Source organism: Chenopodium album, chromosome 10 (genome assembly GCF_948465745.1).
Source record: "Chenopodium album chromosome 10, dcCheAlbu1.1, whole genome shotgun sequence".
Lineage (NCBI taxonomy): Eukaryota > Viridiplantae > Streptophyta > Magnoliopsida > Caryophyllales > Amaranthaceae > Chenopodium > Chenopodium album.
Genome location: NC_137843.1, coordinates 53,019,850 through 53,091,938, shown reverse-complemented (window position 1 = coordinate 53,091,938; position 72,089 = coordinate 53,019,850). Strand labels below are relative to the sequence as shown.

The window sequence follows — 72,089 nt, the reverse complement described above, 5'->3', positions numbered from 1 at the left end:
TTCCTAGTCTTATATGTCGATAACATATTACTCATTGGAAACAACATTCCGTTGTTAGAGTCCGTAAAGGCTTGGCTCGGAAAATGTTTCTCAATGAAAGACTTGGGAGAGGCTCAGTACATACTAGGCATCAAGATCTATAGGGATAGATTGAAAAGGATGATAGGATTGAGTCAAAGTACTTATATTGATAAGGTACTAGCTCGTTTCCAAATGGAAGGGGCCAAGAGAGGTCACCTACCCATGTCACATGGCATAACCCTAAGCAAGACGAAGTAGTGTCCTAAGACACCTGATGAGCGAGAAAAGATGAATCAGATTCCATATGCTTCGCTAATTGGATCGATCATGTATGCCATGATATGTACTAGGCTAGATGTATCGTATGCCTTGAGCGCTACGAGCCGATACCAATCAGACCTAAGAGAGGCGTATTGGACTGCGGCCAAGAATATCCTAAAGTACCTGAAAAGGAACAAGGATAAATTCCTGGTCTATGGTGGCAGAGATGAATTAGTTGTTGAGGGTTATACCGACGCAAGCTTCCAGACAAACATAGGCGACTTCAAGTCAATTTGGGAACATATTCTGTCTCAATGGAGGAGCGTTTAGTTGGAAGAGTGCTAAGCAAAGCACAACTGCAGATTCAACAACTGAAGCCGAATACTTGGCAGCATCTGAGGCAGCTAAGGAGGCAGTTTGGATTCGCAAGTTCATTGGTGAACTTGGTGTTGTACCTTCCATCGAGGGACCAATAGACCTCTATTGTGACAATATTGGAGCTATTGCTCAGGCTAGAGAGCCAAGAGAACATCAGAAGGTCAAACATGTCAAGCGGCGGTTTCACACGACTCGAGATTGGAAATCAGAAGGTGAAATCAGAATTTATAAAGTTGGAACGACTGACAATGTAGCCGATCCACTGACTAAACCTTTGCCTCAAGTGAAGCACAACAAGCAAGTTGAGGCAATGAGAATCAGGCACATCGGAGATTGGCTTTGATTTCCTTATTTTAGTGTTTTAATTAATTTTGGACAATTTTAATGTACAACACTATGATGAACCATTCAGTTTTGGAGTAATTAAATTTTTCATGCGATTTAAATAACTCTGTTGGCTATTTAACTGTGGTTTAGAATTAAATAATGAGTCCATTCGATTCTTGGAATATTCAAAATAGGGTATCAAGACCAGTCTTGGTAAGGGAACACCTATTAAGTGAACATTGAATGTTATAATCGAAAATTATCCCTAATCGAGGTCATTTAAACGATGGACGATTAATGACCATTTGAGATTAGTCTGTAGTTTGATTTATAGCACCGTTTCTTGTGCTACAAGGACATGATTGTCATGAGTAATTTGCACAGGTATTGGTTTAGAAACATACTTGATCGACCTATGAGAATACTTCAAGAGATTAAAAATCGTCATAAGTATACTTCTCATTATTGCTATCGGAACCTTTTTCCTCGACCATGAGCATTGTGAGTTTTCTTGTTTGAGTACTAGTCCGCTTTGATGATAGTCATACGTCTGCCGTAATAGGGGATTATAACGGCATCACTCGGGCGGCTAGGTCCTCTTAGTAAGAGAAGCTACATTACAAGACTGGAAATGTCCCCCTACTAAAAATTAGGGAAGATGTCTTTGTTGTTTACAAGGCCTCTCGTAGAGCGAGACTGTAAAATGCATGGCCGTACTCGGATGGATTTTAGAAATCATCTGTTTATTGACAATTGGACTCGGAATCGAGAAACAATTCTGGACAATAAGGATGACAAATTAATCTTACCTTATAGTTCATGAAGAGGCATTAAGTGACATAGGAAAAGGGCTATACACTAAAAGCACACTTATCCGGAAGGATAAGTGCGAGATTGAAAGGAATAGTGTCCTTCGAATAAGTGTATTATTCTGATAGGAGGTTCGGAATTATTAAAAAGCTAATTTTTCAGTGAGGTCAAGTGATCGGAATGTCTGGGTGGAGGCCGCTTCCGATCAGTAATATTAATGCATAATTAATATTACAGCTTAATTTTGACTGAACCCTTCGGGTCACACCCAAGCAAGTAACGAGCCGAAGCGACGAATTAATTAGGAAGTAATTAATAAGTCGACCGAGTAATTAATATTTAGACGTCGGAAATTCGATCTTGGAGCGTCGGAAGTCGAGTCGAAAATAGTAATAAGACGAGACGTAAAAATAATAATAAATCAACAATGACTAAAATACGCCTAGCATCGGAAAACCGAGTGCTAGGGGCGCGGCAAATGCTAGCAGCACGCACCAAGTGCCGGGCTAGGCTAGCATACCACAGCTACCAGCCAGCACTAGTGTGCGTGGCTGTGCTAGCATATGGCAGCTAGCAGCCCCCACAACTGGTGCGTGGCTTCCTAGGCCGTCGCAGCTAGCAGCCCGCACCAATGTGCGAGGCATGCTAGCAGGAAGCAGCTAGCAGCCCGCACATTGTGCGTGGCGTGCTGGCGGCTAGCCTCGGCCAAGCAGCCCGCACTTGGTGCGTGGCCTACTGGGCCGTTGCACATGGCAGCCCACCTTGGGTGTTTTGGTGCCCAAGTGTGGGTTATGGGAGTGAGAGTGGGGGGCAATTTTGGGGATTTGGGCATTGAGGTGGCCGGTTATGGAAGTGAGAGTGGGGGGCAAGTTTGGTCCCCCCCTCCTCCAAATGGTCCTCACCTACTCCTCCTTGTGAGCTTGCCACTTGTTGATTTATTACTCGTTTGATTATTAATTTTATTTTAGCTTTAAAATAAAATGGGAAAATCAAATTCTCCCACATGATGGGAGAGCTTTTCACACTCTTGCATTTCCCTATAAATACCCAACTTGGGGTATTGGGAAAAGCACTTGAGTAAGAGTTGGAAAAGGCATCACTAGTAGTGAAAACCTTTGAACTCAAGAGTTGAAAAAGGCATCACCTTTGTGAAAACCTTTGAACTCAATTACTCGGGTTTCGGTCGGGCCTTGCTAACTCCAAGGCATTGGACTTAGTCAGTGTTCGAGTTGTGGGTGGATTTCCGTTGGAGGTCGTCGTAATTTTGAGGCTAGATTTTGAAGTAAGAGCCCCTCGAGTTCGGGCGAAGCACGCGTCAAAGGTATAATTATTATCTTAATCTTGTCATTAAGTTAATTATGTTTATGGTTTTATTTATTGCGAGTGCGGTGTTGGTTTTGGGTTTGTTTCCGCGGTGAGTCGGACTCACCAAACCCCAACATCATGGGGCATCATCACTATATGTGGTGACTATAGCAGGGGAGCCTATGAAGGTGAAAGCTCGTCGTAGTATGGTGGTTGGATAAACACCATAAGCACAGCGAGTCATTACATAGAAAATGATGAAGCGGTTAAAATAAGGCGCCCACCCTTTGCAAAAAGAACAATATATATTTTCCTATTCCGGAAAATGAACGGGACAAGCCAAATTGGAGGCCCAATAAGGAAAAGGCCGATAATATCCGAATGAGGTTTAATTGGCTTTACGACAAAGATATAGCAGTTCCTCGTGAGGGGGTTGAAACATCCGCGAATAAAGTGGCATTTCTTCGAGAAATCATGGAACCCTACATCTTCCTCGACAACATCGACCTTTTTACAACGGAATCGTGCATGGTATTATGTAAATCATGGGCATCATGGATCTTAGACAAAGAAGATAACCCTTTCTATGTTGCTAAACGGAAAGCTTCTTTGGAGAAGTGACGTTTGACCGGGGAAATAGATGCATGGTAGTGACCTTAGTTACATTTTCATTAAAGTTATCTTTGTAAAGCTTTTTTTTTTTTTTTTTTTTGTGAACTACGAGCGACTTGATCCCTGAAAAAAAAAGAAAAAATAAAAAAAATCTTGTAACAGGGTACGTAGGTAGCTCGCTTTGAGTGTAGTCGCAAAAAAAAAAAAAAAGGTTGGTTTCCATTTTATGTCGAACTACGATAGGCCTGATTTCCTAAATCACATTACACTCATCACATTTCCGCACTCAAGAATACGTAGGCAGCCTTCTGGCCCGACCACTAACAGTTTGTTATTGTTGCAGGTTTCACTTATTTATTTATTTATTTATTTATTTTGCTTTCCTTCATCATGAGGTGGAAAATAGACGGAAAAGAACATTAATTCATATTTATATAGTGATACAACCATAACAGTTAATGAAAAAAATACATAATACAAAGGTAAAAAAGGCCCTAACTGAATCTCAAGAGACGGTGGAGCTTCAAACACCTTTGTTTGACCCCAAGTAAACCCTTAGCAATGATCAACCATAAGGCAGACTCCTCGAAGCATGTCTTGAGGGGAATGTCGAATACTAACTTCCCAACCACGAGAGCGCATTAGGAGTAGTATGTCACACAACTTTTGCTCGGTATTTGCTGGGTAGACATCAAGCCTAGTCAGAGATGAGATGAAGCGGTTAACATCCATCACTACTTCTAATAAGTTCACCTCTAGTGAGCGAGCCTTTTGCAACCCATTTTGCAGTAAGCAAAGCGAGAAAAAGGAAAAGCTAGGTTCTCTAAGCCTTGAACCAAAACCAAACTTCCAAACATGCCCGGGTTCTCGCAATGTATACCCACCTCTACATCCATCTGAGCCATCCGATTAGGGCTGTGCAGAGTACGGTCTAAACCGCACCAAACCGCAAACCAAACCGCAATTTTGCGGTTTGGTGCGGTTTGCGATTTGGAAATTACGGTGCGGTTTTTAAATTTGACCAAACCGCGGTTTTGCGGTTTGGTGCGGTTTCAAAAAAATTTCAAACCGAACCGCACCGCAAACCGCAATTTAATGCAAAGTCTCTTATATGGAAAGAAGACTCTTATATTGTATTTATATGTACTGACTTGTGTGGGTCATTATTAAGAAAACCAAAGTTTTCCTTTCTTATTACTCTCCGTTTCTTGTGCTTTGGAGTTGTAATGGAGTGGTTTACTTAATGGTTTTGCTTCATGTTTGCCTTGACATGTCACTGGGTCACGATTAACATTAAAGTAAAGCACTACTATTGAATTATTTGCATAGTTGTACAGTTTCCAAGTGAAAAATTCATAACAAAAGATTAGCAAATAATCATTATTTGTGAGGTAAAAAAATTATGGAAAAACCGCAAACCGCACCGCACCAAACCGTATTTTGCGGTGCGGTTTGGTGCGGTTTGTATAGAATTGCGGTTTGGTGCGGTTTGAAAAAATCACAAACCGCAATTTTGCGGTTTGGTGCGGTTTGAGATCCAAACCGCACCGTGCACAGCCCTACATCCGATAAGGCTGCTAGGGATTAAGTATGAGGATCTTCTTATGACCAAGGAGTAGTTGACAATGCCCTAGTTAATCTATCTATTATTATGAAGAGACTCCTTTGACCTATTGACCATAAAGTCCCAGGGAGACGAGATACGTAACGCCTATGACGCGAAGGTAGTTTCTGAAGGAAATTCTCTTTAGATTCTCGATAGTTTGAAGGACCACCCATCATCATTGTTAAATGATTATAGGTTATGAAATCTGATATACCCAACCTAGGATGATTGACTGAGCTTTGAGGCGGGCCTCTCCCTTGGCGTGAGGAAGTCCCAAAATAAATAATGCGAGGGGTATTATAAGCCGATATGGCTATTGATCCTTCAGACAATCGAGTGAGTGAAAATAAACATGTGTCACTCGATAGGAATAGAGTTGATGGGAGAGAATTATGCCCTGCAAGAATACAAGATCTTGTTACGTCTATGTTTTCAGAGACCTCCTTGCCGATTGACAAATTAGAGATGAGTAGAACCAAACAAGTAGGGAGGTTCTGCGTAATATGGAGATACTATGTAATATTTGACTCGTACAATACCCACGAGTATCCCAAAACAATAGCCTGAGAGACGAGTACATAGGAAGATTAAAAGGGAAATGTGATGGTAGGTTCGGACTCTCTACGAGTTGGCTAGCAAAAGGGAGGTTTTGTTGACTTATAGTAGCTATGATAGGGTAAACCGAGTCTCTAGAGAAATGTAGGAACAGAGACAGGGCTAGCACCATTGTATCTACCACAAATAAGAAGATTGACTCTGGAGAGCTATTTATCTCGAATACCTGGGGTGGACCAGTCACTAGTGCAAGTTTCACTAGAGGAACTGAAGGTGGGATAGCTGTAGAATTTTAATCATAAGGGAGAGAGAGGTTTTCCTTAGAAAATTGAGATGGATGATCTTCTGGCCATATTGAACTAAGAATCTCGTTGCGTTCTCTCTCTCGTAATTCTTGGAGGGAGGAGCGCGAAGTGTCAGAGAAGAAGTGAATTAAATCTCTAACGCGTGAGGCATTAGGATCCATAACTCAAATTTGAGCAAAGTGAGAAAAATCTCAAAATAAAACACTTGAGATTTTAGGGAGAGAAGAAGTTTGGGTGAATAATCCTTATTCAAGTTTTAGTTTTTTATAAGCCGAGAACCAATGGTGTGTTCAACACACAAGGAATCTTCGTAGTAAGGTCCAAGTCATTTTTTTTTTTAAAAAAAAGGTGTTCATTTCTTTTAAAAATCTTTTGTTTACTTTTTTTTAGCTTGTCGAAGAAGTTTTTTGTAATGTTCCCTTTTTACCCCAGGAAATCTACCTGGACCCGCACAGGATCTAGGCTTGTCCGGCAAACCTCTTCTCACAATTTACAATCTGATTCAGTAGCCTTCTCACCAGGTCATTCGACGCCAAGGGAAATTCATTCTCCACCACTAAGCGAAATGTCTGAGATTCTTGGCCATGAAAGTTCGCTAAACCCTGATCCATCTAATGATCTTCGAGGAATTATGCGAGCTATCCTTGATCGTCAAGATACTATGGAATAAACAATACAGAGTTTGTTAAGATAGAGTGCAAGTGCTCCTCCTCCTCACCATGATTCATAGGTAGCTTCCCCATTGCATTTAGATGATGGAAACGGTGATAGAGAAGCTCCTACCAAGATCGAGGAAGATATTCTCAAGCTCAAGGAAGTACTAAAGGGTATGACCAAAGCGGAACCTTGGTTGGATATTCATGGTCTCACCTTATTTTCGAAAGCACGACTGCCACCTGGGTTTAAGATGCCGAATCTCACGAGATTCGATGGTACAGAAAGTCCCACTAATTTCTTAAAACTGTACGTAGGGGCTATGAGTCCTTGGGGTGTTGATGAACCTTTAATGGCACAATTGTTTCAACAATATTTAGATGGGGCTGCCGCTCATTGGTTTCTTAATCTGGAAAATTCAAAGAAAACTTCGTGGGCTGATATTGTGCGAGAATTTTCTAGCCAATACAGATATAATGAAGAGATCGATGTAACAAGGAGGGATTTGGAGACAACTGCACAAAATCCTAATGAGACATTTTCTGCCTTCATTACTAGATGGAGAAATAAGGCTGCAAAGATGGTGAATAAGCCGAACGAGTAAGAACAATTACAGATGATAGTGAAGAATCTTTTTCCCGTCTATCAAGGATGAATGGCTTTCCACTATTTTCTGTCATTCAAGGCTCTCATATTAACAGGAACCTTGGTGGAGGATGCCATAAAAAAGGGAGATATCAAGAAGGATGAAGGGAGCAACAGTAACACCTCTTACAATCCTAAGTTTGGAGCAACAGGAAAACCAATAATAATGACTCAATACCCTCAAAACCAACAAACTTGATACAAAATATTGGCACCACACCAGCATTCCAACTCAGGCCACAGAGAGATTTTTCCCCTTTGAACATGACCTATGCTCAAGCTTTCTCCAAACTAAAAAAGGCCAACCTTGTTCAACCTTTAAACCCAAGGCCACCCCCAAGAAACCCTCCTCCCAGTTACAACCCAAACCAACACTGTGAATTCCATCAAGGGCCTGGGCATGACATTGAAAATTGTACAGCATTCAAGCACCGTATTCAAGATCTAGTAGATGGAGGAAGGCTTTCAGTTGGGGCATCCTCTGATAAATTTAAAAATACACAACCAAGCATCACTAATAATCCTCTTCCCAATCATAAACCTCCTGTCTCTATAGACACCATCTCCACTTCTAGTAACTAGATTGATCCAACATTATTAATGGTTCGAAATGCCCCTCGAATGTATGAGATGTAATTATCCGAGAATTATGTGTGTGTTGTGTATAATCACTCCACTCAGCAAAAGGTCAAGCTTGTGCCAAGCAAGGGTTCTGGTGTTACCCTTAATAAGGATCCGTTCTCTGATGTCTGCGCCACTATAGGTTATAATAGGGCATTTTTCCTAATAGATGATGAAGAGGATGCTTTCTCGTTGTTATCAATTGCTAAGGAAAATGTTGGGGCACACCTTAATACCTCTAATAATTTTTAATGTCCGATCTACCTTGACAATCTTAGTGATGATGAAGATCTACATGTGGCTCATTTAACTTGCGCAGGTCGTCACTTTAAACCTTTATACCTTGAAGATGAGAACCCCGTGGAAGCCTTAAGAAGGAAAGAAAAATACAAGGAATTGACAGAGGAGAATAAGGAAGAAGATGATACTATTAAGCGCATGAAGGAGGTTAATGCAAATGTTTCTATATGGAAGTTATTGACTCATTCACAACCCCATCGGGCTGCTGTTTTGAGACATCTCAATGAAGTTTCAATTGATCTATCCATAACACCGGATCAAATGGTAGGACTTATTCATGGAGCCGACCGCACTTTAATGTTTACCGACAATGATCTCCCATAAAGTGTCAACCATAATAACTCTTTGCACATAACTGTGAAATGTCATGGGTGGACAATACCTCGGGTACTTATTGACTATGGTTCTGCCATCAATGTATGCCCGGTTCGAGTTATGACAAAGCTGGGTTATCAAAAAGAAGATTTGACACCTTCAAGCCAAGTTGTTAGGGCTTATGACAATGCCAAAAAGGATGTTTTGGGGTCAATTGAGTTACTTTTTGAATATGGACCAGTGGCTAGACATGTTGAATTTGTGGTAATTGACATTGAAGCGTGCTTTAACCTTTTGATCGGAAGACCTTGGCTTCATGAGAATAGGGCGGTAACCTCTACCTTACACCAAAAGGTGAATTGCTCATGGATCATGGTGCAGTAAAACTTGTGGGTAATCCAGAAGTTATGAATGTTTCTAGTGTTGGAAAATCGGTGCTCCACTTAGATGATGAAGAGGGTAGTCGATTAGATGGATTCACTATTCATAATATTGGATCTGATTCAATTGGCTCATGGAAGGAAGAAGAAGAAACAGAGGAAGATCCGGAAGAGCACTTAGAGGAAGATGAAGAAACCGAGGAAGATCCGAAAGAAGAAGAAGAAACTGAGGAAGATCCAAAAGAAGGGCTTCAAGAGGATGACAATAACTCTGAGGTTAATCCTCAAGAAGTTAGGGATGGAACAAATTGATCCAATGAAGACGAGGCAGAAGAAGAGGCTAAAACTCCAAAAGACAACGACCCATGTTTTAGAGGAGAACCTTGGACAAGTAATTCTTTTAGACAGGGTCATGATGAGGGATCTCAAAAGAGGTCTAGGGCCGAGGATTTTGATTTGGATTTCGATGTCCTGTGTTATAGAAGGTTAGTATACCCGGAGGAGTTGATTCTTTTCCCTAACTACAGGAATGTAGATCGTTATCTTAATCTCCCCCAGTTCGAGAATTTCAATGGGTTGGGAGATCCCATCCTCCATTTATACAACTTTGTGAACACCTTATATCCTTTAAATGTTCCAGAAGAACATTTTCCTATGTTGTTCAACAAAAGTCTGGGTGGGCATGCGTTATCCTGGTATTACCTCAGGGGCAACAAGTAAAGGTTCTTGGGGAGAAATAGCTCAAGCATTCAGTGATTGGGCATTTGAATTTCGACAGACTGACACCGAAAAACTGAAGCTAGTGAATATGGAGCAAAGTGACCGGGAATCATGTTTACATCTCTTTTCAAGATGTTCTTACGTTCGGGATCAACTTCATTTTCCCATTACTGATCGGGAGTTCATGTTGATATTACTAAGGAAGTTAAATTATTTTTATTATCGTCATATGGTCTCCATCAAATACGCCGACCTCTCGCACATGGAGAGACATGGTTACGAAATTGATGCCTATCGACTACAGGAAAGAAGGCCTAAGGTGCACCCTCAAGGTGAAAGAGCTAACAGGAGGATATTCACTCGAATCGAGGAACCATTGAGTATGGTGTACGATCGTAGCAAAAAAGGTATTCTTCGGGCTAAAAGCTATGTGTATTCATTACACCACATGAAACCGATAGGAGACAATATTGCAGTTATTGCCATCAATATGGGCATAGAACAGATACTTGTTATGACCTTAAGTGCGTAATCCAGGATCTCATTGATCTCATTGGTGTATAAAGCGCACAACTGGAATTTCCTGCCCGAATCAGAAAGTGTCCATAAATGCCCTTTCCGTTTTGACACGCGAAGACGATCCTACTCTTTTTATTGCTTGTCACTATTCAGAAAAGATATCTCAACAAGACTACGAGAAATACAGTTGAAAACCCTGAAGCCTAAGGAATCTCTACATGGGGAAGGAAGCATCCGCAACAACATGGTGATCTCTATCTTACCCTCCATCAAGAAGGATGAATGAGAAGGGTAGTATGAGCTTTGTAAACCAAGCATTTTTTTTCTTTCCCTCTATATTTTCTTTTGGTACAAAGAACTACGTACAGCTTGATCCCCCAAAGCACTATTTCATGATCATACACAAAAATTGTACTTACACGCACATTGTTATTGGGGTACGTAGGCAACTCTGATTGAGTGCAGCTGTTTCAAAAAAAAAAATCCTCTGCTTCCATTTTGAACTACGATGGGTCTGATTCTCTAAAAAAAATAAAAGAAAATACGAAATTTGTCTGGAGATACGTAGGCAGCCTTACAGCGTGACCCGGAATAATTAAAAGATTTTTGTTTTGGAATGAACACCCCGCTAACTTATCTAACTTAACAGACGTCCTTTAAATGTTTACCAAAATCTTTTTCCCGCATGCATTTTTGCATTTATCATTTACTTTTTTTTTATTATTTTCAAAAAAAAAAGAGGAGGAAGTCGTAATCTTGAGTATGTACTGTTTAGGTATCCTTTGCCAACCAATGACCAACCAAACTCGAAAATCTACTCTATCCTCGGATTCCATACCACAAACACTTACTAGAGGACTTCAATTGATGTTGAAAATGGGTTATGTTCCGGGAGCTGGTTTAGGACGGAACGGTGAAGGCATGAGGCACCCAATCCCAATAATTGATAAGCGAAATCGTCATGGTTTGGGTTTCGATGAGAAAATGGGTTCTAAAGTTATGAAAAGGAAGTCTCTCACCTTGAATGGGCAATTTGTGTTTCCAAACGACACTGAGTCATTTTATGAGTTTTCGGAACCTTAGTATGACTTGGATAAAAAGAAAATTCACCCTGGGTTAGAAACTTTCTTTGCAGAAGCAAGCAATGAAGAATTTATTAAGAAATGGATTGATAAGAAACCAGTATTTAAGAAAGATATTGATTGGGCTGACCATCTAAAGCAAGGAGTTCTAAGAGGCTTGTTTTCATCAATTTCTGATTATGAAGTTCGATTCGATACCATTACACTTATCACTCCAATAAAAACAGAGGTTGAAAATAATATCCGACCCGAAACTCAAGAATAATTCCTTCATTTCCCCGAACTATATCCTTTTCAATCCTCCACCTCAGACGGTTATGAAATCGATAGCTCATCATCTAGCCAATCATCTATCCATACACTGCGTGATATCTCATATCACGAAGATATCGATGAAGTTACTTGTAAACATATTTGCGTACAAGGAATTGATCTTGATCACGATGCATTTTCTAATAATGAACTTTTCAATGAACCTAAATCATGTGTGACACCCATGGAAGAGTCTGTAACTGTAAACATAGGTACGGATAATGATGTAAAAGAAGTCAAGACAGGATCGTCCCTTTCCCTTGATGAACAAAATGCATTCATTATTTTACTTAAAGAATATGTGGATGTGTTTGCATGGTCTTATGCTGATATGCCTGGTGTCGATCGTAATATTGTTGAACATCGTGTACCGCTCTACCCAGATAGCAAGGCAAAGCAACAGAAGCTTCGTAGAATGAAACCAAAAGTTAGTCTCAAAGTTAAAGAAGAAATTCAAAAGCCGCTTGATTCCAACTTCATCAATTCAATCAAGCATCCGGAATGGTTGGCGAATGTGGTGGTAGTGCCCAAAAAAGATGGAAGGGTCAGAGTATGCATTGATTTTAGGGATTTAAATTCAGCATTGTCGAAAGACTATTTTCCATTGCCCCACATTGATGTTCTAGTTGATAACATTGCCAGACACGCCATGTTCTTTTTCATGGATGGATTCTCACGGTACAATCAGATACTCATGTCAGAATAGGACATGTCAAAAACTTATTTTATTACCCCATGGGGAACCTTTTGTTATAGAGCAATGCCCTTCGGATTAAAGAATGCTGGGGCAACCTATCAACGGGCTGCAACTTTGCATGATCTCATCCATGATATTGTGGAGGTCTATGTTGATGACATGATTGTCAAAAGTCATGATCGTGAGACACACATTGATGCTTTAAAATCATTCTTCGACAGAATTAAGAAATACAGTCTGAGATTGAATCCTCAAAAATGTGTATTTGGAGTAACTTTGGGAAAGCTTCTAGGCTTCGTTGTAAGCCAAGACGGAATTAAAGTCGACTCTGACAAGGTAAAGGCCATACAAGAGCTTCCTCCACCAAGAACAGAAAAGGAGATTCGGGGATTTCTTGGTAGAATTCAATATATTAGTAGGTTCATATCACAATTGACAACCCGGTGTGAACCTATATTCAAGTTACTTAAGAAAAATGTTCTTACAAAATGGAATGACGAATGTCAGGCTTCATTCGATTCAATGAAAGAATACCTCTCCAATCCTCCAGTTTTAATGCCACCGAAGCCGGGGCAGCCCTTGATATTATATCTTACTATCACGGAAACGGCCATGGGAGCTCTCTTGGCACAATACCAAGAGGGTACAAAGAAGGAAATAGCTATCTACTACCTCAGCAAAAAGTTCCTGGAGTATGAAACTAGATACACTCCTTTGGAAAGAGCTTGCATTGCCCTTATTTACACAGCAAAGAAGCTTTGACATTATTCGCAAGCACACACTACTTATCTGGTTTCGAGGTTAGATCCAATCAAGTACATTTTTGAGAAGCCAATCTTGAGTGAAAGAATAGCAAGATGGCATGCGATATTGTCAGAATTTGACATTCAGTGTGTGAATCAAAAGTTTGTCAAAGGGAGGGCTATATCTGAAGCTTTGGCTGATGGACCTATATCGGGTGATGAATTTGATGACGATTTTCCAGATGAACATATTTTTGTCTTAGTACGTCACAATGGAAGATGTATTTCGACGGAGCCTCTAACGAGAGGGGCAATGGTGCAGGAGTATAATTAATCGATCCTTATGGAGTACATATTCCCTTCGCTGTGAAGCTTAGTTTCCCAACGATGAATAACACGGCTGAATATGAAGCTTGCATCTATGGAATCAAAGCAGCATTAGCAGCTAGTGTAAAAAATCTCACAGTGTACGATGATTCTTATCTCATAATTTCCCAGAATATTGGAGCTTGGAAAGTTCGGGATGAAAGGTTGCAAATGTACATGGAGTATCTTCAACAATTTATCCCATTCTTTAAAGAAATAGAGTTCAAACATCTCCCTCGTGAGCAAAACAGCTTCACCGATGCTTTGGCAAATCTTGCGGTAAATTTGACTTGGGACGATGATGTAAAGGTACGGTCGGTAACGATTGTAGAAAAAGAAATTCCAGTGGTTAATTTTGAACCAACAATTGCTCTATTAACCCAAGAAGACAATGAGGATGCTTGGTATACTGATGTTTAGAAGTATCCAATCGATGGAGAATATCCTGAAGGGAGTCACAAGAAGGATCAGTTGGCTATTCGAAGGCTAGCTTCTCATTTCACAATATTAAAAGGTTTGTTGTATCATAAAAGTTTTGATGGAAATTTGCAATTATGTATCGATGGGGAACAGACATAAAGGATCATGGAGGAAGCACATGGGGGAGAATGTGGGCCTCATATGAATGGACGAATGCTCGCTCGGAAGATTCTTCGAGCAGGGTATTATTGGAATACCTTGGAAAGTGATTGCATCCATTCCGTACGAACATGCAAAAAATGTCAGCTATTTGCAAACCTTAATCATATGCCGCTTGTTTGCCTGAATAATTTTACTTCTCCATGGCCCTTTTCTAGCAGGGGCATAGATATCATTAGGCAAATACATCCGAAAGCTTCGAACGGGCATCAATATATATTGGTTGCCGTTAATTATTTTTCGAAATGGGTGGAGGCATCATCATATTCAAAACTAGGGGCAAAACAAGTTTCAAAATTTGTGATCAATAACATTATATGTCGGTATGGGGTACCTTTTGAAATTATCTCCGACAATGGTTCACAATTTGAAGGCCATCTTAAAGAAACCCTTGAGAAGTACAAAATCAGGCATCACCAATCATCGCCATATCATCCTCAAACCAATGGAGCTGTTGAAGCAGCTAACAAAAACATCAAGACGATAATCGCCAAGATGACGGATAGGGCTCGAGAATGGCCTGATAAACTGCCCTGTGCACTGTGGGGATATAGAATTTCTATTCGAACGCCAACTAGGACTACTCCATTTTCTTTAGTATATGGAATAGATCCGCTTCTTCCAATCAAAACAGAGATTCAATCGCTTCGCGTAATGAATGAAAGCGAGATATCTGAAGAACAATAGTTTAAAGAACGATATGATGAGCTTTCTTTAGCAAGTGAACGAAGGTTACAAGCTCTTCACAACATTCAAATTTATAAAAGACGCATTGCTCGGGCTTTTAATAAAAAGGTCAAGGAAAGGAATATACAAGAAGGAGATTTGGTACTTAAGGAAAATCGAGCACCGATTCATGATCCACGTGGAAAGTTCAAGCCAAACTGGTCTGGTCCCTTCCTGGTCAAACATCTTACACCAGCGGGAGCAGTAAAATTGTTGAATCTTGATGGAAATGAGTTTGTTCATTTCACCAACCTTGATCAGTTGAAAAAGTATTATGCTTGATTGGTACAGTGTTGTATTTGTGAGATTCGCAAAAAAAAAAAAAAAAAAAAAAAAAAAAAAAAAAAAAACATAACACAAACTCTTTTGCTTTTTGGTGAGGTTACAACTTTTTTTTTTAAAAAAAAAATCATGAAAACAACAACCACATACACCATACCCGAAAAACCAATGCCTTTAGATATGATTTCTTCTTTTGGAATTGAAAATACACAAACAAAGGAAACACAAGTACAAGTATTAAAATACAATAAGGAAATCCTTCTAAGGATTTATTCAAGCATCACCCTCGAGGTCTTCCAACAACCATGTTGTGTAGGATGCGGTTGGATCATTATCTTCAAGAACTGAAAATGCTAAGGGCATTCGTGCAAATTGCCATACACGAGATGATGCCCTAAGAGCTTCCACATTACCAATTTCATAGGTGGTACAAGGTACCACTAGGAGCTCATGGAGCTCTAGGAGTCGTTGGAGTTGGCCCGTTTGTCTCAAGCATCTCCAAGGAAGATAGAAGGTGACGCGACACAATCCTGGAAGTTGAACACCTCTGCGCCTGCTAGTGCTAATTGTTATGGAATCTATGTTGAGAAATGAAATGATCTATTCCACATCAGCTGCGGCAAAGAGGTCTGTCCATGCACCATGGTTGCAACATTGACGGAATATAGGAAAAAAAACCTCTCTCCCAAATATGTCGGGTTTGGTAGGGAATTCGAATAGGTGGTCTAGACAGCTTGAATTTCTCACATAACCAGAGTTGAAGCACGATTGGACATCCTTTGACAAAACCCCCTGGATTTTGTTTCAGATGGTCAAGCCCCATCATAAGTTCCCCTAGGATAAGAGGCCCTAAACGGTTCCCTAACTCAATTTGTGACAACAAAGAAAGGCAACAAACATGACAGGAAAATAATGATTCCTTGAGTAAAACAAGGCCGAGCAATAAAAGGATGCAAGCTCTTTCTTGGCACTTTTGGGAATTTTCATTGTTGGCAAATTCCCAATGAGGTAAAGAGAAATTTTCAAGGAAATTCTCTAACATTAAAATGTCAAGCAGGCGATAATTGCTTTCCATATTTAATGGTATACCTAGCAAATCCCTCGTGACCGCATCAGTTGCCCTTGGGTCAGCAGGTGTAATCACACGACCTCGTTTATGAAGACCTAGTAAACCCTCCACTTCTTCGAGAAGGGGAGTCATTTCCGTCTCTCCAAAGCGAAAAACATGGCGTTCTTCATCCCAAAATACAACAGCAAGATGAATCATATCATACCGAGGTTGAATAGATAGAAGAGGGGTTATGGTTCTGGTAAAGACACTTGTATAAGGGGAAAGGCGAGGTGGAGAAATATTTTCTATCACCCCTTTTAGTTGGAGCTTTCTAGCTCCACTGATTTCATTAAATTCTTGAAACATGGCATTCATTTTTTTCTCTTAGGAAAATTGAGGAGAGAAGAAATAAGACCTAAGAAGCTTGAAAGAAGAAGGAGGGAATTGATTTGGTGTGGGAAGAATGAATATCACCTCCCTTTTTATAGGGGTGGTGGTGATAATGGTGCCAGGAAGAAAAGGCCGAAGGAGTTTACTTTTCCGAAAACTCAGTACAAACCACCTGATGTTTTTGCATCCGAAATCCATAGACTGTGTTTTTCTCAAGAATGATTGGAGTTTTGATCTTCCGCAAGGTTAAGCCAGTTTTTCAACTGCACCCAAGCCAACATTTGTGTTGCAATTGAGTGAGAATTTCACTCTATTTTTTCAGCCAGTTTTTCAACTGCACCCAAGCCAACATTTGTGTTGCAATTGAGTGAGAATTTCACTCTATTTTTCAGCCAGTTTTTCAACTGCACCCAAGCCAACATTTGTGTTGAAATTGAGTGAGAATTTCACTCTATTTTTTCAGCCAGTTTTTCAACTGCACCCAAGCCAACCTTTGTGTTGCAATTGAGTGAGAATTTCACTCTATTTTCCAGCCAGTTTTTCAACTGCACCAAAGCCAATGTTTAAATGAAAATCAATTGGGATTTTCCTTCCTTTTTTCAGAAACATACATCAAAATTTTGTGTCTTTTCTCGAACATTGATTATCGTTTTATTTAAACTCAATCAATGTAGGGCAATCTGTAGACACCAAATTTTGATCCTACTTTTGTAATTATCACTAATAATTATCTTTTATTATTATAGTATTCATTTTTTGCAAATAATCAATATTATTTTGCTAAATATTTTTATAAATTTAATAACGTTTTTTTTATTGTTTAAAACAAAGAAAACGAGTAATAATAATGATTTTTATTCATAATTCCCAAAATACATGTTACAATTTATACTTCTAAAATACTAAATTACAAAATATTGAAGTGCAACTAACACTACATGTATTTTTACCCTACTCCACCGAAGTAATTTTCGGGCTTTACTTGTGGATTAACAAGTAAGTTAATAAAGCCATTAGAAGGACCACAAGCCCCACAATGTACATGAAGTACACCCTTATCATTTTCATGTCTTCCTCAAAGGTGAAGACAGGCTGATCCTCCTGATTTTCTTGAAATATGGTGGGCGAGTTTAATGGTGGTTTTTGTTTGGTTTTTTCGGGTAAGGAGGAAGATGGAAGAAGATAAGAATTAATTGGTGAGTGGAGATTTTGGATAAGGGTAGTTTCTTTTTATAGTAAAAAGTAGGTATTTTAGACCGTATTTTTATACGTATATGTATAATAATCGTATAGTATAAAGTACAATTTTTTTTATCTCGCCAGGGGAGTATGTCATTTTCTTTACAAACAAGCATTATTTACTCCTTTAGAGTATATTAAGTATATTAGTATGTTCACTTAGATTGTTAGAGCATTTTTTTTTATTTTTTTTTATCTAGTGATTTTTGCGATTTGTGCAATACCCTATTATATGACCAGTTTACCTATAAAGTCCACTACTCTAAAGACTCATGCCCAACCAATGTAGGGAAATGACAAACATTCCCACCCCTAAATAGGTACTACATGTTGTAGTGCTAAAGGAATCTCCTTTTATATACACTTGTTAAAATGTCATTGTCTTTTTATTCCACAGTTAATACTTGTTCCGATAAATACAAGTTCGGACCAAACCCGTCGATATTTATTTAGGCATTGTATGGATAAGAGTAAAAGAGGGATACGTATGGTTGGAAATGTATAATAGTACGTGTATGGATTTTCGAATGATTGTTAGATGAATAGTGTTGGCAGCTAAAAAATAGGATCGTGCTCTTCTTTGTTTCAATGATTTTTCTTTTCTTTGCTGTGAATTCATTCTGACATTTACTTTTGGTTTTTTTTCGTTTGTTTTTTAATTTTCTTTTTCTTTTTTGTTCTTTATCTTTTTTTTTATGATTTGTTTATTCACTCTAGTTTGTGTATTCTTTCGTCAATTTTGATAAAAAATTGTCAATAGTGAAATAACGTTACCTTTTTTTATCCCCCGCGGTTAATATTGTATCCAATAAATTTCAATTTGGATCAATTGTATCAATATTTATCTGACGCTAATTGGGACAGCTGGATTTCATACGCGTCATATGTTGCATATCACTATTCAAAACACTATTTGACACTATTCAAACACTATTTGACACTATTCAAATAGTATTTTTCGTTACGTTAATTTGCGTTGCCGACGTGAATTTGGTCTTCTGTTTTATTTATTTTCCTGTTGTTTTGATCTAGTTTTATATCTTTTATCTTTTTTTTACAACTATGATAAGTATAAATTTGTGTTTTAGTAGAGTAAGGCAAGATAAGAGTTCATCTTTTTTTTAGGTCATTCGGTCAAGGGAATATATTTTACTTTAGACCACCTTAAATTTATGTCGTATGACTTAATATTGTATGATTTTACATGGTGTATTTTCACTTTGACCATGTCATTCTTATGATTTTATATGATTGACCTTACTTTATACTTTTAGTAAGGGTTATTATTTGAAACGCTCGTATTTATAAGGTTTTGTCGTATGTTTAGATGTTCTTGGGTAAATTTATATGTACTATCTAATAAGGGTATGGGTTTTTTTTTTACCTTTTTATATAAACTCTGAAATGGAATATTATGTCCAACCCTACTAGTATTGTAACCTAATGTCTTTGTGTAACTTTCAAAGCTGACATCTCAGAGCTGATATTTATTTTATAAGTGTTGTTTTAGCACCTTGGTGAGTATAATAGTCATCGTATACCATGTGAGTATTATTTTTGAGTTGTGACATGACTTGGTCATATATTTTCTTTTTTTTAATACCATGGCATTTTAGAACCTTTTATTATGTGAATATTAGAGTTGATTTTATTACTGTTTTCTTTATTTTATCAGTTTAAGTGTTGCAAAACAGATTAAGTAAGTTTGTTACATATAAAACAAAAGAATTTAATATCAAGATTCTCATTATTACCAAAATCTTGATATTTACCAAAATAATCCTTGAATTTTAATTTATTTACTTTTTTATTTACAAATTAACCCCTTTATTTTCCTATAAATACCCCCCTAATTTTCAAGTTTTAGACACACCAAAAATTCCTACATATTCTCTCTCTAAAAGTTCTCTCTAAAAATTTTTACTCTAATCTTTGCTTTAGTTAAAATCTCTCTAATTTAGCTTTATTTTTAAGTTATTAGATTATAAAAAGCATCTTATAATTAAGTTGTTATTGTTATTTTTATTTAAGTATTGTTATTATCTTTAATTCCTATAAAAAACATAAAAATATTTCAAGTTCAAGCATTATTTTTCTTTATTATCCTTGTTAAAAAATATTAGTTTAATTGCTTAAGTATTCCTAGTCTATATTAAAAACCAAAAAAAAAAAAAAAAGGGTTCGTTTCTCAAGATTTAGCTTTATTTTTCAAGTTTATTTTCTCTAATCAAAAATCAAAAAAAAAAAAAGTTCTTTAGCTTTATTTTTGCATTAATTTCTTTTAATGTCTCAAAACTCCAAAAAAAAATCACTTAGTCTCTTTTATTGCACTTTAATTAAGGAGTGATCATCTTTTCATCCTTGATAAATAAGAAGGGTTATCCAAAAAATTGCTACATCTAGCTCAAGGTATTATCTTTATTCCTTTCTTAATTTCCTTAATTATTATTATTATGCTAACTAATGTGTTTGTTTCCATGTGATGATACCAATAGGGGTAATGACGATATTAGGTGCTAAATTATCCCTAAATCTTTCATTACTCCACATTAGAAAGCCAAGCCTATTGGTGAGTTGATAGGTCATAAACAGGGAAGTAATTGCATTTTTGCATTGCATCTTTTTCTAATGCATTTAAATTTAAAAGGTTAATACATTCATTTGTTTGCCTAAAGTATATTTTTTTAAGAATGATTTATTTCTTAAAGTGAGCTTAAAGACCTAATGAATTAAGAGTTTATGTAAAGGATGTTTAAGAGTAAAGAATTACTTATGCTGATGTCAAAAAAAAAAAAAAAAAAAAAAAAATCCTTTTGAAACAACCCTTTTGACTAGAATAAGTTCCATTTCTTTAGCTCAAGTGATAGAACTTTTCAAGATCTTTCCAACCATATCTCACAATAATTTTTTCGATTTTTCTATGATTTTTAATGATTTTTTTAGTTCAAACTATCAAAGAGATGAAATAGGCACGTTTTCCTCTTAATTGTTTTTTTCAAAATTGTATTAATTTATTAATAGTGGTATGAAACCTATGTTACTTTATATTATATATATACTTCTTAACTTATAGAGTTTAAATTAAGATGTCTTTCTTTTATCTGGAGATGACTTTAGAAATAAGAGTTTTTAATTCTAAGTGTTGTTTTAAGAAACTTTAATCTTATTTTAAAGAAGACTTTAGAAATAAGAGTTTTTGACACACTTTAATTCTAAATTTTGTTGTTTTAAAAATCTTTAATCCTATTTCAAAGATGACTTTCGAAATAAGTGATGTCTTAAGGACATTAATTTTATTTTAAGATGGATTTAGAAATAAAAGTTTTAACAAACATTATTTTCTTTTATAATTTTGTGAACCTTCTTATTTCAAACCCTTTTGTGACACAAGAATGAATCATAACTTTGCTTGTTTATTTCTAATAATTAATGATAGTTAATATAAGTTTATGGCCTCAGTTCCAAACATGAGGTTAAAAATAATTATTTAGTTGTATAAGGTTGTAACAATTATCCATCCCCATAAAAATAAGCTTATATCCCATTATAAAAACCCGATGGATTATTTGACAATCGGATATGATTAAATAGTTTACTGTTCCATTTATTTTGGAAGTAAGGCCTTGACAGGTGTCGTGTTTTATTTGGTCAATTCCATTAAGCCTAAACACATAATCCTTAAAACCTTACAAAAATTACCCTTGAGTGAATTTAAACCCAAAGTGAGATTATATAGTGAATCCCTACAGTTTCACTCCAAAAAATACCTTGGCCCACATAAAAAGTCGTCAATTGGGACGCATTTGTTAAATTGTCTTGTTCAAAAGACATTTTTGGTAATCACCAATCAGGGTGATTTTCCTCAACCAAGGTGGTTCATTTTACTTTTATGAGTGAATTTGTCAAAGATCACTAAAATTTTACTTACAAAAATGACGTTTATGTCAACTACCCAAATTAAAAACCCAATGGAATTGGTTATTTAAAACATGGTGTATGTCCGAACTACAAAGGTTTTGATCCGTGAGTGAATTCAAAATCTCACTATGATCGGTACATAGTACAACTTTGGTGCTCAAACCTACCTTATATTAATTATTATATCATTTTTTTATTATTATTAACATGTCTTAAAACTTGATTTTTAACAACGCAATAGTAAGAGCCCGTTCCTTAGAACGGCAGGGAAGACGAGTTCCAGACGTTCGATTCTCTTAACCTAAACCCCGAACCCTGTGCCTTATTTATGTTTATGGAGTTAATAGTTGATTTTTTTTTTAGTTTTATTTCTTAAAATTGAATGTTTTAAAATTCGTCCTTATTCGGATAAAAATAAGGTGGCGACTCTAAGTTTTGTTTATAAGTCTTATCAAACACTTAAGTGGAACCTTTATAAACTAATCTTTGTCCACTAAAAACCAGGTACCACAGCATGTCACTAAACGATAAAGATCAAAGCTTTAATCCTAACATGATACTAACATACATGATATAAGAAATAGGAAGCAACCTACGCATGATACTAGAAACATACATGATATTAGAAATATTAGTTAATACCCTAAACATGATCCTAACGTGATACTAGGGATTAAAATAATCTAAGCATGATTCCTAAAGAAATAGATCAATGAAACAACTTACTTTGTTACCTCGCATCTCTTTCTATCAAAACAATACACACGTTACTAACTTTAATAAAAATATTAAATCAAACAATTAATTTAAATAATTGAAATAGGGAATTGGGACCAAACCCTCAGAAATTATCAACCTTTCACGTCTAAGGCGAAGGCAACTTCGAGCTTGGCTTGGTGTGTCTAAGTCTCGTGATGGTGTTTTGAAAAGGCTAGGCTTAGAAATCAAGAGAGAAAAAAAGAATAAGTTTTAGCATAAAGAAAGAGAGATGGTGATTGTTGGTGATTGAAAATGGGGAAAATCGACCCCATTTATAGAGAAAAACAACCTTATACGATTAGAAAAGAGTCAGAATTCGAATCGGATTAAAATTCCTTTTACCGCGCGCCGATAGATTTATCACGACGCGATGGCTCTATCACGGCGCGATAAGACAAGTTTTTGCAGATTTTGTTTTTATTATATCTTTTGATCCAAAAGGCGAAATAAGATATATAATATATCGTTGGAAAGATCTTGAAGTCTAATTTCCAATACAATTAGAATCAGATTAAAGTCTTTTGTAGAATAAAATATATAGCAGAAATAGTGAAAGGGTGTCAGTTTTGGATAAAGCTTCGTATTTCTTTCATACCTTTTTCATTATAACTCGAAATTAATATTATAATATATCATTGGAAAGATAACTTCAAGGGCTGTCCAACCATATAAGATTTGGATAAAAAAAATATGATACACAAAGATAATATCTTACTGTCTGTGAACGTCTTTCATTTCGAATAGAATTAGGACTTTCAAAAAAAGGAGTTTTACTCAATTTCAAATTCTTTAATCTTATCTTTTCAAAAATGCTAATTAAGATCTTTTAGAAACTTATAGAAGCTTCTAATTAATCCTAATTGGTTTAGTAATATAATTAAGATTAATGGACCCTCCATATGATCATTGGGTCGCACATAAAACTCGTTTTAGGCCCAGTTTAGTACACTACTAGAAAAAGGCCCATTTCCGACGGAACCATTCCGACGGATACGGAAATCCGTCAGAAAGTTCGTACTTTCTAACGGATTTTCAAATCCTTAGGAAATTTTTGACGGATTTTTAATCCGTCGGAAAATATACCATTTCCGACGGAAAATCCGTCGGAAATGGTATATTTTCCGACAGATTAAAAATCCGTCGGAAATTTCTGACCGAAATTAATTCCTTCAGAAATTTGTGATGGATTTTAAAGCCTTTCCGACGGAATTTAGTAAAATAATAAAAAAAAAACAAAAAAAAACCCAAACCCTAATTAAAACGGCAGTCCTCCCCTACCCCATTTCATTTCACATTTCTCTTTCTCTCTCCTCTGCCTCTCTTCTCTCCTCTCTTCCTCTCATCTTCTCTTTCTCTCTTCTCGATCTCCTCCTCCCTTCTCTTCGGACTCCCCTTCCCTCCTCTCCTCCTCCTCTTCTCATCAACACCTTCTCATCTTCTCTTTCTATCTCCTCTCCTCCTCCCTCTTCTCTTCTCACGGTCTTTAATTTATGGTGATGGGTTTAATTCAAATTAATGGTTTTTAAGGTCGAATTCGACCATGAAAATGCTAGATCTAGCGTTTTCATGGTCGAATTTGGCCTTATTAAACCAAGTTCGAGGAAATTTCGAAGCTTTTTTGATTTTTAACGCACGCTTTAATGTTATTATTTTTATTTTGATTTTTTTTATTTAATTTTTGGATGGTTTTAGGTTGGTGTGTTTGATTGTCGATTCGGTGGTGGTGGTGGTAGTGGTCTTACGTGTTTAGGGTTTTAGGTAGGTGGGTTGAAGTGTGGGTTCGGTCGGGTTGGGTATTTAGGTGGGTATATCTAGGTTTGGTGAGGGTTTCGGTTAGTGTTTGGGTTAAGTGGGTATGGGTTTGGGTTCGGTGGTGGTGGTCTTCCGTGTTGAGGGTCAGGGTTGGGTGTTTAGGTGAGCAGATCTAGGTTGGGTGGGGTTTGGTTAGGGTTCGGTCAGGATTTGGGGAGGGTTTCGGTCAGGGTTTGGGGGTGGTTCTGGGTTTGGGGAGGGTTCGATCAGGGTGTGGGGAGGGTTTTGGTCAGGGTTTGGGGGTGATTCTGGGTTTGGGGAGGGTTCGGTCAAGGTGTGGGGAGGGTTTCGGTCAGGGTTTGGGGGTGGTTCTGGGTTTGGGGAGGGTTTCGGTCAGGGTTTGGGGGTGGTTCTGGGTTTGGGGAGGGTTTCGGTCAGGGTTTGGGGAGGGTTTTGGTCAGGGTATGGGTAACATGGTGGTGGTTTGATGTGATAGTTGCGATGGTTAGGAATAGTGGAGGTGGTGATACGCCGCACCGGTGGTGGTGCGACGTGTTTTTTTTTATTTTTTAAAAAGACATTTCCGACGGAAATTCCGTAGCAAATTTTCGAGGGACTTTAAATCCGTCAGAAATTTCCAACGGATTTTGCTGGTGCCGAAAATTGTGGTAACGACGGAATTTTCGTCGAAAAAAGGTGGTTTTTTCTACCAAGGCGTTTCCGATGGAATTCCGTCGGAAACATCTTTTCCGACGGATTTCAAGGTGTTTCCAACGGAATTTTTCCGTCGGAAATGAGCTTTTTTCTAGTAGTGGTATTTTGGCCATAACTTCCTCGTTATAACTCGGAATTAGGCTTATATTATATCGTTGGAAAGGTATTTTCAAGACCCATCTAACTGGACAATTATTGGACCCATATTATGGACCAAACTAAATTGGATTGGAAGATTTTCATAAATAGGATACGAAAAGAAGTATTTTTATTTAAAACAGGGGAATCACGAGACTCTTTCACATTTCACCTCGTTCGATAATTAATGGCGTGAAAAGTACTCATCACTAGGTTTGGTTTTTGGGGAGACACAATCAGGTGTCTACAAACGGCCTCCCTATTTTTTAGGACGTGATAAACATTGAGGACTTGGTCTTCTGCCAGCCAAGTACAACTAGCTAAGTTATGCAGCAGTGATCAAAGGAGATAGCTCTGAATAAAAGGAGAGGCATCTTATCATTTCACAACGGCTACATTTAACCCTAATCATCATCTATAAATGGAAGAAGCTTCATCCACGAGAGACACACTGAAACCTAGCTACAAAAATACATTGAGCATACATTGTAATCTTTTCGATTAATATTTTACCTTCTTTGGGTTTTCCGCGTCACCAATTCCTTGTGTCATTCTTTATTTTTGCATTATCTTCTATTAAGATTTTATTTAATTGGTTTGTAACTAGATTTTGTTATTCAATCCCACTTGACGAAATTTAGCATAAACAATGATGTATCACAATTACGCTCTGATTTTGCTGTGGTATTGCAATTTCAAGGGAAAAAATTAAATACAAACCCACTCACGACATGATAGGAAAAGACATACTTAACACCATTACCTGACACAAGGACCCACAGTTAGTGCTACTGTTCCAACGAAATTATTATTCTATTTAACTTCTGGTATTTTATACGGAGTAATATTACTTTATTGTTGTTCCTTGGGATATATTGAATTCATTTATTAGGGAGATTAATGGGGACTTTTTCGATTAAATGTGAACACTTTTTTTTTAAAAGAAAATGTGAGTACTTTATAAGCATCCCATGCAATCGAACTTTCAACATATTGTGGCTCATTTATGATGCAAATTCCTTGTATGTGTAATATAAAAGAAGAGATGGAGGGGAATACTAGTTAAGTAACATTCAACATGTTAGAGGTACAAAAATACATCCTTAAAATACACATTAACCTTCACAAATCACAAGATTCACAACAAATTATCATACTGTAATTATTAGGAAATTTTGGAATTTGGTACCTCAAAAATGAGGGTTGTTGAATTTTGGTACCCGTTTAAAACTTTATTTTATTTTGGTACCCATTAAAGTTTAAAATTATAGCTTTTGGTACCTCCATTAAGTTTTTCGTTAAAGGGGCCCAGCCATGGTCCTGCCACCTCCCAGCCACCCCTTCCTCCTTTCAGCCACTACACTGCCAGCCTCTCTCCCCGTAACGCTTGTCGGCAACCCCGAAAACCACCTCTTCACCTCCAAAACGAACCACTGACTGCAACCAACACCACCTTTCACCACAAAATTCACCAGCCAACACCACAAAATCCACCAGCCAACACCACCTTTCACGCAAACAGCACCAACACAACCCCACCGTGTTCGCCTCAAACACCACCCCAAAAACAGCACCCAGCAGCCCACCGTCGACCACCATCAAGCAGCCCATGCTACAGCATTTAACCATAGCGGCACCAACAAGCAACAACCCACAATCTACACCAAAACCACCACCGCAAACGTCAAAGCCGCCACAACCACCGCATTCGCCTCGAACACCGCCGCCACGAGCACCCTTAAAGCTATCGTCGTTGTTGTTGTTGCATGATTTGAGGATTGAGAAAAGAATTTGAACCCAAAAATCCTAAAAATTGATTTGGGGGAAAGGGGGAAGGGGTGGTGTCTGGGGCAGACAACAGTGGGAAAGGAGAGGGAGATCGGTGGGGGAAAAGGAGGGGGTGAACTCGCTGGCGTCGGGGGAACGTTTGGCCACCGGCTGCCAACACGGGGAGGGGGAAGGTGGCTGACGGGCAGGGGGAGGGTGGCAGTGATTGGGTTTTGGGTTTTTTTTTTTTTTTAAAAGTTTTTTATTTTATTTTTCTTTTTTTATAAAAAAATAATTATAAATTAATTAGATATTGGCCTCACTAACGGAAAATTAAACGAAAGTTGGATGGGAATACCAAAACCTATATTTTGTAACTTTGATGAGTATCAAAATAAAATAAAATTTTAAATAGGTACTCCGTACCAAAAATCAATAGGGCTATTTTTGAGATATCAAAATTCAAAATTTCCTAATTATTACATAATAATATAAAAAATCATTGTCTAAACAAATTTCCTACAAACAAAATTTATGCAAGAGAAGTGCATTACAAACTCAATCAATACAAAATGATTTAACTAATTATCTACTTTGACATGCTTCTAGAATTGATTCCACAATTACTTCCATCTATGATCTATTAGCTCCAAACAATTGCACAAGTACACAAATACGTAATTTCACATTTAAAAACCTTGCCTCCTTTTGTGCGACTTTCAAATGAATGGTCATTATCATGACAAGCATGAAATGAAAAAAAAAAAAAAAAAAAACAGCCTTCCAAAGAAAGCTACGTGCATACACATTGTGACATAAATTACAAATTCATAAATAAATTCGACCTACATTATTATATGAACGAAATTGTGACAACAAAGTTTACTTAAATTTAAAAATCATATAAATATTTTCCAAAAAGTGTCATGTGGTCTGTGAAAAGCTTGACAGCCAATGAGATGCTTCCATCTCCATTTTGGCTTGCTATTAGATAAGATTGGCCTTCATATTTAATGCCACCGTGTCGCACATGTTTGGGCCCACCCCATCCAAAATCAGATTCATTGTAGGGTATGGTGACCCAAGAATTTATTGTAAAATTGGGACTCGTAAAATTATGGGCCCCACGAACGATTGTATTAAGGTCGGGTTGAGATTCAAGGTAGTCAACTGCCGATCTCAAGTATTCATCGCTTTTCACTCTATATACGGCTTGGTGAACCTTACGTACGGGGTACCATAGTGGTTTGTTCATGACATCGCCTGCCTTGGCAACACAAGCCGTGAAAAAGATTACATTGCCACAATAGCCTTGTGGCAATGGTGGATCCTTCATTCTTGATCGGCCGTCACTTGGTATGTAGAGTTTTACGTCTTGATTATTTGTTAGTCCACGTGCCTTGCATGAAGTACGCCATGCGTGCCCGGCTAGGACCTCAAAAGTACTTGGTCTATAGTTCAGTACTTCTTGGGACATTGCTTGTAGCCTTAGGGTATTAATTTGTTCTTTGGTGAATCTAAATAGACCTTCTACTATAGTAGTTGCCTCACCTGTAATAAAAGTAAATATGCAATGTTAGTTAATAACCATCTATTTTTCAAAGTACAATTTTGAACCGGTGAAAAGCCTTAGCTTAAGCACATAATTGATTTATATACCCTATTTTCTCCGTCCCTTATTTTTTACCCCATTGTAAATACATGGTTAAACTTTTACAACTTTGTCCATGAATTTTCGTTAATTTTTAAATGATAACATATTTATGTAGGATCTTGTTAAAATAATCATATAATATATTTTAGACAAAATTGACCTCAACACTCTAAACTAAGGCTTGGGTGTACCAAGCCCCCTGTATTTGACGTAGTAGTCAAAACACCACAAACTAGTGACTTGGGTGTAAAACCGGCCTTTAGTAAGCTTTCCGATCACCATTCTCGCCGGAGTCGGTGAATTAAATTTTTATTTTCCAAATTTCGTGCCAAAAAAAGTCTCGTTAAGGCTTTGGGGATCATTTTGGTTTTTAAGGGTCCAAATTGAGCTCGAAATAAGCAGACAAAAACCTTAAATAACTAAACTCGGCTTAAGAAACAATGGCACGCAAAGTGAGATATTTTCTAACACGCAAATCGAGTCATTTCAACTAATTTTTTTTAATTCCGAACTTAATTTGGATTCCTAAGGATCAAAATTACCCCAAAACCTTAACGAGACATTTTCGGCACACAAATAAAAAAAAATAAAAAACTTAATTCACCGACTTCGGCAAGAATAGTAGCCGGAAAGCTCACTAAAGGTACATTTTGCACCCAAGTCATTAATTTGTAGTGTTTTAGCTATTACACAAAGTACAGGGTGTTAGGTGCACTTAAGCCATAATTTAGAATGTTGAGGTCAGTTTTTCCTATATAATATTAATATCAATTTTTTTTTAAAATTTTTAAGCATATAGAAATAATGGAGATATTTACATTTGAAGACGTGTCTTAAAAACTATAAAAAGTAAAATGGGGCAAAAAATAAGGAATTAAGGGAGTATCACCGAACAGTCTGCGGTACCGTTTTCACCCATAAATCTAAACTTTATTCGAATATGAAGCTAAAAATTGAATAATTCCGTTATGTACTACCGATAGGACCCTATTCTCTTCCACTCATGTTAAATGGGACCTGCATTGTACTTTTTTTTTCCCCTCCAAATTCAGAAATTAAAACAAAACCAAAAAAAAAAAAAAAAAAAAAAAAAAAAACAGCGCTTAAATTAGTGTAAGTAGATAACTTGTTAGCCTCACCTGAAAACACCTTAGGCGGTAAGGGTGGCAAGGGTGGCTCATACTCCAAATGTTGGAACTTAATTTGAGGCGGGTCTCGCGGCGCAAAGCAGCTATACCTGTCATGAAAGGGCAAAACATCAAGGTCAAGGCCTTTAGTTAGCTTTGCCCAAGAGTTGATAAAATGCACATGAGAAGCCCCATCAGCTACATGATGATGTTGCACAAACCCAAGGCTTATCCCACCACACTTAAACCGGGTGAGCTGCACCATTAGTAGAGGGAACGACGAAAGCCCCCCGGTATAACCATACGTCGGAAACACCACCTTTCGTAGCTCAGGGGACGGCTTAAAGTCACCAAAATCAGTGACAACATGTGTTGTCTCAACTTCGATGAACGTGGCCCCTTCTGCGTTGCAATCAATCTCGATTCGACCGGTTTTGTTGTTGGTCTTTAATCGTCCTGCCATAGGGTAGAATGCCACTAGGGCTTTACTAAGAGTTTGTTTTATAAGATTAGTGTCAAAAAATGGTGTAGAGTTAGTGTTTTGATCCTTGTTTGGTTCATAGACGAACAACACATGAGTATGTGTGTACGGTGAACGAGTAATTAAGTCTAGGCTTGAAAGCCAAAGACTTCCTTTTGGGGTTTCTTGTTCAGGGCATATAATTGTGGTTTCTTTAACTTTGGTGCTCATTTTGGCTTAAGATTAGTGGGAAGATGTTAGATGCAAGTCATGCAACCAACTTGTAGATACTAGGCAGTAACCGTTGGCTATATTTATAATACCTTTTGTTGGGCTATCTATATACTTTGTAGAACTTTTCAATCTTTTTCAAGTTGTTTGCATTTATTATTATAATGCGAAATTGTGAAGTAATAAATAGACACAAAAATTAGAAAGTCTTTACATTTTTTATATGGATATATTGCTAACATTTACATGTCAAACGGGTCAGATGTGATGTACTTATCTTAGGGGATTTACTAAACTGAACTGATCTTGAGGTGAATAGAATTGTTTATGAGAGAAGGAAATTAGGAACTGAACTGAACTGAACTAAGCTCAACTGAACTAAGCTGAACTGAATTGAACTGAAACTAAACTGAAGAGAATATGTCCTTACTTTATACTCCATCCATTTTTTTTTAAATACATCACTTTCTTTTTATGGGTGTTTTTTTTAAATGCACCACTTCCTTATTTGGTAACTTTATACTATATTTTATCATTTCTCTCTTACTTTAAATCTCACTTAACTTATTTTACCATTTATCTCTCCTCGATGGTCCTCGCTTATATAATAAAAATATTTACTTTCCCTCACATGCTTTTTCTTTCATGGTCTCTATCTTACTTTTACTATATTAAATTATTCATCGACTCACAATATTATATTTCTTTCCCAAAACTCCACACATCACCAAGTGATGCAAATAAAAAAACGGAGGGAGTACTATGTTTCTACTGTGTCATTTTTCAAAAACTGACACTATAACATGATGATGTGTGATGTTATGATTGATCTATTTTTAATTCATTTTTAAAATCCTAAATATACTATACATGTATGTATAATTGTAAATACATGCATTTTTTTTTAAAGAATACGTAATTATAGCTTTTTAAAATATATTGTTATCTTATTAAAATCATTTTCGAAAATTAAATTATAATTAAAACACTAAATTTTATATTCGACTGGCCGCACCGTACGACCAGCCACAAATTTTTTTTTTTATTTTCTCTCTCTCCTCTCCTCTCCTCCATTTTCTCTTTCTAACTTTCTCTCTCTAACCATCAATGGTAGCACCGACTTCCGCCATCATCGTCTTCGTCCAAATCTCCTCAGAGCTCCAACCCATTTCGTCGTCGTGTTCGTCGTCTTCTCTCTAACCATAACCATCAGTGGTTCGTTGGTGATGGTTTTTGGTGGTTTCATGGGTGGGTAGTGGTGGTTTGGTGGTTTTGGGTTCTAGATCTAGGTTCGTGGGTGGGTTTGGTGGTGGTTTTGTTTTAGGGTAGAAGTGGTTCGGTGGTTTTGTGGTGGTTTCGTGGGTGGGTATTGGTGATTTCGTGGGTTGTTGGTGGTGTTTTGGTTGTTCTGGGTTCTAGATCTAGTTTCGTTGGTGGTTTAGGTTGGTAGTGGTTCGTTGGTGGTGGTTCTAGGTGGGTGGTAGTTTTTCGTCAGTGGTAAGTCAGGGGTTACTAGATTTGGGGTTACTAGGTCAGTTAGGGGTTACTAGGTCAAGGGTTACTAGGTCAGGGGTTACTTGGTAGTTCAGGGGTTACTATGTTGGGGATTACTTGGGGTTAATTACTTGGTCGGTCGGGGGTTACTAGGTCGGTCAGGGGTTACTAGGTCGAAGGTTACTAGGGGTTAATAGGTCGATTAGGGGTTACTAAGTCAGTTAGGGGTTACTTTTTCTGAGGTTACTTGTTTGCTGACGTGGCACCCTGCCGCACAGTGTGGCTGGGGGCACGCAAAACTCTTCCTAATTAAAATTTAGAAAATAAAAAATTCATCATTGTTCATCATTCATCAACCTTCATAGAATTGCTACTGGAAAAGAAGAACCCCTGCTAAAATAATAGCAACCTGAAAAACACCTTGAAGTCACCGGTAAATGATCAACAAATTGACCAAGTTTAAAGACAGCCTGAACCCTCCAAATACTACACCAAAAATTGCACAAAAATAACAAGAAAACCACACCAAAAGCTGACCCAATTTCGCGTCGCCTGAATTCCTTTTCGGACGTCTGAAAAACTGACCAATACAAACCGCCTAAACCCCGCCTAAATTCGGTTTAAAGTCTCCTGAATTCGCCACAAAACAGCCTGAAATTCGCTAGAAAACAGCTTAAATATCGCTAGAAAAACGCACTCAATACCGCACCTTGAAACTGCACCAAAGAATAGAGAAGACAGCCTGAAATCTGCCCTGAAATTGCACCAAAAAGACAGTCTGAAAAACGCCCTAAAATTGCACAAAAGAATCAAGGATTTTGCCTGGAAAATGCACCCTGAACCACCGAAAACCGTAGAAGCCGCCGTAAACCCTTTGCCTGATCGAAGTACACCTGAAAATTGCTGGAAACACTACCGGAAAATGATCGTGAAAGTGCACCCTACCCTAATTTTAATTTTATGATTTTTAATTATAAGTATAATTTCGAAAATTAATTAGATTATAAAAATAAATTTTCATAATTAATAAATATGTATTTCTAAAATAATAAATGTATTATAATACATAGTATAAATACAATTTTAATTCATTATGGATATAAAATAACTCAAAATAAAAATCAAAATACTTGAAACCAATCAGATTTCGCCACATAAGCAAATTGTGGTGCCTTTTTCAAAGAATAACATTGTAGAATTTTCATACTTTATACTTTTGACTTTGTATTAAGTTGTAGTCATACATAGTAAAAATATAATTACTCCCTCCTTGTTTAATAAATGTTACATTTTATTTTATTTTTAGCAAAAAAGTACATTTTAATATTATATATTTCTTCTCTCATGACCCCTTCTAAACCCACTACTATTATTTTTAATGAGTTCTTTCCTTTCACATTCATTAATTTTCAATAAACTATTAACCTCACTATCTTCTTTTATATTTTTTTTAATATTCTAAGTACCCCACTTACCAATTATTTTATTTAAGTCAGTTTAATTGCCTAAAAAAGTATGTGTAACACTTATTAATTAAAACACGAAGGGAGTATATCATACTTCGTTTTTGAAGAATTGGGTTATTGCACTGTGTTTATACTTATATTGACTCAATGACTTGGTGGGTTTTAAGGCTTCAAAATTTTCATTTAATTTAGAGTATGTTCTTGTAATCTTATTGATTTAAACTTAACTGAACTTGTTAAACCTTATTGAAACTTATTACTATTTTAATAAGTACTTATATATTTTTCATATAAGTTTGTTTTTAAGTGTTATACATACTATATATATATATATATATATATATATATAGGGAAGGCTCTCGTGAGAACTCCTTCTATATGTGAGAATTATTCTTATGTGAGAACACTCTTTATGTTCTAAATATTTACTCATATATTTTAAATTTTAAATATGATGTTCTAAACTTTTCCTCGAGTGTTCTAAATTAAATCAAATGTTCTAAATTAGTACTCACATGTTCTAAACCATAAATTAGTTAAGTTTGATGTTATAAATTGTAAATTAACTCGTTCCAAAATTTTAACTTATATGTCCTAAATTTTAAAACGTGTGTTCTAAGATTTTTAATTATATGTTCTAGATTTTAAAGCGTATGTTCTAATTGTTACTCGTATGTTCCAAATTTTTACTCACATTTTCTATATTTTATATCAAGTGTACTAATTTTTTATTCACATGTTCGTAATCTTTAAACAGATGTTCTAAATTTTACTCATATGTTCAAAATTTCATAAAGTAGATTTTCTAAATTTTTACTCACATGTTCTAATTCTTAAATCAGATGTTCTAAATTATTACTCATATGTTCTAAATTTTAATTTGAGTCACATGTTCTAAATTTTACCTCATATGTTCTAAATTTTTACTCACATGTTCTAAATTTTAGATCAGTTCTCATATAAGTATGAATTCTCACATATGGACCAATTCTCACCTAATCCCTCCTATATATATATATATATATATATATATATATATATATATATATATATATATATATATATATATATATATATATATTCAACAAATTCTAATAAGTTTAATTAGGTCTAATAAGTTTCAAAAAGGTCCAATAAGTTCAATCTTAATTATATATAATTAAACGTATTAGAATTTGTTGAAACTTATTTAAACCTATTATTAGACATGAAACTTATTTTTTGTAAGGTGAAGAGAACACACCCTTAGAGTTAAATGATCAGCTGAATCAAAAATTTAAGCTGATAGTTAGGGCCACAGAATATGTTACATGCTCTATCATGCCCCACTTCCTCCTATATATGAGTGCTCGTTAGGTTTGAAGTGTGGATGCAATATGAACTCTCATCATACCCAACATTTAATATGTTAATTTGAAAATAGAGGTGGATGAGAATTCAAACCTGTAACTATTTTTTCACGTTGACTCTTAATCTATATCATTTTTTAACGCTGAGTTTAAATATCATGTTAGTTTGATTCATACCTTTTTTGAGAGAGAGAGAGAGAGAGGTAGTGGAGTAGGTAGAAGAATAAAAAAATTGTAAAAAGCAAAATTAGTTGAGACTTGAGAGAATTAGAGGAGACATAATATGAAATTAATAAAATATAATTTATGTTGAGTCCGTTAGTTGAGATAAATGAATAAATATTGTAAAAACTTTCCAAATAAGGAAATGGAGTAAGTGTTTATAAACGTACGAAAATAAAAAGTGGAGCATGTATTAAAAAACGGAGGGAGTGTATTACTAAAATTCACTTTATTTTCCTCTATATTTTTTTTTTCTTATTAAACTATGTGTGTGTGAAGCCTACTGTACTGCTGTGATTAATGGCACACATATATGGCGAGGGAAAGAAATTGAAAAAAGATTTTGTCTTCTCATCTACTTGTAATCCCTACCTTATAAAAAGTATAAGAATACTCTAATGAATAGTGTAAAGACAATTATATCCCTCAGAATATTTATTTACCAATTTGTTCCCATTTAAAAGTATAAGAATACTCTTCTAAATAGTGTAAAGACAATTGTATCTCTCAAAATATTTATTTACCAATTTGTCCCCAATTAATATTTAATACCTTGACCTTTCCTTTCCCACTCCTCTATATGCCTCTGTTGGTTAATCTTCTCTCAATAACCACGTTTCATTGTTTCTTCAAGCATTGAAAATATTACTTCCTTTTGATGATGAATGGGCATCTAATACAACTTCCATTTGATAATGAATATAAGTCATTTTCTTCAAACAAGGAGAAATATAACTTCCTTTTGTGCATCTTTGTAAAAGGTTACTATATATTTTGCAATTGGTGTGGGTTCTATTAGTTTTAGTGCCATTGAAAGTAAATTAGATACTGATGATTGACTTTTTTGCAGTATGGCATGTCTGTAAGTGAAACTTTACTTATTCATGACTTTTTTTTAGTACTTTTTGTAAAAAAGTACCTTATTGTGAAAAACTATCTTAAAAAAAATTATTGTAAGAAACTACCTAATAAAAATAAATGTGGTAAGTTTTTACCGTGTGCTTAATTTAACAATGAAAGAGAATGGAAATAAGGGATTATAAAGGGGCTATGGAGAAATTGGGTGAAAAAAGGAGAAAAAATGATTGAAAATGGGTCAGTATTCGTCCCTTAATCTATGCAATAATTTGGCAAAATATAGCTTGTTACAACATTAATTGTTTTATAAGGTAGTTTCTTACAGCATTTATTGTTTAAAAGATAGTTTTTTACAACATTTTTTTTAATAAGGTACTTTTTTCACAAAAACTGACTTGTATAAGGTAATTCTTCACAAAAAAAAAAAGTCCCTTTTTTTAATCAATTCTTGATGTCAAAATTTTAAAGTGAGAAAAAGAAGTTAAAACTGGAGTTTATATTGTGTACTGTACTAATTACAAATTATATACTACAAGCTAGATTATAAATGAAGCTATTGAACTAGACAAAAGATCGAGTCTAACTATTAGTGTTTGTTCTTATTTTTCAATAATTGTACACGTGAATTTCTCTGGATTTTGAGTAATTGTAGTTTTTTAGTGGCTTAGTTAGAGTACTAGATATTTCTAGAGCCATGTTCGGTTTTTAAAAATTGATATTTGAAATTCAAATGTAGAATTATCTAGAAAAAAGTAACTCAAAAGTTAATTATAACAATCAATTATCAAATAATAGAGTTTCTAGGAAAATTAATAATTTTACAGAAATAATACTTGAAGATTTCCTTGACTCTATTTTAATATAGGTTTATATAGACTAGTTTTGTGCCCCGTGTGATGCCCGGGTTGTTTATTGAATTTTAAGATAAATTTTCAATCTATATCAAATTTTAAAATATATAATTAATACAAAATTAGTTAGGAATTGATGTGCTTTTGTTACGATTTGCTATCTAGTAGGCATGTAATGACTAATAATAATGTTGGTGGAAATTTTCGATTTAATATAATACATTAAAAAGTAAAAAAAAAAAAAAAATAGCAAAAAATAAGTTAAATAAAATAAATGTTCAAAGCCCGTTGGGTTGACCCGAACCCAAAACTTTGGGCAAGGGTTGACATTTCTTGACTCATAACCTAAAGTGACTTAATCCGAGATGACTCATGATCCGACCCTAATTGACAGGTCTACATAGTAATAAATTTTATTAGATTGTGAAGTATATTATTAACCGATTTGTATATATATTGTAAATTGATGTTTTACGCTTTAAACTACTTCCTTCGCTAAAAAAAATATTATGATATAAATAATAAATTTATATGATAATTTTTTAGAATTATAATCTAATAATTTTTTTTTTGAATAAAATTATAATTCAATTTGTACATTTGAAATATTGGTATTTTATCAAAAATAAAACTCTAAACTAACAATTTTATCCTAAAATTCTATCCAAATAGAATTATAAACTAATTTTTTTTTATCTTAGGAAGTCTATTTAAATCTATCCAACGTGGCGCGACACTTGGCGAAAAGTTAGAACACCAAGTGTCGATACCTCGTGACCTGGCTAAAAGCTTAGCTTTATATATTAGTTATATGATATATATAGATTGGGAATGCGTGTGTTTTTAGGAGAAAGTATTATCATAAAAAAATGTATATACTCAAAGATAAAAATAGTAGTTGAGTAGTATACATACTTATCCAGAGTAAAAACAATCAAAGAATTAAAAATAGCTTTAACCTATAAAAAAAATTATGATGTTGTTATTTTAAATTAGGCGGGAAATTTGTTTATGAGAGTGTGACATGTGTACAATTTGAGGTTAGCGATGATGTCGCGGTTGTTCTTTTAGTATTATTTATTTGCTAGATTTTTCCTAGCATTTTAGAAAATTAGTGATTTTATAAAAACTGTTATGTACTTTGAGTAATGTGTAAACCTTAATCATGAACTAAAAGTTAATTTTGCAAATAATCACAACAATATACCATATACATATTCATAAAACATTAGTGACAGTTGCAATCACTCTTCTCAAAGGGCTAGCCATATCGTGCGCATCGCGCGCGTTAGACTCCCTTGTATTTATTAAAGTTAAAGTATTTCACCAAAGAAAAAATTGACAGGAATATATTTTTTTTTGAAACAAATCAATTCATTAATCAAAAGTCACACGACATTTACAAATGAAATTTAAATCAACAAATACATAAAATTGAATCAAATAAGGGTTTCCTTCATCAAAGCTACGATCGTTTAATAGATCTTGCACTGTGGTACATCTCTAGCACATGTCGCTGGAATATACAACCTTTTCGGAGAGACGGTCTAACGATTTGTTGTAGCCGTAAGGATGATTTTCATTTGGATCACTTGAACGCTTTTGAAGATTCGACAGCCGTTGTGATCCCGGACATCTCTTTAGCAACGAATTGATAATAGGGAAAAAGATGATGATTACCTTTTTAGTAAACCCTAACATACACACACGAAAAAAAAAGAAAAAAAAACCCTTAACAATAACAAACAACTAGACTAACAAAAACTAACGAGTAATGACTCCACCGTAAGGAGATACTCCACCATAAGGAGACGGACGAACATCTACACTGCTCGTGTAGATTTATTGAAATATAAATTGCAAAACTAAATAAAAATAAAGATAAAAAGGGTCGAAAATAGTCTAAGTTTCGAAGAAATTAGACTATTTTCGGCCTAAACGACAAAAAAAATTAGAAAACCCTAGAAGATAGGAGGAGGGTGAACCCATTATTTGCTGTCTGAAATATATTATGACTTTTACCCAATCCGCCATAAATAAAATCACCTTTTAATAATCCCCCAATAAAATAAGAAAAAATGGGTTGGTAACCTCTTTAATGGTTAGTATGACACGCATTACTTTATAATTGGTAAATATTTTTTTTTCTTATGAATAAATTGATTTTAATTATAAAAAACAAAAACCGCAACAACCACCTCCCACTCCGTCACCAGCAACCATACCCCACCCACCACCTTCCCGTATTACCGAAACCCCTTCATCGACCACCCTATCAAAAACCCTTTCTCCGACCACCCACTTTGCACCCACTAACTCGAAACCCCAATCCCACCACCACTAGCCCAAAACCTTACCCACAGGCCACCGTAATTGAAACCCATTCAAAAGGGGTGTAGAGGGGGAGGGTTTCAAAGATTATCTAGGGTCGGGGCCGGAGATGGGAGGGCTGGGCGGTTTGGCAAGGGTTTGGGTTGCATAGCGGGCTGGAGAGGGTTGGAGGGGATTGTGGCGCTACGACGGTCGACAAGGTTAAATGGCGAGTTGTTGGTGACACCTTGCTGAATGGGAATGGGGAAGGGAAGGTTTTAAAAGGGTGTTGGATTGGTGGTGGCCGACTGGATAAAGCTTTCAAGTTGGTGGGGTTTGGATTTCAGTGTAGAGCTTCCACGTCAGTTACACTTGTGTGATGCATGATTATAACCATATAGTTTTTATCTTATTTGTATGTAATACGTAGTATAAATAATTTAAGCAAAATAAAATAAATTGATGAATTAATGAAGAGTGAAACCCTAACTTCATACCATCTATATAAAATATAGAAAGTAGGAAGAAAAATAATATTTATAGGAAAATGAAATAGTCTAATCACTCCACGGAAAATTGTGTAGTTAGTTAATTTAAATAAAAAAAAATCTTTTAGGAAAATGTATAATTACTTTATCATTTTCAAATCTTTATTTATGTTGAAAAAATTAAATAATGACGTCATTAATTATCTTGGCGGGAAAATTTTTATGAGAGGTTGACATGTGGATAGTAGTGATGTCACCGATAATTAATTTAGTTATAGTTACTAGGTTAGTCCCGTTCGATTCACGGCTTTAAAAAATCACTTGTAAGTGTGTAACATAAAATTTTTAAGCAAAACACTATAAATCGTGATATTTCTTGTTAAATTTATTGAGCTAAAAAAAAGGACATAAATATTCTAATTAATTTCCCAGATATAATAAAATTTAAAAAATATTAGCTTTACCTTGAAAAAGTAAAAGAAAAAAAAACCGAAAAAAAAAGAATGATGCCAACAATAGTTTTGGAGGGAAATTTTTTTATAAAAAGTTGTCACATGGATAGTTATGATGTCAGTGGTAATTACTTTCAATAATTATTTTAGTTGTATTCCTACTTTTAAAAAAAAAACAATAGCTTACTTTGAATTTAAATTATTGATTGAGGTAAAATATGTGGTTTGGGATAAGAACAAAAATAACTATAATCAATCTTAAGTTAAGTTTGATATGTTCTTTACAACATGAATGATGAAGAACATTCACCTATCCCTCAAATTTAGGAAAAACTAATTCATTATTATACATTTAAATTAATTTTTTTTTTACGTATAATAATGTGTATAAAGTATGATCAAGTGATATTGATTTTTTTTTTTTTTTTTTATAACATGCAATACAGTTTTGTGCGGGAAAAAAATTAATAATAAGTTAGTTAATTTAAATAAAATATCTTTTAGGAAAATATATAATTACTTTATCATTTTCAAATCTTTATTTATGTTGAAAAAATAAATAATGATGTCATTAATTATCTTGGCGGGAAATTTTTTTATTTGAGGTTGACATGTGGATAGTAGTGATGACAGCGGTAATTACTTTAGTAATAGTTATTACTAATTTTTGGCCCCGTGCAATGCACGGATTTATAAAGTAAGATTTTTAATAATATAATAATAATAATAGTCAATTGAAATAGAGTTAATTGAACTTAAATGACTTATGTAACAATTTTATTTTATTTTTTTTCAAATTTGAATACTTTAGTTAATGACCAAGCTATGCTCAAATTTTTTTTATTTGGATTATTTTTAAGCATTATATGGAATATATTATGTATAATGATTTACCGAGTCGATCAATAATTGAAATTATCAAAATATAACAAACATTTTTTTTTTTTTTTTTAATTCAGCCAAATTGGACATATGATTGTGTATGTTAAATTTGAAATATTATACCTTATCTTTTAACCTAATATAATTAACTTCCTCATAAAAAAAATTGCTTTAAATATCAAGCTTTAAAACTACCTTGAAATTATTTATTTTTAAATAAAAAAAATTGAAAAAAATAAAGTGTTTTTGGCGTGAAAATATTTTATGTGTACGTTCTTGAGACGTGTAATTTTCAAATTGTGTTGGGGATTACTTTAGTATATTAGTATTGATAGATAGATGTATGTAAGGAGAGTTTATTTCATGATTCTTGCATGCACGCACTATTCATTATTTTAAAATTACTTCATTTTCGTACTTTTTTTTTTGACAAAGAGAACTAACAAAGAAACAACAAACTAAAAATGTAAACAAAGGAAATGACGACGATGAGCCAAACCAGCCAAACTGTGGGCAAATTCCACTGTACCCCTAAAACAAGCTGCCAAATCTCATTCAGCATCCAAAACACTGAAATATCACCCATAGGATTTCCCCGTGTCAATTGTAAAACCCTACTGTAATCCGTAAACAGCCGAACATTACAAAAGCCACATTCCCTAGCATGTCGAAGACCCAGCAGACACGCACACAACTCAAACTGAAGAGTCAAGTTGCTAAAACCAGCTTAAGTTCCCCCACCTAAATACTGAGGAGAATAATTATCATTCGAAAAGAACTAACCTGCTCCAGAGCGTTTAGTTCTCGCATTCCAAGCACCGTCAACTACAAGGCAAATGTCAGAAGAAGACCCAGGGGAGTTCCTAGTCACCTTGGAATTAGCAGAAGTAAAAAAACCCGGAGGAGAAGAAGGCAACCAAACAGAAGAAAGAATACGAGCCTTAGAACTCCTCTCTCTCCAACTTGCACCCAAAGTGAAAACAGAAGTCGGTGAATAAACCTCTGATCGGAAGCGAAGATTATTCCTAGTCAACCAAATCGCCCAAAAGAACCCAAACACACAATCCAAAGCATCCCAATTCTTAAGGGACCCTATATGAGTAATTAAACCTGAGAACCAAACCTCAAACGGGTGATTCATAGAAAATGGAATGGAACAAGGCCAAGAGAAAGAGTTCCATACATGACAAGTACACAGACAATCCCGGAAAAGATGAGCACAAGTTTCATGACAGAAACCACACCGGAGATCCACCGGGATCCCCCTCATCTTAAGTTGGAAAGCCGTAGGCAATGCTTTATGAAGAACTTTCCAAGAAAACATTTTCCAATTTGATAAAATTGGAAGACCCCCATAACCCCTTCCACCAAGTAGAGTGCAACCCAGGCATGCTACTCAAATTCTGAAACATCTGACAGTTAAAAAAAGCATAAGCTGATTTATTAGAAAACTCACCATCCCTAGTGAATTTCCAGTAAACAAAGTCATCAATCGGCGTCCATGGCCTATCTAAACCCAAAATAGCGGACGCAGTCCTAGAAGGAAATAGACTGTGTACTTTCGTAGTATCCCACATTTGAGAATGCGAATCAAAGCTGAGAATCCTTTAAAGGACGGGACGCCTGAGAAATTGTATCTTTGAAACGAACCTCAACCCTAGAATCCAATCATCGTCCAAAATATTAACACGTGATCCATAACCTATCTTCCAGGCTACCCCTTGCGAAATAACTCTAGCCCCCTCAAGTAAACCCCGGCTACCCAAGATGGTCGAGAAATTGTAATTGTAGCAAAACATTATTGAAGGAGGCTAGGATACTTAGCCTGGAAAACCCTAAAAGCCAAAAGCTGAGGATGATGGATAAGACGCCATGTTTGTTTAGCCAACAAAGCAGAATTAAAGCTATGCAAGTGATGAATCCTAAGACCTCCTAAACCCTTAGGTAAATACAGAGCTTGAGAACTAGTAAGAGCCAAACCCTTAGAGAAAGAACACGACCTCCACCAAAATCTTCGAAGCAGATTATCAATTCGGTCACAAGTAGTAGAAGGCAACTTAAAAACTGAGAGAACATGAGTAACATAAGCCACCAAAACCTAGTTAATAAGAACTAGCTTGGCTGCGGTAGAAAGGTTCAAAGAAGCAAAAGCAGAAAGACGTTGAACAACCTTATCTACCAGCGGCTGAAAAGCCTAACATTTACTTCTCTGCAAATCCACCGAAAGGCCTAAATAGGAACCTAGAGAAGGACGGGAATACATTTTTAAAGAAGAACTCAAGTATTGAAGATAATCCTTAAGCGTATTCGAACTAAATTTCACAAAAGATTTATGTACATTTACCATCTGACAAGAAACTGACAAAACCTATTAATAACCTTAAGCATATGATCACACGCCTCCGAAGAAACACGAAAAAAGAGCAACGCATCATCTGCAAAGAAGTGATGAGAAACATATGGAGCTCTTCTAGATATACGCGGTCCTTGAACATGCCCTAATTTCTCTGCCCGAGAAATCATAAGAGAAAAAACCTCCATACATAAAACAAACACATAAGGAGAAAACCTGTTTTGTTTCAAAGTTGCAATACTTTCCCGTCAAAAAAAGTTGCAATACTTTGGGTAAGATGCATGATTCATAGAGTTTTAATAATCTATAATCTATCTATCTATCTATTAACCTATACTAAAAGCAAATCCTTCCATGAAACTTGTTATTACCTTGTGAAAAAATTTTCCGCCTTTTTTTTTCAAAATCTTCAAGTATTTATACCTTATGACATTTTATTTTCAGTTTGACAATCATATTCCATATATACTCAAATGAAATATTTCTGAATATATTTTATATACTTTATATTTTGTAATATTATTGTCAAAAATATTTAACAACCGTGCATTGCACAGGATTTTAACCTAGTATATTAATAAGATCGAAGTAAAAAGATGATATTATGATCGATCATATAAGTACTAATTAAACAATATTTTCTCAATATTCCCTCCGTCCTTTTATTACATGCCTGTATTCTTTTTTTAGGTCATCAAAATTAAGTACCTATTTTTATTTATAGGTTGTACTTTTTTACAATATTATTCTCTTTTTGATGATTTGTCATCCTTTTTCTTTTTCTTTTTTTGTATTTTAACATCAATTCCCAATACTTTCTCTCTGCTAATTCCCAACCACTTTTTCTTTTTCTCTATCTCTCTCTAACCCTACATGCATATTTATACTCTCAATTATTAGTTTTAAGGAATCTTTTAACTTTCTTAATTCCCGTGCAAAATGAGAATTAGGATGTAATAAAAGGATGGAGGGAATACTTGTTAACATTTGTATTCGATAAATTAATAAAAATTTGTTGTAAGATATGATCAAGCAGTGTAAATCTAAAAGGAATACTAAAAGTACGAATATTTGAAAGCAGATAAATGTATTTAACTAAATTTTACTTCAATACTTATATATATTTTAATACTCCCACCGTCCCCGACTGATAGTTACTTTTGAAGAAAAATCACGGGAATTAAGGAGAATTAAAGAAAGTACATTGAAAAAATAAATTTACATTGGGTATACAAAAAAGTAGAGAGAGAAAGTAATTAAAGTACATGGGAAAATAAAATTTACATGGGAAAGTTAAATTTGCACAAATATTTTTGCAAATGTTAGAGAATTTTGATAAAAAAAAAATATTAATGGTACTTGAAAAAAGCAAATGTGACTAACATTTTGAGTCACTAAAAATGGCAAAAGTGACTATCATTCGGAGACGGAGGGAGTAATTTTTTAGATCACACGATCTCGACAAGCTTTTTCTTTTTTTCTTACTCCACATGCAAAATTAATAAATTATGGTATATCTGAGCGAGGCTACTGACCTTTGTTAATATGCATGGGAAGATACAATAATTTGAGAGTAGCACTGTCAAAACGGTTTGACAGTTCGGTTTCGGTTCGGTTTGAAATCGGTTCGGTATTTAATCGGGTCGGTTTGGAATCGGTTTAATTGTCTCACGGGTCGGTTTTGGTTCGGTTTAAATAGTTATCGGTTCGATTCGGTTTCGGTTTATTCTTAAGCGGTTTTAATTCGGTTCGGGTTGTAAACAGTCCGGGTAGTAAACGGTTCGGTGCAGACGGGTTGCGGTTTGTTAACGGTGCGGTGTAAACGGTTTTTATCCCGGTTCAAACAGTTTCGGGTTGGAAACGGTTTCGGGTTAGAAACAGTTCGGTTCTTTTTTAGTTCAGTTTATAACTGGTTCGGTTCTTTTTCGGTTCAGTTTTTAACTGGTTCGGTTGTTTTTCGGTTCAGTTTATAACTGGTTCGGTTCTTCGATGGTTTAACCACTTTACGTTATTCATATCGGTTCCATTTCAAGTTTACTAAATTATGGTTCGGTTGTTTTTCGGTTCAGTTTATAACTGGTTCGGTTCTTCGATGGTTTAACCACTTTACGTTATTCATATCGGTTCCATTTCAAGTTTACTAAATTATGGTTCGGGTCGGTTTTCGGTTTCAAAAAATAAATTGTTTATTGAGTTGTTTGGATTCGGGCAGTTAAATGTTTTTGATTTGAAATTTGATAGTACTTGCTAACCTTTTGCGTTCACAAGTTTTACATAAAGTCGGCAAGTTGCGAATCATTTTATATTTAGGCATCATATTATAAACAAATTCTCATTGATTTTATAAATACATATTATGTTCTGTTTCAATTTTAGTCATACTGATCTTACTAGTTTATTACGAAGTAGATTATAAGAGTTAGTGTATTAATGTATTATTGTTTTACAATTAGGTTATTATATGCTTCTTATTTAATCATTTATATCTTACGCGTCTACGCATAGTATCATAATCATGATTTGATGAGTTCTTGTGAAATGGAAATTTGCAATTTGGTAATTCGATACTTGATTAGTCAACAAGACTGCTAATTATGACTCGTTTATCATTATATATTTTCATGAAATTATGAAGATATTACAAAGTGCTTTGATTTGTATAATGAAAGAAAACACTAAAGACTAATTAACAAGGTAATATTGATTAGTTCAATCGATCATATGTACACATTATTAACACATGACATCTAACCATCTCATAGTTAAATATTCGTATCATCGTTATTCGTATGTATTAGTACAAAGTTATAGACTCATTAGTGATCTTTTTAAATTTATCTATTTATATATTTTATTAATATAACGTTTTTATAATTTTTACGTGTATGAAAACAAAGATATACTAGTAGATGTTTTAATACGTGTCTTGGGCACTGATCCCGATCAAATGGGGCAAAAAAATACTAAAGAATTGAGGGAATAATATTTTTGTAGATGAATGTACAACACACAAACACACACGGATCACCACTCTCAACCATAGATTAAAAAATCAATGGTCAGATTCTTTCTCCCACAACACACACGGATCACCACTCTCAACCATAGATTAAAAAAATCAATGGTTAGATTCTTTCTCCCACAACACACACAGATCATCAATCTGAACCATAGATTAAAAAATCAATGGTTAGATTTACATGAAACCCTTTTGAAACCCTTTCACTCTCACTCTCACTTTACCACTCTCACTGTACCACTCACGGCGCCTCTCATTCTCACGGCACCTCTCATCCTCACGGTCTCATCGCCTCTCCGTCTCATTGCCTCTCCGTCTCACGGCGCCTCTCATTCTCACATACATTCATTCACGGTTCGCATCACAAACCAATGGAGCTTCTGAAGTACCTTTAACGGCGTTCGAGCTTGTTTTCTCGATTTTCTGAGTCGTCTTCAAGAAAGAATGGACCGTCAAGGAAGATAATCTGCCATTTAGTGGCTTCGCGAACGCAATTTCGATGTATATCTATATCATTGTTTACCACTAAGAACAGGTTTTTTTTTTTCAAAAACAATCGTTTAATTTTATTACCTCAATCGTTTTTTCATACCCTTAATTTTGATTTATTTTTTATTTTAGATCTCGCTAAAATGAAGTAAAAATTGCAGATTTATTGGTCAAGGGAGGGTTGATTCTCATTTTGCCATATTATTAGCCTATATCAATGCTTTAATTTAATGGGTATTGGGTTCATGTTATTACTGTTAATGATTATTTTAGTCGTTGTGATTGTGAGTGGGTTTGTCAAGTTGCTCGATTTCTTGGTTTCAAGGTTGGCCTTGTACAGCGTATGTACTACTTCTTTTTGTCAAATTGATCTATTGTCCATATCTATTTTTTTATGAGTTTTAGGTTGTCAGTTCTTAAGATTTAGCAATTACTCCGTAAATAGTTTGTTGTAATTTGAATAATTCTTCTTTGGTTAATCATTTAATGTACAATTTGCTAGATTTTTTTGGTTTACTGGACTATGTCTGTGAGGAGATAGTTCATAGTTATTGGTTGTAATTTGAGCGTTTTTTTTCACTTGCTCTATGAGGAGATAGTTATTGGTTGTAATCTTGTACACACACATTGATTATAGTACGAAATACGAGTATTAAGAATCAATACTTTCAGCAGCATTACCTCTTTCAGGACTATGCTCAATTGTATTTATCGTGGAATATTTTCAGTAGTCAAATTATAGTTGAATCTGAATTAAAACATAGCCTAATAGTATATTCATGTCACTAGCACACTCCCATCTTTATTTCATTATTACTCACAGAATCAATGTAATCATATGCTTAATAGTCTCTGTGAATTAATTTTATTTATTACGCCTTCAGCCAAGCCTTGGTACTTAATATTACAAGCTTTTTGTTCATTTGGTTTCATCACCTAAAATGTATACATGACTAGAGGCAGTAGTGTTGCTAATAGTTTGAGACCTGAGGCTTGTTTTGCTCTTGTTTGTGAACACTGATTATCCTTAAGACCTTAATGAATGATTTGCCTTGCTATTTTAAAAAAAACTATTCTAAGATTTCTAATATTTAATCCATTTAATTATATTCCCGTCAAAAAAAAAAAATTCATTTAATTATATAAAAAAGTTTGTAAACGGTTCGATTTAGAAGCGGTTTGGTTCATAAACGGTTCGGTTTATAACCAGTTCGGTTTACAATCAGTTCGGTTTTTAAATGGTTCGGTGCAAACGGGTAGCAGTTTGCTAACGGTCCGGTGTAAACGGTTTTTTCGCCAGTTTAAACGGTTTCGGGTTGGAATCGGTTTCGGGTTAGATACAGTTCGGTTCTTTTTCGGTTCGGTTTTCTTTCAGTTCGGTTTATATTTGGTTCGGTTTGTTAATGGGTTCGGTTCTTATACGGTTTAATATTATTCGGGTCGATTCGGTTTCGGGTTTACTAAAATACAGTTCGGGTCGGTTTTCGGTTTCAACAAAATCGGTTTTTAATCGGTTCGGTTCTCATTTGGGTCAGTCGGTTTCGGGCGGTTAAACGGTTTCGGTTTGAAATTTGACAGCACTATTTGAGAGTAATGTTTTTGCAAAGTTGTGGGCTGTTCATCACACATCATGTGTGCAGTGGATAGACCCAAACATAATGGATGATTCGGGAGGAAACATTATACAGTATTAATTAGACTGAACGTTAACATACTTGAAACAATGTGTACATTATTTTTTTTTTTTTTTTTTTTTTTTTTTTGCCAAACTTAACTAATAAAGTTATAAAATAAGGTGAATAGAATATTTCCTTACATATTATACGGAGTAATTAAAAATGTCATTAGCAAATATTTTTATTAAACATATCTTATTTCTTACAGATGTGGGAATTTAATTGCCATAGGAATTTATACTTCATGGAAAGTTAATTCCGTAAAGAAATTTTTAGGAATTTCTTAAATGTGTTTGCATTGGTTGGCAATAAGGGAAATTGAAATTCCCATGAATTTTAGTTTACCTAGGGGTGGGGGGGGGGGGGGGGGGGGAGAGGCTAGGTAATTTACTTCCCATGTTTTGTGGGAAGTTGAAATTCCCATGAATTCCCACTTCTCCCATTTTTGCCTTTTTATGTCAACCAAACAACTACTCATTTTATCACTTCCCATGAATTTCAAATTCCTCCATTTTACAATGTCAACCAAACAAGGCCTTATTCCCATCAATCAAAAGTCTTGTGATGCTATATATTTTAAAAAATTCCTTAAAAAAAAAAAAAAAAAACTCCTTCCAAAAAAAAAAACTTTGTATATTTTAATAAAAATATATTTTAATTTTATTTTGCAATAATATTTTTTTCTTGTAATTAAGTTGTAATACACACTTAAATAAGTCAACTAATCAATTTAATACAATTAGCCCCTATCCAAGAATTGAGAGTCAAATAAAAGTGATAGAATATAGGATAAATATTCTAGATATTGTGTTATATAAGGATATATGCTGTGAATATTGTGTAAATATCTCTTGGAATCTCATAACGTGACTCATCTTTGTAACCTTATATATTTGAATCAATCGAATACACTCTAATATGAAGAGTTTCATAAGATCATCTAACATGGTATCACGGCCTAGGTTTTGATGCAACCCTAGCTTCCGCAATTAACTTTATTTTCATAAACCCTAGTCACCACTCCAATTTTATTTTCATAAACCCTAGTCGCCACTCCAATTCTTCCCGTAGCCACCCTAAACACCACCCATCATGACCAAGGACGACAAAAATTCGTCTTCTTTGAATTTTCATCTCGCTCTTAGGATGGAGAACATAAAAAAAATGCAATCTCTTTTATTCTTGATCCTAAGAGAGTTCAGTATTCGAATTGAGTTGAGCTATTCGAATGTCATTGTCATGCTTTCAATGTTCTTGATCATATAGATGCGAAAACAACAAAACATGCAGTTCTCTCTCTGATGCTATGTGAAAGAGAGTGGATTCAGTTGTTAAGAATTGGATCTATGGTACTATTTCTTTTGATTTGCTCCAGACTATTTTATGCAAAGGGGACACGGCGCAACAATTATGGGATAAACTAAAGGCGGTTTTACTAGATAACAAAACTAGTAGGGCGGTATGTCTTGAAATTCAGATTAATACGCTACATCTCTCAAATTTTCCTAATATTTCGTCATATTCACTACTAGAAAACAGGCCATTTCCAACGGAACGGTTCCGACGGACACGAAAATCCGTCGATACGAAATTTCCGACGTATTTTATTTCCATCGAAAATTCATCAAAAATTTCTGACGGAATTTTAATCCGTTAGAAATTTTTTTTACTTCCAACGGAAAATCCATGAAAATGTTATATTTTCCGACGGATATAAAATCTAAAGAAAATTTACGATGGAAATTAATTCTGTCGGAAGTTTCCGACAGAATTTAACCCCCTTTCCGACAAAATTATAGTTAAAAAAACCCAAAACCCTAATTAAAACAACGCCCCTCCCCCTTCCCCTTTCATTTCACATTTCTCTCTTCTCTGCCTCTCTTTTGCTTCTCTCTCCTCTCCTCTCCTCTCTTCCTCTCATCTTCCCTCTCTCTCTCTCTCCTTTCTCCTCTCCTCCTCCCCCGTCTCTTCTCACGTCCCTTCTCTTCTCTCGCCCCTTCTCTTCTCCTCTTCTCTGATTTTTTCTCATGCCCATCTCCTCTCCTCTTTTCTGATGGTGGGTTAAAGTTGTTTATGGTGATGGTTTAAAACAAATTAATGGTTTTTAAAGTCAAATTCCACCATGAAACTGTTAGATCTAGGGTTTTCATGGTCGAATTTGGCCTTATTAAAACAAGTTAGAGGTGAAATTCGAAACTTTTTGATTTTTAAGGTACTTTTTGATTTTTAAGGTACGTTTTAATGTTTTTATTTTTGTTTTTGATTATTTTATTTAATTTTTGGGTTGTACTGGTTGGATTGTCATTCGTGTGGATGGTTTTAGGTGGGTGGGTTTGGGTGTTGGTTCAGTTAGGGTTTGGGTGTGTTAGGTGGGTGGATCTGGGTTTGGTTGGTGGGGTTTTGGTTAGGGTTCGGTCAGAGTTTGGGTTAGGTGGGTCAGGGTTTGGGTTCGGTGATGGTGGTCTTTCGTGTTGAGGGTTTTAGGTGGGTGGGTTTGAGTGTGGGATCGGTCAGGGTTTGGGTGTTTTAGGTGGGTAGATCTGGGTTTGGGTTTGGTGGGGTTTTGGTTAAGGTTTGGTTAGGGTTTGGGTTAGGTAGGTCTGGGTTTGGGTTCGGTGGTGGTGAACTTTCGTGTTGAGGGTTTTAGGTGGGTGGGTTTGAGTGTGGGTTCGGTCAGGGTTTGGGTGTTTTAGGTGGGTAGATCTAGGTTTGGGTTTGGTGGGGTTTTGGTTAAGGTTTGGTTAGGGTTTGGGTTAGGTAGGTTTGGGTTTGGGTTCGGTGGTGGTGGTCGTTTGTGTTGATGGTGGTCTAGGCTAGCTTAGGGTTAGGGACTAGTTGAGGTTTTGTGGTGGTGGTCGTTCGTGCTGGTGGTGGTCTGATGTAGGGGATAGTGGCGGTGGTTAAGGTTAGTTGAGGTGATGATACGCCGCACCGGTGGTGGTATGGCGTATTTTTTTTTAAAATTTTTTGAAAGAAAACGAAAATTTTCGACGGAATTGTATCCGTCGGAAATTTCAAACGGATTTTTCCAGTGCCAGAAAATTTTTAACGACGGAATATTCCGTCGGAAAAGTGTTTTTGACGGAATTTTCGTCGAAAAAGGTCGTTTTTCCTACCAACCCTTTTCCGATAACTAGTCCCGACGGAAATTCCGTCGGAAACGGTTTTTTCGACGGAATTCAGGGTGTTTCCGACAAAATTTTTCCGTCGAAAATGGCCTGTCTTCTTGTAGTGTTATCGTGAGTTGAAGAATCTAAAAGATCAACTTGCCAATGTTTTTTGCATGGTGATTTTGAATGAGTGTGTTTATATGCACGCATCAACCCCCAGGTTTGTTGACAAGAGGTTTCTAGGTTTTATGTTTGCAGACTTCGTAAGGCTCTTAGTGGCCTAAAACAAGCTCCACGCGATTGGTATCAGGGATTTGCTAACTATCTTTTGCAAATGGGGTTTATCATTTCTAAGAGTGACAATTCTTTATTCATTTTCCGACAAGGGAATGATATGACATATTTGCTACTTTATGTTGACGATATTGTGTTGGTTACATCTTCAGATCGGCTACGTGAGAGTATTATTTCTCACTTGGGGAAAGGTTTTTCAATGACTGATTAGATTTTTTTTTTTGGGAATTGTTGTTACTCATACTCCATCATACTTGTTTCTATCTCCGCAAAAATATGCACAGGAGATTTTAGAGCGCGCAGGTATGGGTAGTTGTAAACCTGCGGCGACTCCAGTGGATACTCAATCCAAGCTTCGTGCAGACTCCACACCTAGGTTTAATGATCCAAAACTTTATCGCAATCTTGCAGGTGCATTACAATACCTCACTTTTACTCGCCCTAATGTAGTTTATGCAGTTCAACAGATTTGTTTATCATGTATGACCCTAGAGAGGCTCATTATGATGCATTAAACCACATCATGCGGTACATTCAGGGCTCCATTGAGATCACGAGTTACATTTATATCATATACTTTGTACCTACAAACTTGATCACTTATACTAATGCAGATTGGGGCGGGTGCCCTGACAATTGTTGTTCAACTTCAAGATATTATTGTTTTCTAGGGGACAATATTATTTCCTGGTCTTCTAAGCATCAGGCTACTTTTTCAAGATCAAGTGTAGAGACAATACAGGGGCGTCGCAATTGTTAGGTTGTTGTCGAGACTTGTTGGCTTTGTAATCTTCTTTTAGAATTACATTACCCTCTCCAGCTGACTATTATTGTTTATTGTGATAATGTCAGTGTAATTTATTTATCTCGTACAACACCAACACACCAAGCACTTCGAAATGGATGGATATTCATTTCGTTCGAGCAAAGGTGGCGTTGGGGCATGTATGGGTCCTACATGTTCCTACTTTATATCAATTTGCAGACGTCTTCACGAAAGACCTACCTTGACAACGGTTCTTAGACTTCAGATTCAGCTTTAGCGGTCGTCCTCCTCTTGCTATGATTGCGGGGGTGAGGGAAAATATTCTATATATTCTGTTATAGAAAGATATATGTTGTGAATATTGTGTAAATATCTCTTGAGATCTCCTAAAGTGATTAGGACTCATCTTTATAACCCTATACATGTGAATTAAAGGAATGCACTCCAATCTAAGGAATTTCATAAAATCTAACAAAAAGTACTACCTTCATAAATTCATTTGAAATTGTACACCCTAATATATTTAAAAAAAAAAAAAATGTTTAGTAAAATTAGTAAATTCAGAGTAGTAGTCCCCTCTATTTTAATTTGATGCAATATTTTCTACTTTCAATAATGTTTTTTAAATGCAACACTTTATGCAATGGAAATAATCTACATATAATATTTAAATATTACAAAATGTCAGATTATACGCTGTATTAGTTATTCTAGAACATAGGAGTGATATTGTAAGTTAATTGTGTACAAGAAACTTCTAAACTTGTATTTAATGCAAAGAGCAAAGAGAGATCTTTAACTTGCCACGACTCTGAATACACACCATTACAATTTATTTTCTCTAGCCGTTTTGTACAAAATGTGGACGACGACATTGCCACAACACAATGCCTACAAATGTGTGACATTGGTCCGCCATTACCAACAATATCTTCCGTCAATAATCTATTAAACAGACATAATTAATTGTGCCACTGTGGAGTATAACTTTCTTCAATAAAGATTAACAGTTCATTTGATATGTTCTTTATTTCCCCAATTCCTTTATAACTAAACGACTAAACTTTATTTCCCCGATTCCTTTATTTCCCCGATGATAAAACGACTAAATTTTGACTTCGTTTATAACTTTTAAACAAAAAAATTATGAGATGAAATGAAATTATATTCATATTAATACGTATTTTTCAAATACGCTGTTTTGTTTATTATGTATTATAGAATGAAAAATATTTTAAAATAATATTCATGTGACTTTTAACTTTTTAAGCGTAGGATTGGTTTATATTGAATAATGGAGTCAATTTTTTAATGGGGTCAGAGTGTCAATTGAGCCTAAAGTTTAAACTAATTAATCCAGGCCTTATAAGTTATAAGCAGGGCCGTTTCTGAGATTTTAGAGCCCTATATGGACAAACTAATATATTGGACCCTATTTAAACTATATGAAGTATGTATCTAATTCTCAAATTTTATTACTATGAAGTAATTTTTGTAAAGAAGTAGCCACTCTACTAACTATCTATTCCCAACTTGTTGCCATTGGAAAATTCTCCTTGTTTTTTGGGTTGTAAACAATGACCATCTTAGCTTGCAAGCCGTTGTTTGGTCGAAAAAATATAGTCATCAGTCTTTGAATTGGGAAATTTTTTTAGAAATTGTTAAAAGTGGTACTCGAACCTCCGACTGTTCAAAGAAAGCCTACTCTATTCATCATTAATGCTCACCAGCAAGACAAATGTTAAAAACTTTAAATAAATTGCATTTAATTTGATTATAACAAAATTTTGTGTTTCTATTTGGGGCCTGGGCAGTCGCCCCGGCTCAGATACGAGCCTGGTTATAAGTCATGATTGGTTTAATATTATTACTACCTCAGTTTTCTTTAAATTGCAACAAAGGAATATCAAATACTCCCTCCGTCCCCAAATGATAGTCCCTTATGACCTATTTTTAGTCCCAAATTGATAATCCCATTTGCTTTTTTCAAGTACCATTAATATCAATTTTTTTATCAAAATTTCCTCCAATTACAACAATATTTGTGCAAATTTAACTTTCTCATGTAAATTTTGTTTTTCAATGTACTTTTATTACTTTCTCTCTCTACTATTTTACATACCCAATGTAAATTTATATTTTCAATGTACTTTTACTACTTTTATTTAAGTTTCTTAATTCCCGTGATTTTTGCTCATAAGGGACTATCATTTGGGGACGGAGGGAGTATTAATTTTGAGATATATTAAAAAAAAAAAAAATTATTAAAACTAAAAGAAAACGAAGGTGTTATATTATCATACAGAGTAACTATTAAAACCACTACTCCGCAGATAATTTAATGCAAATATAAATACATCTAATTTTCTGATACTCATTTATAATGAAAATTTACTTAAATCTCTGTTTCTCATTTATGTCGAAGAACTAATTGTAAAGTACAGTAGTTATTTGTTGCAATCAATAAATACACAAAGATTACATCGAAGCAATCTTGTCAATGTCCAGTGTCCTGTCTCTTATTATGATCGAAAGGCCTCAAGATTTATTTAAAAGTAAACCTTTTCTACTCATACTTCTTTTTACCCGGTAAAGGCATATACAGGTATATTTCTTCCTACTTAAAAAAAAAAAAAAAAAGAAAAAAAAGTATATTTCTTCCATTTCTTTTTTACTTTACACAGTTTGACATGTTACAATTTAAATTATTTTCATTACTTTGTCTATTTATCCTTTCAACCCTCTCTCAGGATTGTGTCATGTGGTGAGTTGCATACAGCAGAATAAATAGTTGTATCAAGACAACTTTTCATCATTTATAGGATAATATTTTGACCACCTTATAATATAATGCACATCCAAAGAGAGATCATTATATATCATTGCTTGCATAATTTGTGAATATTGTAATTTGAAGATTGAGTTTATTACGAAGTATTTTTTTATACAGCCAGAAAAATCCTCTTTATTTCCAGCAAAAAAGGGAAAATCACTCTTTATTTAATAATGTTTTTCTTATATTATTTGACTTTTTCAGCATGTCAAATGAGCATGTTTTTCATACATAGCTATCCATTTATACTTTCACTCAAATCAAATACGTCATAGTACGAAGTATACATATTGGGACAAACATGTAGACATTCGAGTACACATAATTGTTTCACAACTAGCTGTGGCAATAAGGGAGAATGTGATCACAGAGAGAAATCCGAAATTAGTAAGGTGTTGAACATGTAATTCATCCTATTCCATTTCTCAATATAATGCATCAATTTTACTTTTTATATTAGAAAAATGATAAACATAACTCTTATCAGAAAGTGTTTTTAAGGATACATATATTATACTAATTCCGCTCCTAAAAGTTCGACTCACTTACTATTGATGTGATCGAAATAAAATAACTTTGACCACATTTTATAATTTATACAATCAAAATGATTTAACAAGTTTGATTCTATGAGTTTCCCGTTATAAAAAATTTTCAAATATCAACTGTATAAAAATTTTACTTATACATACCTGAAATTATTAATGGTCAAAGATACTCGTTGGAAACTATGCAAAATGCAAAGTGAGTCCAACTTTCAAAAATGGAGGGAGTATATACTATTCTTATGTACCGTAACCATGTGAGTTAATCGCAATATATGTTTTCAAAACATTATTATTTTAATTTTTTAAAAAAATCGTAATAAAAGATATTAATCATTAAAGTATAGGGTTGACAAATATATCTAGACAAAAAAATAAGGAGTACAATTATTTCAAAGAGAAGAATTACTTTAAAACTTTTTCTAAAAAATTTCAAACTATGAGTACAAATATGAGTAACTGTCTAATTAATAGCTAAAAGACAAAATTAATGTTCTACCTTTTTTTTTTTTTAAACGATTTTAATGTTCTACCTAAATGCAGTGGAATGTAGGACGGAATCATAAAGCCATAAATCGAAAATTATAAAGTTGAAGTAGCAAAATGAAAGGACGGTAGTTTGCCACAACACAAAATTAAAACGTAAGAGTACGACGTAATGTATGCAATAGTAGCACAATACATGAAATGAAAGAACCAAGGTTTGCCACAACTCTCAATTGAAGTCCATTCTCTCATATGTATTTATGACAAAAAAATTCAACAGCGATTAAGTAGGGTATGCGTAATTGCGAATGACATATTTGTGCAGTTGTTATTTTTTTGTGGCGCCATATTGCCGCGGCTTGTGGGTCGGTTATTTATGCAGGAAGCAACTAGGCGCAACTAGAGGTGTCAATTCGGATAATCGGATAGAGTTTGGGTCGGGTCTATTCAGGTCAGGTCTGTTTGGGTCGAATATGTTCGGGTCAAAATTATTTTTTTAATTCGCGTCGGGTCGGATCAAATTTGGGTCATGGTCTATTGAGTCTGGGTCAGATCAACTCCAAATCGGTTCATGTTCGGTTCGGATAAATTCAGATCGAGTTCAAAACGAGTTTAACCGGGTTAATTTCAGGTCAGATGAATTTGGGTCGGGTTGATTTCAATTCGGATGATTTCGATCAGTCAAGTTCGGTTTGATTAAGATAAGGTTGATACGTTGATTCATTAATTGGTCAATTTCAATTCAATTCCTTTATGTGTTTGGTTGGATTTTAATCGAGTTGACCCAATACATATCCAAATAAGATTATTTTTAAACTAGAGTTATAATTGGGTTTTTACCTTATAATTGGGTCAATATCAAGTCATTCATGTATCATATTAGCAAATTTTAGATGAGTCGAATATAAAGTTTAGAAAGTAATTTTATATAATTGGTATATACATGAAGTAAACTTGTTACTCTGGATTATTTCTTTGTAGTAAAAAACGTTAAATTATTAATAATTAGTAAATATAGTATAAGAACTTGAATAAAAAGGTCAATAATTAATTATGGTCGGGTAAAAATTAAATCGAGTTAAAATCGGGTCTGGTTAATATCAGTTCGGGTCAAAACAGATCGGATTAGATCGGTTATTTGCCGGATCAATTTCAGATCGGTTTGAACTCGGTTCGGATCAAATCGGTTTGGTTTGAGTTCAGGTCGGGTCAAATCGGATTTGGGTTGAGTTCATGTCGGATAAAATCGCTGCCGAGTTAAGTTCAGATCGGTCAAGTTCGGATTCGGGTTGAGTTCAGATCGGTTACAGATCGGGTTTGGGCCTTGAATTTCTCGGATCAAATCGGATCGGTTACAGTTCAAAACGGATAGCTTTTTTCGGGTCGGTTCGGTTTTGACACCTCCAGGCGCAACATTAGTCTTCTATGGAGTACTTTTTTTGTTTTGTTTTGTTTTTTTGTGTTTACTTGTTATATTAACTCTCATAAATTTTAACCTAATACTTGTTATATTAAAAGCTTTTAGTGTATATTTTAGTCAGAATAACGTGTACCTATTTAATCATCTATCACGGTACTCCGTCCGTATCATATTTTCAATTCGATGTTGAATAAAATGGTTTACAAATAGCTATATGATAAAGGTTTACAACCTTTACAAATATCTTGGTCATGTTTTACCTATTTGAAGTCATGCACATTCACATATCTTATATATTACCCTTCATGTACACTTTTATTTTAATCAATAATAAAACATACTCTATCGTCCCATAATATAGTCACAAACTTTTAAAAAAAAAAAAATCAGGTGTACAACATTAAATATATTGGTTGAAAAGTAACCCTGGCCTAAAATGATAGATCAAAAGTTAACCAAAATAAATCAAAGTCACTCTGATTTAAATTATAAAAAACAAAATACGAGTAAATAATAGTAACTACATTACCCTTTAAAACTTAATATCTCATTGTTTATTTACTTCAAAATCAAATTAGGTTAAACCTTACCCAAAATAACTTAAAAATACATGATAGGTTTTATCAAGTCTAGGGCCTGTTTCAATTTACTAAACTAAACTGATTGAGGCTGAAATGAACTGAATAGAGCTGAAATGAATTGTTTATGAGAGAAGGAAATTTGGAACTAAACTGAACTGAACTGATTGGAGCTGAACTGAACTAAAATTAAGTTAAACAAAACAGGCCCTAAGAAAACATACAAAAAAGTACTTTTAAATAATTAATACATCTATAAACCTACACCTAGCAATCCTGATTCAGATCCAATGATCGGACTCGAAATCGACCCACAAACATCAACCCAAAGCCAAAATTGATCCGACCTGACCCATACCCGACCCGAAATTGACCCGACACCCAAAGTGTCCCAACCCAATTGTACCAGACTCGAAGTGACCCGATACCCGAAATGGCCCGACCCTAAATTGACCTTACTTAAAGTTGAATTGAAGTGTTCCACCCAAATAAACTCGATACCCGAAATGTCTTGAACTAAATTTACCTTATAACTGACTAAAAATGTCTAATGCCAAAAATGTCACAAATTGTTCATCTTTAACCGTGACCAAACTCATAAACTGAACTGATAGTTCTTATTATAATAATAACAAAATATAAAATTGTCGATTTGAGCTTGATCCACAAATGAACAACCTGAACATGACCCAACCCGATTCTAACCCGACCCGACCCAAATATGACCCGAACATACTCTCCCGAAAATGATATGACCCAAACAAACCCAATACCTAACCAGAGTTATAATTGAAACCCGAATTGACCCGACCTAACCCATACCCGACCCGAATTTGATCGGACCCGAAAATAACCCGATCTAAACCTAACTCAGATTACCCGTTTGCCAGGTAATAAACCCACAAAAAGTGAATTTTAGGATAACACATGTCATTCCCTTGTCACCAAATTCTTTTTCCAAATTTTTGTTTTTAAACATATTTCAAATTACCATTTTCATGACTAAATGTAATCATCATATTTAATAAAATTAATCAAAACAGGTCTATAATTCTAGAATTTTATCTTTACTAATCTCCTATCAATAAAGATATACAACTACTACATAGTAGTACATACTGTTTTCTTTTTGAATTTTTGAGTGATTAAAAGAGCGGAAATTTTTTCATTCTAGAGATGTCACGTGCCAATTTAAAATTTAGGCACTTGTGTTTAATATAGGTATATACTTCTAACTTCCTCCATTTCTTTTAAGTTGACATGTTTGACTTTGTACATTATTCCCATAACTACTTAAACATTTTTTTTTTGTTGAGATTTCAGTGTAAACAACACTCTCATTTTACAAGGCACCGCTCGCATTTTAATATAAACTTCCGTATTTACCCTCGTAAATAAATACCCATGACACTCACTCACGACACTCACAACACTCATTTCTCATTTCTGAAATCACTACTCTCTCGTAACTTCACTCTCATTTCATCCCTCTAATTTTTTTTTTTTAGAAAAAAAAGAGCCTCACAACAACAATAAAAATACTAATACTAATTACTCAATTAATCACAATATTAATAATAATCATAATAATAATAACAGCAAGATTAGCGCTAGGTCTTAAGACTATACATGACATCAGCAAATCACTTTTAAATTGTCTTAAGACAAGACTTCACAAAATTTATGTATTTATGAAGCAAAGTCTTAACAAAGTCTTGAATGGAGTCTTGAAAATTCAAGACCCAACTTAAGACTCATTTAATACTTTATACTGTATTTTTTTCTATATATGTATATTAAAGCACAACTTTTTCTTTGAAAAATATTATTGTTAACAATAATTTAGTTTAATTTTATTGGAAAAATGTAAAGTGTAAATTTAATTGCAATTGACTATTGTATTTATTTTTATTTATAAAATTGTTTGTTGTATTTTAATATAAAGTATTCCATTATTTGCTATTTTTTGTTGTATTTATTTTAATCTAAAGTATTCTATTATTTGCTATTATTTTCATCAACAAATTTAAATTATAAGAAAATGTAAATTTTACGGCTATGGTATTATGTATATATAATTCATGTAATTTCATTATTATTTATAATGTTGTATCTAGTGGTTTAATATTATTTTTCAGCTGTGTAAGATATGTAACTTACTACACCATTACAAATTATACTATTAAAATTTCATTTATAACTTTATACTAAAGGCGAAACCAGGAATGACACATGTCATCTCCTGGTTAAAAATTTTCCCTCCAAAAGTTTTTTTTTTTTAATTTTTATTTTTTTGGTCAAAGCTTCTTAGAGAAGTTTTTGATACAAAATACAATAATATTACATTTCCTATTTGATAAGTATATTCCATTTGTACACATTCAAACAAAGATATTATTTTTTTTTATACAATATTATGCAATAATAGTTTGCTATCTATAACTTTGTAATGAAATTCATAGTTATTTTTATTAGTCGTGCATATATTATTCTCTCTGTTTTCTTTAGTGTGATAAATTTTTTTAAATTTTTTTTGTAACTAAAGAACTTTAATCCTATTTTGCAATTAGGTATAATTTTTTATAATTAAATAATAGTGTTAAACTAATGATAAGTATTAAGTATTAAAAATTACCGTGCATGGCACGGGATTTAACCTAGTATATAAAAAAGAGAAATAACAATAATACGTATTTAAGAAATTTTAAATGAGTTTGAGGAATGAAGATCTAAATTTAATTGAATCTTAAGGAGTCTTAACATAATTATAAAATAATAAAAATTATTAAAATATGATGTGGCATGGGAAAAAAATCTTAAGATAAGACATGGCTAATCTTGCTCTAATAATAATAATAATAATAATAATAATAATACAAAGATTACAATAATAAATTTGGTTAATTAATCAATTAAAAAAAAAATTACATTCTCCCAAAAAATTAGGATCCACCTAGATGTTTTATTTCGAATTTTTTTTTAAAAAAGTACGACAACTTACAAAATCCTCCAACAAAGCCTCCAATGTCCGAACGTTGTCGTTGCCCATCGTGCTAAACTCGTCGCTAATGTTTAATAATTTTTTTTTTAGAAAAAAAACTCGGATTTTTTATGGTGGATCGAATGTGGTGGTGTCGGGAATTTTTTTTACCACATGGTAGTAAGTGGAGGTAGAGTTGTCAAAAGTTGACCCTACCCGAAATACCGACCCTAACCCGACCTATTAACCGACCCGTCTGAACCCAAAAAAAATGGTGACCCGAACCTGACCTAACCCGACCGGAAACCAACCCTAGACCCGAGTATTTGAGACCGAACCCGAACATTAACCGACCTAGAGACGACCCGACCCGAATGTAACCCGTAAATTATTGACCTGAACCGAACCCGACCTAAACCGAAATGGACCCAAACCCGTTTTAACCCGTCAAAACCCGAATTCAACCCGACTTGTTCCTAACCCGACCCGAATTCAACCCGACCTGTTCCTAACCCGACCCGAATTTAACCCGACCTGCTACAAACCCGACTCAAATTTCAACCCAACCTATTACAAACCCAACCCGAATCAACCCGACTTGTTATTAGTCCGACCCAAATTCAACTCGACTTGTTATTGAATCAATATGTATAGGTCGTTATCACATACTGGTATTGGAACGGAAATTGAATCCTAACTCTATTCCTTCAATATTTCACTTTGAATTTTAAGAGGTTAGTTTCACAACATGTTTTTAGGGACGAAACATGTTTTCCGCAGATTATTGACTTGAACCGAACCCGACTTGAACCCGAGAATGACCCGACTTGGAAATGACCCGACTTGATTATAACCCGCAAATTATTGACTTGAACCGAACCCGACTTGAACCCGAGAATGACCCGACCTGATTATAACCCGTAAATAATTGACTTGAACCGAACCCGACTTGAACCCGAGAATGACCCTAACTCGTTTAAACCTGTAAAGCCCCGAATTTAACCCGACCTATTTTTCACCCGACTCGAATATAACCCGACCTTTTACTAACCCGACCTAAACCCGACCCAAACCTGATAAGATGTATGACCCGACGTGACCCGACTCAAGCATGACCCAACCCGAACCCGACCCGCATATGTTATGACATTAACCCGTATTGACCCGACCTGAGATGACCCGACTCACACTAACCCGACTCAAACCCGACCTGTTTACCCGAATTGACAGCTCTAAGTGGAGGGGTCGGGAATTATACTGTACCATTATGTACTATAACTTACACAGAGGCAATATCGTCCTTCCTTGTTAAAAAAGGAGCGATGCCCTGTAAAATAGGAGCGTTGTTTGGCTGTTCACGAAAAAAAAAATCATGTAGGATTTTGTTAGATTCGTCTAATATTTAGTTTCAAATACCCCGTATCAAATTCTTTATAATTTTTGCTACAATATATAATTAAATAAATTTACTTTTAAAAGTATATGTTGACAATTGTGCTTAAATAAAATATTACTTTTAATATGAAATAAATCAAATATACAGTAGTCAAATGGATTAAGGAAACTATAGCTTTCATTATTGTATATTAAATTAACTACAACTTAAATTTTGTGAGATTTAATATTTGAACTATTATATGATTATATCCCTAATTGTTAGTATCCAAATATGGTTTAATATACGTCTGAATATCATTTTAGCCATTAACTTCTCTTTTTTTTTTAAACTATGTTTGATTTCCTTTCTTGTTCCTATTTTCCTAATCTGTACACATATTTAATTTCCTATTGTTAGCATTGTGGCCTAGTGATTGTCAAATCACATGTTTTTCAGTAAGAGGATATCGAACAAAATTTCATGAATTCTACTTGTATAAATTAGATTGCAATGCGTTCAACTTTGCTAATGTATTTATATCAAAAAAGTAAAAAATGATATAGTACATATTACATATATAATACTCCATAATTAAATTACATTTTTGCTTATACGTTTAATCATAAATTGTATTGTTTGTTGACAGATCGATATAAAGAATAAAAAAAAATAAAATTAATATGTAAGATATCTTACTGAAAGGAATGATGTCCTTCGAACAAGTGTATTATTCAGATAGAAGGTTCATAATTATTAGAAAACTAATTATTCATTGACGTCAAGTGATCGGAATGCCTAGCTGGAGGACGCTTCCGATCAGTAATATTAATGCATAATTAATATTACAGCTCAATCTTAACTGAACCCTTCGGGTCACACCCAATCGAGCAGCCGATCCGAGACGACGAATTAATCCGAAGGATTAAATGAGTCATTAGAGTATTACGAACAAAGATGTCGGAAATCGAGCTAGAAGCATCGAAACCTAGCGTCGTAAGTCGAGTCGAATTTTGGAATCGACGAGACGAAAAATCAAGAAAACAACAAAGTCACAAATATACCCCTAGCCTCGGAATGCCCCGAGCAAACCAAGAGCTAGGGGCAGCTGACAGGCTAAAGTCGTATCACCTAATCAAAAGTAATTCCTAAAACCACTAACTAAAATAGATAGGGAAGTAGGGTCGAATTCATAGGGAAACAATGTTCTTTTATTCCTAATAAATTATTATAATCTAAATTATTAAGAAACGAGGAAGAATTGTGATTATATTACGACAATAATTAAACTAAGGGAATAATCAATAATAAAAAGCGTAGGGTCGTAGGTTCACCAATAATTAATACTCCAGGATAAAACATAACAATCAATTATCAATGCATAAATTAACCAGATTATAAAGGGCTTTCGTTACGTATTATAATCACAGAATTAATCTATCGGTATTAAATCGCATCTTTCGAATCTTGACTTAACCATTTATAAATTAACCTGCTTATTGAAACTAGGCCTTAATATTAATTCTCATCTCTCGAATCTCGAATCTCGAATCAATATTGCATAGCTCATACAATTAAACCAGCGCTAATCTAATTGCATAGCATTATATTAATCAATAGAAAATTAACCCAACACATTAACAATCAATAATAATAAATTATCCCTTCATATTAATCATGAATCCCCAAGAGCCCTAGAATTAAACTAGTCATACATAATTAAATATAAGCTAACCAAAACAAATAAAGAAGTCATAATTAAAAGCAAAGCAATTAAAATAAAATAATTAAAGTAAGCAAATAAGAAACAATAATATAAAAACTCATGTGAAGACTATAGTATAAAAGCATAAACAAACCACAAAGTTCCGCAAAATACTAAAAACTAAAAACTAAAAACTAAAACCAATTACTGAAAACTATATTGAAGCAAAACAAAGAAAAGAAAAATAAAGAAAAGTCAACTCAAACTAATGAATCATGAAAAACTAATGAAAAGCTGATTTCCTACTACTATTCTACGCAAGAATCAAGAAAGCTGATTATAAAACTAAAACTAAAACTAAACAAAACTAATAAAGGGTAATGATCGGTCATTGGGCTGCCCGCTCTTTTACATCCAGCAGATCCGATTGTGGGCTTGTTTTGCACTTGGGCCTATAACTTAATCTTTGTTGTTTTATGATTCCTGGCCTCATTACTTGGTCCCTAAAATTAGCTTGTAAAACTTGAACTTTTTTTATCAATCAAGCCTTTATTTACCAAACTAAATTTATTTAGCTCGGTATTGGACTTTAAATATACTGTCATAAAATACAATTCGACTCCAATATCTTTGTAGTGGGTCAACGAGCTCGGGATTGTCATTAATCTGCAGATTCCTACAAAATAATACCAATTTTACAAAAACACTAGAAAACGTATATTAGTAATAAAAATAGCTCTGCAGATTTCAAATAAGCACAAATATGACCATGAGACAGGGAATTAAAAAATATATAAAATAGACTTATCAGTAACACAGCAAGGCAAGGCAGCCACACTAAGCCGAGGCTGCTAGCAGCGTGCATGCTAGCATCGCTGGCTGGTGTGTGCTGACGAGCCTGGCTAGCACGCTACACATGCTGGTGCGCACAGCAGCCCGCAAGCAAGCATAGCTTGCTGGATAGTGCTGGCGCATTGCAACACTTAGCAGCAGCCCGCAAGCGAAGCGTAGCTTGCTTGTTGGGCTGCGCGCAAGCACGGGCCATGCTGGAAGACCCAGCTGAGCACCTGGTCGCCATCATGGCGCGCCTTGGTGCCCAAGGCTGGGGCCAGGTGGTGGGTTGCTATTGGCCAAGTGAAGGCCGGCTATTGTGAAGGGTTGCTTGGGGAGCAAGGGGTGGTCCTTTGTGGTCCTCATCTAACCCCTTGTTTTCCTTGTGACACTTGTTGTTTCTTGATTATTTTGCCTTCATTTGATTTTTGAATTAAAATTAAATTATAAAAAGGCATTTTACCAACTCCTCCACATTGATGGGAGATTGGAATTCTTTAGGGGATTTTCCTATAAATACTCAATATGGGGAATTGGGAACTTCTTTTGAGTTACGTTGTGAACTTGAAAGGATCTCCACAAGCGAGAACACTTTCGTTCTAATACTCTAAGTATTTTGGTCTAGCCCCGGCTAAGCTCCGGGGTAGGGGCCGTTCGGGTCGGTCTTGAGGGTGAGAGCTGTCGGAGGCTATTGTGAGTGCGAACCTTTGTAAGCTTTCAAGTAAGAGTTCGAGTCGAGCGAAGCACACGTCAAGGGTATATCCGTCTTTCCCTCTCTTGTTAATTAATTATGTTGTTAATTAATATGCATGTTTTAGTTGCTTTAATTTGTGTACGGGTCATGAGATGAGTTTTAGTTGCGTGTGATGTCGGACATTACGAAACCAACACTTACTACAATATATTTAATAAAATATATTGTTCAAATATATGAATAAGAATATATGCATATATTCACTAACTGATTCTTTTTTTTTTTGGACAAAATTCATAAACTGATTCTATTTTAGTATAATAATTGATAATATTATCTTGTACTATAATTAGTAAAATAATTGATATTATTAAACTATACTTTATTTTGTCCTTATATAAATGGAAAATTTGCAAATTGCAGCCATTTAAAGTTCGTATTTTGTAAATTGCAGCCATTTAAAGTTCGTATTTTGCAAATTGCAGCCATTTAAAAAAAAAATTGCAAATTGCATCCCAAAAGTTCGTATAAATTGTAAATTGCAGCCCGATTTAACTTTTTCATCGGTTTACAAGTCGAAAAATCTTCTATTAAGGTTTTAGGGGCCATTTTAGTCCTTAGGGATCCGAATTGAGCTCGGAATTAGCAAAAAAATAACACAAGTGCCTCATTTTGCGTAACAAAAATGTATCGATTTGTGGAAAATTGTAAAAATGAGACACTGATGTTATTTTTTTGCTAATTCAGAGCTCAATTCGGGCCTTAAAGGTCTAAAATGATCCCTAAAACCTTTAACGAAGATTTTTCGACATGTAAACCGATGAAAAAGTTGAATTGGACTGCAATTTACAATTTATACGAACTTTTGGGCTGCAATTTGCAAATTTTTTTAAAATGGCTGCAATTTGCAAAATACGAACTTTAAATGGCTGCAAGTTGCAAATTTTCCTATATAAATATAAGTTTAGTTATAATTGTAGTATAATATTATATGCGAATTTCATGTGTAAGATTTATAGGAAATAAAAGGTCTTGAAAAATATAGTGAACTAATTTCTTTATTTAGGATAGTGGAAAAGGGCAGGAATATTTTTAATGACATGATGACACGTGGGGCTGTTGATTGTATTGCCCTCTGTTTTAGTATAGATATAGATTCATTCATTTCATTGTTCAACATCAGAAGAAAAATGAGTGTTTTTTTTTTTTTAAGGAAATTTTTAATTTTTAACAGCACAACAAAACACAAAAAATGCTTATAACAGTACTAAAAAAAAAAAAAAAAATTAACACTACCAAAAAAAAAAAAAAAAAAGGATTTTACCACCACTTGATTGATTCCATTAAAAAATTTGTTAAGTAGGGTCCATGTGTCATCATATTACTGGTTAATTTTTTTTTTAAAAAAAATCCCTAAAACTAACCTAGCCACCCCACCACCACTACTAGCACCCCTTCCCCACATTACACGCGCAGTCGCTACACCCCTTCCTTACTCCTGACCACCGGAATCCACCCCTTACCTTTCCCCCAACCCTAAGTCAATTCCCCACCCAAAACAGCAAAAAAATCAGTCATTGGCAGAAATCGGCCTGTTTAGGGTCAAAATCTACCACTCAACCCCAAAACGGCCGATGTCGACCGCTGTCCGCTGGTGGCTATTTTATATGGTTATTTTTGAGGAAGGGTGATTGTTTTTGGTGGCGAAAGGGGTGGTGGACGAATAAGGTCTAGGGAAAAGGGAAGTGGGTAGGTTTCGGTGGTCGAGGGTAGATGATAGGGTGCACCAGAGGTGGGTTATTAGGTGCGGCGGTTGCACGTTTAAAAAACTTAATTTAAAAAATCTAGGGTTCTTAAACAATGACAAGAAAATTCAAATCAGATCAATTAGGTACAGATCAAATCAGACTAGATTTAAAACATTCAGATCTGACATGAAATATTCAGATCAGAGACCAAAAAGATTCAGATCAGAACAAACCAAATCTTACAAAATTTAGACCAAATCTCCTTATTTCAGGTGAAAAGAACAAGTCCTAAGGGTTTAAAAAAAGGGATCGGGGAAGGAGGGGAAGATGGAGGAATATTCTTATCGGGGTGCAGGCCAGGAGGCGACAACAGGACAAAGATGATAAAGTTGCGATGGTGGTGGTGGTGTTGGTCTTCTCTATCTCTCTCTCTCTCTCCCTCTCTCTCTCTATTTGGTTTTAATTGAGGGATTGTGCTGAAATGTCTTCCGTTTGTTTTTGAAATTCGATATTTCCGATGGATTTAATTCCGTTAGAGGATAATTTTCGATGGAAAAAGGATTTGTCAGAAACTTTCAACAGAAATTCCGTCAGAACAGGAAATTTCCGTTGGAAAGTTCCGATGGATTTATTTCCATCAAAAATTTTAAATTTTGCAACGAGATTTTAGGTCTGTTGGAGCCGATCCCTTGCTAAAAAGCTTGATTCGTGTAGTGTATGATCAATCTTTTATGCCGTTGAGTGTCGACAGAACTTCAAGTGTAGTATTGATGTCTAACTAAGAGGAAGAACGGTGAAAGGTTTAAATGCCAAAAGATTAAGAAAGAGAGAATTACAGAAAAATTGAGAGTCAAAAATGGTGTTCAACTTTGCCCATAACCCTCGAAAGGTTGTGGTGTTCATAGACATGAATTCAGAAAAAAGGATAGAATTTATGGGAAAGCTAACGCGTCCTAAAAAACATTATTTTCCGCGTGGCAGGATGACGTTATGTGGCAATGTTTGACATGATGACGAGCTAGTTTTGGTGTGTCGCGCCAGACTCCCAATTTTGTGATAGCTAAGATTAAAGTAAATGATATATTATATTGTTAGAAAGTGATGAGATGTTATGATATGATCAAACTAGTGTAAGGGTGTTAGTTTTGGACCGAGTTTTGTATTTCGTTCACATTTTTTTCGATTGGGCTTATGATATATCATTGGAAATATTATTTCAAGGTCTGTCCAACAATGTAAGATTTGCACAAAAATTATGAGGCACAAAAATCATATTTCCTCAATTTCGGGTTGCAACTATGAAAAGGAAAATTGGACTAATTTAAAGTATGTGGATTTTGGGCTAGGAAAAGTGTTGAGTTATTGAAATGGCTAAAATAGATTATGTAATAATAATAATAAATGAAAATGGTTTGGATTTCTAAGCAAAACTCAAATAATGTTCCTTTGATTCAACACACAACTCAGACCAAATAGCGGTGAAAGGTTTTACTTATCATTATTGGGTTTCAATCGAGAAGACATTTTTAGGTGTATACAGGTGGTCAAACTCATATATTGGCATGTGTGCCAACTTTGACTATTTCAATTACTAAGGGACGAAGAAGATATATGATACCAAATGATCTTCATCTAAGTGTCGTTGTACCTTAAACCTTGTGCTAATCATAGCCGAGTAGTAGGATTTGTTAAATGCAACCCCTGTTAAAATGCAATGTGTTGTGTGTACTTAATTATTCAAACTCTTCAAATTTTAATGACATCTCGATGACTCAGAAAAGATCTTTTGCAATCGTTGTAAAAATGTATATGCAAAGTGGTACCGCATAGCAATTTTGACCATTTATACTGCCTATGTATTTTATTACTTGTTCCACTTTTATTTTATGGTTGTAGTTTTTACTTGCTATATTTTTTTTTGAAAATTTTTAACAATATTGTACTAGTTTTTACCCCACTAGTGGTCACCACATATAATATTTTAATATTTTTTTATATTCTCGCTCTTTCCTCCTTACGCATACTCATTTATACTCACCTTTTTTTTTTTTTTTTAATTTAAAAACCAATCACATTCTATTATAAAATTATAGGAAAATTTGTCAAAATAAACCTTTAAAAAGCACCATTTTGCGAAAAAAAATCTTTTAAAAGCTTTTTGGGTAAAAAAAACCTTCACGTTCTTTTTTTTTTTGCGAGAGGAAACCTTTTTCCTTAATTACCCTCGAGTTTCTCCCATTTCTTCTAATTAACCTCTAACCCACTAATCATATAAGTAATATATAAAGTTAAACTTTTAGCCAGGTCACAAGACATGTACAACAACACTTGACATTCTAATTTTGCACCAAGTATCACGCCATGTAGTCGATAATTAATTATTAATATGACACATATGATAATAATTTAATGTTGAATAGATTTAAATAGAGTTAGATTAAAATTTAATGCTGGATAGATTTAGAAAGAGTTTATAAGATAAAATAGTTTGTTTAGAGTTTTATTCTCTATAAAATTTGGATAGGTTTTAGGATAAAATTGTTAGTTTAGGGTTTTATTTTCAATAGTATTATATAACTTTTAATAAATCTATTTTTATCCCATAAGTTTCCTAAATTATGACAAAAGTGAGTAAATGAAAATTTTACCTCAAAACAAAATGAAAAATAAAAAATTGGTGGAATTAGGACATAAGTTTAGTGATAAGGGTATATTTTAGTATACTGCGTAGGTACAATTAGTAGGTTGAACCGTTGAAGTACAAGGATTATAGCAATAAATTTTAAAATACTATTATGTGACATTGGAATAAATTTTTTTTGAAGGACATCATATTGGATCGGATTAATAAAGCAGGATTAACTAAGGAGAGAATTTTATATCATCCTCTATATTAATAACTAAGTTTGTCTCGTACGATGCACAAATTTAGCAAATGCATTTGCTCTTATGTGTGCAATATAAATAATTTAAGAATTAACATAATAAATAATGATATCTCTTATTAGAAAATTTGAGCTAAAAAGATGTTAAATATTCTTAGTATCTTCATAAACGAAACAATGTTAGCATTTTATCAGTTTAGTGTATTTTTTTTAATTATAAAAATACCTGGAGAACTTATAAAGAGTAGAAAATTCAAACTCATACCATTCTAAAATGTAGCGTGGAAAAAATGTTGTCTATAGGAGGAAAGAAGGAATTTTGTAGTTAGAAAAATTTAGTCATAAAACTAAAAGCTTTTAGAAAAATTAATCTACCTACTTCAAACATTATCTTTATCTTGAAATGGAGAAAAAAAAATTGATGTCATTTATAATTTTGGAGGGTTTATTTTTAATAAGAAGCTGACACATTGCAGAAGTGATGTCAGTAGTAATAACATACTTTCATATTAGTTATATTAGTTACAGATAAGATACATACAAAAAGTAGGCACTTCCTATTGAGTTACGAAGAATTAACCTATGAATTGATCATACATAATTTTATTTATTTTAATCGAGAACGCCCAGGTTAAGCTCGGTGAGAAATTTTGATGTTTCTCTCACCCTCCACGTAGGACAATTGGGTAACTTAATTTATTAACCAAATATGGGGCCCAGTAGCCGTTAGTTCTTCTAAGTTAACACCGTTTGTTCCTTTTGTTATTTCTCTTTCTTCACTTCACTGTTGATCCCTTTGATCCACCCTCTCTTCTATTGTTCTTCTGTCTCTCTCCCTGCAGTTGCTCGGTTTCTTTACTTCTACCACATGAATGCTCTGTTGAGTAGGTAAGGCGGGTTACATCTGATTTATCGTGCATTTGTTGTTCTTCCGGTGAGGCTGTTTCCCCAGATCTGAGTTATCGTACATTTCGCGGCTTTATTCAGGTGAAATTCTGTCGAATCTTAGTTTGATTTCTTGTAGAATTGATATATGTTGCTGAATTGTGAATTTATGTTGGATTGTGAAATTGTTACCTAATTTCAGCTCATTCTTAATTTGATTGAAATAATGTCGAATTGGTAATTAAACTATTTTGTCAATATTTTTTCAAATTTCATATTGATTGAAAGAATGTAGAACACAATGTTGAGCTAGTGGATATCGTGTTTTTGTAACTCTGGTATTTGGTAACTGAAATCTGGAATTTGTGGTTGGGTTGTTATGCCTTGGATTTATTAAGTGGATTTTTGAGTAATGTAGCTGAATTGCGTAGTGACTTACAATTTATTGAACTAGTATGTTTTTTGAGCAATGTTGTGATAACAGTGAGTCATATTGTTGTTGGGATAGGTATGATAGTTGAGTAATGCTGTGATTTGGCTGAGATGGATGAGTTATTGCTAAGGGATGGAGATGAAGTAGATCGGGTAGGTAGTTTGATTGAAGTTGAATGTAGTAATGGTCATGATGATGAGTGTTTAATACAGATAAGTTGGACAATATTTC

The 72,089-nt window shown here is 34.6% G+C and overlaps 3 protein-coding genes across 3 annotated transcripts; 1 reads left to right on the top strand and 2 right to left on the bottom strand.

Annotated features, from left to right (window-relative positions):
• The first annotated feature begins 13,555 nt into the window (after positions 1 to 13,555).
• Positions 13,556 to 13,954, top strand: LOC145565397 (uncharacterized). Its single transcript, XM_081625417.1, has one exon. The coding sequence runs from the start codon at positions 13,556 to 13,558 to the stop codon at positions 13,952 to 13,954; it is 399 nt and encodes a 132-aa protein (XP_081481543.1).
• Positions 13,955 to 27,690: 13,736 nt separating this feature from the next.
• Positions 27,691 to 30,446, bottom strand: LOC145564099 (anthranilate N-benzoyltransferase protein 2-like). Its single transcript, XM_081624442.1, has 2 exons — positions 29,703 to 30,446; positions 27,691 to 28,460 (listed from the first exon to the last, which is right to left on the bottom strand). The coding sequence occupies exons 1-2, from the start codon at positions 30,379 to 30,381 to the stop codon at positions 27,802 to 27,804; spliced, it is 1,338 nt and encodes a 445-aa protein (XP_081480568.1). The 5' UTR covers positions 30,382 to 30,446; the 3' UTR covers positions 27,691 to 27,801.
• An 11,085-nt stretch (positions 30,447 to 41,531) lies between these two features.
• LOC145565396 (uncharacterized) lies at positions 41,532 to 42,077 on the bottom strand. Its single transcript, XM_081625416.1, has one exon. It carries the CDS (start codon positions 42,075 to 42,077, stop codon positions 41,532 to 41,534), a length of 546 nt encoding a protein of 181 aa, XP_081481542.1.
• Between the last annotated feature and the right edge of the window lie 30,012 nt (positions 42,078 to 72,089).

Coding starts and splice junctions, on each gene's coding strand:
- LOC145565397 (XM_081625417.1), top strand. CDS start 13,556: ATGAATAACACGGCTGAATATGAAGCTTGCATCTATGGAATCAAAGCA.
- LOC145564099 (XM_081624442.1), bottom strand. CDS start 30,381: ATGAGCACCAAAGTTAAAGAAACCACAATTATATGCCCTGAACAAGAA. Junction 28,461..29,702: donor ACCGCCTAAGGTGTTTTCAG/GTGAGGCTAACA, acceptor CTTTTATTACAG/GTGAGGCAACTACTATAGTA.
- LOC145565396 (XM_081625416.1), bottom strand. CDS start 42,077: ATGTTTTCTTGGAAAGTTCTTCATAAAGCATTGCCTACGGCTTTCCAA.